Source organism: Micromys minutus, assembly GCF_963924665.1.
Source record: "Micromys minutus genome assembly, chromosome: 19".
NCBI lineage: Eukaryota > Metazoa > Chordata > Mammalia > Rodentia > Muridae > Micromys > Micromys minutus.
Window position 1 is genome coordinate 40,584,335 of NC_137954.1, and position 72,089 is coordinate 40,656,423.

Here is a 72,089-nt window from a genome sequence, read left to right on the forward strand (position 1 = left end):
TCTATTCAACCCAGGCTTCTGCCGCAATATCAGCTCTTGACCATACTTGTATGACAGTCAAGGTGTTTGTCTTGTTCTTGATGTCTGCTGCTCAGCATCGTCTTCATAAGATTAACCCGTGAGCTGTGTACAATGAGGGTTGCATGGTATAATGACTTCAAGTGACTCAAAGCTGAGGAATGCTTGCACTCTGCACTTGGAAACATGTGTGTGGTTTCATATATAATAGACACTCATCAGAATTTAAATGACAACTCAGAAGAAGTCTAGAATTTATAATGTATAAGGATGCAACTTCAATAGAAAAAAATAATCTCTACAGGTTTTAAGAAATCCAACTGTCCAATGTTTTAATTTTTGGTGAGCAAGGTCATTTATAGAGGGATTGTAGTCAAGGCATTTCTTATAAACAATGTCTTTTCCTTCTCTAATGGAAATCCAAAAAGAATAACCCACCTTCTAGAATACTCAGTAGGTGAGACAAAGGTCAACACTGGACTAATGGATGTAGATCAGCAAGGGACATAGAAGGAAACACCCTATAGGTCAATGCCCAGAGTCCCTGATATCAAATTTGAATCTGTCATCTCTGGTCAATAGCAGAGAAATTCATCCACCAAACAATTAAAAAAGACTGCTCTGGATGTAAACATTAATAACTCAGATATAAATTCCAGATCATCTTCATTGATAAAACATAAAACTCAGAAAAGACAACAAAAATTATCTTGGAAAACGTCTAAAATGATAAGACATCAAAGTCAGAGTCACATTCAGATGGACTGAGAATAATGGTTTAATGGATACAGGAGCAGAAGCAAGACATCCATGCTTAATAAACAGAAGACTAAACGTTCTCCCAGTGGCAGATAAAATTTATAAAACCGTGTTGTGTGGTGGGAGAGAATATGCTATTATTTCCACAGGAAAAGAAAAACTGGATTCTCACAGAAAAGGAATCCAACACCAAGGCTTTACAAAATTCACTCATGGGGATGAGATGGTGAAGATGTTTACTTAGCATCTGCCTGGTCCTACTGTAGACTGTCTACTCAGTGTTTCATCAAGACCTGCTTCAGAGGCACTTCAGAGGCAGCTGCCAACCCCAACTGGTCCACTTTTCAGACTGTATCAGTGAGGACTTCAATTAAGCCAAAAACGTTTTCATCATACAGAGTCTGGACAGCAATGCTATTGGTAGATTTATTTAGACTGGTAAAAAAAATGATCTCAATTTTAGAGACCCCCCCCAAAAGAAAAATGACACTCTAAATCGCAGCATGTAATCTTAAAACTACTCCCTTTACCAGAGAGGTGGAGTGCAGGGTTTTTGCTGTTTTGTGGGTGATGAATGTTTTTGAGCCTTTCAAAGGGAGAGAATCTATAAGTAGTTGGAAATTGGGTAGATTATTAACTCTACTTGTAGATGATATTTTATTTGGTAATTTTATTAAATTAGAGTCATTTTTTGACAATGAGGCAGGTCTGCTACCGGAAGCAACCTCATTCTACTTCAAAAAAGATGATGAGCATCAGTGACATCCATTGGAGTTGATTCATTGTGGCAAGCTAGATGCCAGTGGGCAAGAAATATCTTTTACACAACTGCAGACCAAATGTTATCCAAACTGAACAATCAAGGTATAGAGAAGTCAGCTGCTGAGCTTTGAAAGGCCAAAGTATGTCAATTCTTCATAATTCCTGCTTCCCAGGTCTATCAGTTATTTTGGGCCAGAAGGCTAAAGATGATGCTCTAAGATACAGAGAAACTTTGTAGGACTGTTCAGGAAGCCAGCTTTTCTCATCATTTCTATAATTTGGAAGCTGCTTGCCTCCACTTCCTGAATATTCAGATAATACTCATTCCTTCTCAGGTCACTGATGAGATTGAAAAGTAGATGATCATAGTTTCCCTTATAAACTTAAATTGTTTTGAATTTAAAAATATTTAACTTCTATCAAGTTAGGATAAAGAATGTTTAGATAGTGAACTTTGAACTCATCAAAATAGAACAGTTAATAAAATACTTTATCCAAAGTTGCCAAATAAAAATTACAGGCAATCTGGAAGGGAAAAAAACATAGGCACAATGCTATTGTGCATTGTGTAAATATTTTCCATGTATTATTAAAATGCTGAATTCTATGTTCCCATATCTGGTTGAAACCCTTAGTCCAAGATTCTCCAGTCTAATGTTGTATAAGCATTGATACCAAATTTTTCTCTGATTGTCAATAAAGAAAGCTGACCAGCCAATGACTGAGTAGGGCAGAGAATATGGCTGACTTCCACCTAGCAAGAGGAGGGTGCAGGAAGGAGAGAAAATGGGGATTAGCCATGGAGAGAAATGCAGGAGCCACTAGAAAAAAAAAACACCTGGAACAAAGAAAGCTATAAAATGTGAGTATCTGATGGATTTTGTCTGGAAGCAACCAGATTAGCATAGAGTATTAAAATAGAGTAATACTGCTCAGTTACTGTACCCTTAAGCTAGATAAATCTAACAGTATAGTCTTGGTAATTTTGGAGATAGCTCGGCTAAGGAAAACTGTAACACACTCACTAAAAAGTCATTCACACCAATTGACACGAATCTTATAAATTCCTCCAAACATGCTACTATCATGTGGAAATTCATACCTGTGATCACAAAGGGTATTCTTGCATCTAAACTTCGACATTCCATCCCTCTGCCCTAAGGCTTGTGATCAGTGCATGATGGAAGATGCATTTAGCCATATATAACAGTCCACAAACTCTGATCACTTTGAACATCATTGAAAACTCAAAGACCAAAGACTCATAGAGAATTAAAGTAAAATCTTAGCTATGTTTAGAATGAATTAAAGTAATTTATAAACACCTCTTGTAGTTTGAATGGAAATCGATACGCGCAAGGTCATATATTTGAGTGCTGGGTCACCAGTTAGTGGAAAAGTTTGGGAAAGATTAGGAGACATGATCTTGTTGAAAAGCCTATCATAGTGAGCCAGTTGCAATGTCTAGAGGTCATGCTGTGCTCCCCCCCCCCCGTGTGTGTGTGTGTGTGTGTGTGTGTGTGTGTGTGTGTGTTTGTGTGTGTGTGTGTGCCTGTCTGTCTGTCTGTCTGTCTGTCTGCCTGTGCCTGCATCTTACAGTTCAGGATGTTCGGCTACTGCTCTAACACTATACCTGTCTGTTTCCAGACATGAAGATCGTATACTCACCCTCCAAATCTGTAAGCAAGGGCCCAGTTAAATTTATTTTATATGAGTTTTCTTGGTCAAAGTGTCTGTTCACAGTAATTGAACCATGACTAAGACATACAAATTTCATACTACAATGACATAGAACACACAGTTCCCCAAGAGATAATGGGAGCATAGAAAGGAAGAGTGAACGAAATGTAAGACCCAAATCCAGCAGATGCTTCTAGTACAAACTTTATTCCGCAGGACATGTGGTATCAAGATGTCCTTGAGAAACCACACTCATGGTCTTGCATGTGGGAGCTTATAGGGCATTATCACAGCCAGGACTAGACAATATCCTGTGTACCTCAAGTTCCTGAGGTCTCTACTACAGCCCATGATTTAAACATGACACTGAGGAGCACTGCACACAAGTATAGAAATTGTGCTCTCCATTATCAAACACCCCACTGCTATCTGGGTGGGAAGCCTCCAGGACCTAACAGTGCTTGCATTTGCATATCTGTTAAACCACTCTCTAGTGGATATGCAAAAATGATGACCTCAGCTGAGGCAATAGATTGACTCCGTCCACACTGCTGCTTGAGTGTTTAGGCAGTTGAGTACAATAACACAGACTCCTGGGAAACACTTCGAGGCAGCTGCTGTGAGTGGGGATCTTAGAAGCTCTCTTGTGAGAAGGAAGTCTCTCAGAGAATTTATAATGGTTCTCAGCCTGAGATGGACCAATTCCTGAACCTTGCTCAGGACATCTTTGCTACTGCCCTGCTATAAATAAAGTACTATGCTTCTCTCTAATCATCCCTATGAGTCTTTGCAAGTGCTGTGTCTTCCTTAGTTCCAGTTTTACACTACCTGTCTGATTAAATTGCCAGTTTTAAATCTCTCTGCTTCACTGTTTGCTTCCAATACTCATTGTAAGCTTGTCTAGGAGTAGCCAGCAATAACCATTCCACAGCCTGAATGTGGAGCCCCTTAAAACTCCTTCCAGCAGACAAAGTAGTCTATCAACTTCTTAAAATCAGCATGAGGACATATGGAACCACAAGATTGTGTGGGAACACAGCTAACTGCTGTGTGGGGTTCAAGAGTGTCACTATAATGGTATCACTTGGAAATGTCCTTGGAAGTGAATAGCAAGCAAACCAGAGACAGCTGTAAGGAGGCTGATGTCTGTACCTCAGAGTCACTCAGGAAGACTCTTTGCACTTCTAAATCCACAGTTCAGCTTCCTAGACAGTCAGGGTACAGCACATCCTTCTGAATCACAAGTCAGAGAAAACTTGCATTTTTAGGTCAGACCGGAAGAACAGAGCATCTGGTGAACGTTTTCACAGTGAACAACATGACACCATCAGGTTCCTGCAGGCTGGGGAACATCTGACAACATCAATGAGACATTCTCCCCCTCCCTCTGCCTCCACCTTCCTCTCTTCAGCTGCCCCCACTCATGGCCACAGCAGTTCATAGAAATGGAAGCTTTTCCACAGTGTCCTTACAGGGGTTCGTGCTGGTGGGATTTGGGGGAGGTGCAGAGACCCAGGCCCTGCTCTTTGCTGTGTTCCTGGTCCTGTACGTGGTCACCATCCTGGGCAACCACACTATGATCGTGGTCATCACCCTGGATGCCCGCCTGCACTCCCCCATGTACTTCTTCCTCAAGAACCTGTCCTTTGTCGACCTCTGCTACTCTTCTGCCATTGCTCCCAATGCCCTGGTCAATTTTCTCTCCAACTCTAAAATCATCAGCTTTGAAGCTTGTGCCACCCAGCTCTTCTTTTTCTCCTTGTTGGCCACCACTGAGGCTTTTCTCTTAGCTGTGATGGCCTATGACCGTTTCATGGCCATCTGCAGTCCCCTGAGATACCCTGTGACCATGTGCCCTATGACATGTGCCTGTCTGGTCCTGGGTACCTACTGTGGAGGCTGCCTGAACTCCATTGTGCAGACCAGCCTCACGTTCCAGCTGCCCTTCTGCAGCTCCAACCGTATTGACCACTTCTACTGTGACGTGCCCCCCCTGCTCCAGCTGGCCTGTGCCAGCACAGCGCTCAATGAGCTCTTTCTCTTCGGCCTCTGTGGGTTCATCATTGTGAGCACCACCTTAGCTGTCCTGGTTTCCTATGGCTACATCACCATGACCATTCTCAGGATGCACTCTGGATCTGGGCGGCACAAGGTCTTCTCCACCTGTGGCTCTCATATGATGGCTGTGTCCTTGTTTTATGGAACTGTGTTTGTCATGTATGCCCAGCCTGGAGCAGTGGCATCCACGACTCAGGGCAAGGTGATATCTGTCTTCTACACCCTGGTCATCCCCATGCTCAACCCCCTCATCTATAGTCTGAGAAACAAGGATGTCAAGGACACCCTGCAGAGGCTGCGACAGAGACATGGCCTTGTGAAGAGAGGAGGTAAGAAGACATCAAGTCAGCATGATCGGCAGAAAAAAAAAAGTCCTTGGATGATAAGTGTCTTTATTTTCTTTTCAACATCCTTGGATGATAAGTGTCTTTATTTCCTTTTCTTTCTCTTGGTCTGTTTTTGCTTTCTTTCTTTTGTGCTTTACTGAATTCTGGCTTTATTTCTTTTTTCCATCTTTTACTCTATTTACCCATCTACCACATCTTTTCTGAATGAAAAATATTATTCAGGCACCTACAAAGTATGAGTAAGTCATTTTGCTGCCACAATAAAGCATATGTTCATAGTTGTAAATATCATGGATCTTTTTCAATTTTGCTTTGACAGAAAAGGCAAGAGAATCAAGACAAGAGTCTTTGAGGCAATTGTCGAATCACTGTCAACATCTCCCAGTGATTTCAAGGCAGCAAATTTCTTCTAGTCCTTTCCCCTTTGCTAATCACTGAACCTAATGTCAGTAGGTAGGGACGTGTTCCTGAATATCTTAGGCTGTGGCCCTTAGAATTGTGTGCTGACCCATCTTTACATTGATCTAGCATGATGATTGACTAAGAAGGATAGCTCTGCAGACTTCTTCCTGCCTTTACAGATTGTTGTTTCTCCTCCCTTCCTCTGCTAAAAAGCTGCCCACCTTGTGGGGTATCACATGCTGCAAACATGGGGAGACCATATTGCAACTGACTCTCAGCACATCCATTCAACATCCAACAAGATGAAGCCACCATTAGACTCATAATTCAGAACTTTGAACACTTGCCTGGGCAGCTTATAGCTGTACTAAGGGGTCTGTTATCACAAGAGATGTCTCCAAGAAAGGATGAAATCTCACAACAATATGAGGAGTGGAGGGAGGACCAACATGTTCTTGTTGCAGATTCTGGGGTTTTGTTGTCTTTAGGTTTCTCTGAGTCCTCAGTGTGCCTGCCTGTCTTGTTTACCCTTATTCATAGTTTTTGGCTGTGGTTTCTGAATCTCAAATCCATCCAGTATCTTGGGTATCACCAGCCAGCTGGCCTCTGTTCATGGGGCTGGTCTATGTGCTTGCCCTGTGCATGTCTTAATTCCAGCCTTCAATCCCCTGATGTTCCTGCCCATAAAACCTACATGGACTAACTTCCAAGTAGGCTTCTTTCCATTTCCTCTTCCCCAAGAATTTGCAGGTTTCCATCTACTTCCTTAAAAATCTAGTCTCAACCTGCAGACTAAAATATTATTCCCTGTTTATGTTCAGGAGATTTCAAAGTCTTCCTCTCTTTAAAAGTTCTAGAACATTCTGTTTGGTGAGTGGCCTGCATCTCATGTTTAATGACATACTCTCCCTCATTGTCTTCTCTTTCTACATTTTCTCTTCCTTCCTATTTATCACTCACCTTTCTGACCCAGTTTGCCTTAGCAGCAGGAAAGAGTGACCTACATCCTCCAGTCTTCTGGTCCTCTCCAGTCTTCATGGGTTCTAATGACCATTAGATATTTCCAACACTGTTCAATCTTCTTTTTTCCCTCTGTTCTCCTCTCCCTTCACATTTGCTATGTGACATGGTAGCATCTTCTAATCTCTCATATTTCCAATATGGAGATTTTTATTTTCAGATGCTCAGTACTGATCTTTAGCAATCTTTCCACCTGGGGAGCCTCTTTCCATTCTTTCTGTAAGCTAGGTCAACTATGAGAAACTCCCTCTGTTATATCTAGATTAAGAGTACATGCCAAGCAATAACCAATGTTCTTGTTTGCTGCCTATTAATTCTCCCTTTCTTTTTTAATTTTGATAAGTTACCAATTTGCAAAGTATCCTGATATAGACAATGTAAGCTTCTTGAATTGGGATGTCATTTTCAGTTCCCCTTAAGAAGATTTGGGTCAATATTTCTTGAAATAAATTTTCTTTACTTTCACTTTCATGTCTCCTTCCATGACATCCCTACTGGGTGTATCTGCTCAGTTTCTAGTTAATATAGCCCTCTCTTTCTCTCTGCTCTTTCTTCTTTTTGGTCTACTAATTGGGTAATTTCAACATACAATTTAATATACACTATAAGTTACAATATACGTCCACAACCCTCTACCTTACCTTCATCTCAGTTCCTGCATCTACCATGTATTTCTTGGCCCATTGTTCACAGTGTCACCAAGGAAATGTGTTTAAATAAATATTTTACAATATTATCAATGTTTCCCAACAATAAGTAAGCTATCAGTAGAAATGGATGTGTCAAAGGGACCTGACATATCATCATCTTCTTGTTAAGGCACTAGGTGAGTTCATGAGGGGTGTATGGTAATCTAATATTGCAAAATAACTTTCCTTAGACCTTATCAAACTATACTCTTGAATGGCATTGCTTCAGAGTCCAGGCCTGAATATTCCCCTTTCTACTTCCTGGATGGAAGATAAACATTCTCAAATTCTATTAGGAATTAAGAGTCTCTAGTCAAGGATAAAAAATCTTGTCCAAACTCAAGCATTTCTTTATGATCCCTTCTAGGCCTTATCTTCCCAGATTTCTTTACCATGTTTATCATGGCCCTAGAGTGTCCCAGTTCTAGATTGACATGTGCACATATTCATGAAAATAAAGACGTACAGGAGAAAAGAGCCTGCAGAAATAAAAACACTTTAATACTATAGTTTAAAAAAATAAAATACTATCAAAATCCAAGATAGAACACAACAAGCCAAATTATAATGGACTAAAATCTCTAAACTTACTGAAAATCTAGATGATCAGAATTATATGTGTAACACCCTTCATTAAAAAATGAAGACTAATGGAGAAAACAGAGACTTTCCTAAAAGTGTCTTCTTAAAAGTGATTTGGAGAAATTTGACCATTATAGTAAAATTTTATACAATAATTTACCTGCCATGGTAAGACTTCTCCAGGAACAGTCTTCGTTCAGAGTCATTCCAGAAGAGTTCCTGTGTCTTACTTTAATCACAGAATTTGAGAACACAGTTGGGGCAGACCCAGAGAGACTTGCTGAAGAAACAAAAACCAGGAGAGCCAAGCATCAGACTAGGCAGCCCCGAATTCCCACACTTGGCCACTCTGATGGCCTCTCACTACATTCAAAGATCTTCTTCTTATAAGTGAGACTGGAAGGTTGTCTATGTGGTGTACAGGTCAGGTTTGTAACTGAGAAAGAAGTAAACGACAGGTAAAACCTGATTGAAGAATTCACCAGCTGATTTACCACTCTAGATTGAGTCTCTCTCAGGATAGGGTACAGACTCTGTATAGTCATCTGGTAAATTATAAAAAAAAAAAATATCTTGCAGCCAGTGGCCAATGTGAGCCAGATCCTGAGAGACTGAAGTCTTTTTTCTTTTTTCATGCTCCCCAATTCTCTCTGTATTTCTATCCTCCTTCAATCCACCTTGGAGTTGTATCCTTTTGTCTTAATTTTTGTGATGAGCCAAAACATCCTCAGGATAAACAGGGCCATAGTTCTTCTCCATCCATGGAGCAAAAGTCTCTGTCTGCCTATTTAAGGGGAGGAGGAGTAATATGGGCTTGTGGACTAGAGGAACATTATTCAATGAGAATATAGAAGAAAAGCTGTCACTACTAGAAAAAAAATTATTATTTAACAGTCTGCTAAATGGTTTACTGCTTAAGTGGTCTAATGTTTCCCAAATAGGTCATTTTCTTACCACATTTTTACAATGTTGGTCCTTCCAATCCATGAGCATGGGAGATCTTTCCATCTTCTGAGATCTTCAATTTTTTTCTTCAGAGATTTGAAGTTCTTGTCATACAGGTCCTTCACTTGCTTAGTTAGAGTCACACCAAGGTATTTCATATCATTTGTGACTATTGTGAAGGGTATCTTCTCCGTAATTTTTTTCTCAGCATGTTTATTTTTTGAGTAGAGGAAGACTACTGATTTGTTTAAGTTAATTTTACATTCAGACACTTTGCTGAAGTTGTTTATCAGCTGTAAAAGTTCTCTTGTGGAATTTTTGGGGTCACTTAGGTATATTATCATGTCATCTGCCAATAGTGATATTTTGACTTCCTCTTTTCTGATTTGTATCCCTTTGACTTCCTTTTGTTGTCTAATTGCTCTGGCCAGGACTTCCAGTACTATATTGAATAGGTAGGGGGAGAGTGGGCAGCCTTGTCTAGTCCCTGATTTGAATAGGATTGCTTCAGGTTTCTTATTTTTTACTTTGATGTTGGCTACTGGTTTGCTGATAATTGCTTTTGCCATGTTTAGGTATGGGTCTTGGATTCCTGCTCTTTCCAAGACTTTTAACATAAAGGGGTGTTCAATTTTGTCAAATGCTTTTTCGGCATCTAGTGAAATGATCATGTGTTCTTTTTTTCTTTGAGTTTATTTATATGATGGACTGCATTAATGGATTTTCATATATTGAACCATCCATTCATCCCTAGCCTACTTGATCATATTGAATGATCGTTTTGATGTGTTCTTGGATTCGGTTTGCAAGAATTTTATTGAGTATTTTTGCATCAATGTTCACGAGGGAGATTGGTCTGAAGCTCTCTTTCCTTGTAGGGTCTTTGTGTGTTTTATGAATAAGAGTAATTGTGGCTTTGAAGAATGAGTTGGGTAGTGTTCCCTCTGTCTCTATTTTGTGGAATAGTTTGGAGAATATTGTTATTAGATCTTCTATGAAGGGCTGATAGAATTCTTCACTGAACCTATCGGGTCATGGGCTTTTTTTTGGGGGGGGAAGGCTTTTGATAACTGCTTCTATTTCTTTAGGTATTATGGGATTGTTTAGATGACTTATATGATCCTTATTTAACTTTGGTATCTGGTATCTGTCTAGAAATTTGTCCACTTCCTCCAGATTTTCCAGTTTTGTTGAGTATAGGCTTTTGTAGTAGGATCTGATGATTTCTTGAATTTCCTCAGTTTCTGTTGTTATGCTCCCTTTCGTTTCTGATTTTATTAATTTGGATACTCTCTGTGCCCTCTGGTTAGTCTGGCTAAGGGCTTATTGATCTTGTAGATTTTCTCAAAGATCAAAAAAGCTCATGGTTTTGTTGTTTCTTTGTATGGTTCTTTTTGTTTCTCCTTGGTTGATTTCTGCTCTGAGTTTGATTATTTCTTGCCATCTACTCCTCTTGGGTGTATCTGCTTCCTTTTATTCTAGAGCTTTCAGCTGTGCTGTCAAGCTGATAGTGTATGCTCTCTCCAGTTTCTTTTTGGAGGCACTCAGATCTATGCAGTTTTCTCTTACTACTGGTTTCTTTTCATCCAATAGGTTTGGGTATGTTGTACTTTCATTTTCATTAAATTCTAGAAATTCCTTAATTTTTTTGATTTCTTTCTTGATCCTGTTATCGTTGAGTAGCACATTGTTTAGTTTCCATGTGTATGTGGGCTTTTTGTTGTGTTTGTTGTTATTAAAGACCAGCCTTAGTCCATGGTGATAGGATGCGTGGGAGTATTTCATTATTCTTATATCTGTTGAGGCTTGTTTTGTGACTGACTCTTTGGTTAATATTGGAGTAGGTGCTTGAGGTACTGAGAAGAAAGTATATTGTTTTGTTTTAGGATGAAATGTTCTGTAGATATCTTTTAATTCCAATTGGGTCATCACATCTGCTAGTTTTTCTGTGTCTCTGTTCATTTTCTGCTTCCATGATCTGTCCATTGATGAGTGCGGAGTGTTGAAGTCTCCCATTATTATTTTGTGTGGTGTAATATATGTTTTGAATATCTTATGAATGTGGGTACTCTTGTATTTGGAGCAAGAAGTTCAGGATTGATAGATTTTTTTTCCTGTGAAGAGTAAAAAGTACTTCCTTATCTTCTTTGATAAATGTTGGTTGAAAATTTATTTTATTAGATATTAGAATACTCCAGCTTGTTCCTTGTGACCATTTGCTTGGCAATTTCTTTCCCAGCCTTTTACTCTGAGGTAGTGTCGGTCTTTGTCTCTGAGATGAGTTTCCTGTATGGAGCAAAATGCTGAATCCTGTTAACGTATCCAGTCTGATAATCTATGTCTCTTTATTAGGGAATTGAGTCCATTGATGTTAACAGATATTAAGAAATAGTGATTGTTGTTTCCTGTTATTTTTGTTGTTAGAGGTAGAATTATGTTTGTGTGTCTTTCTTCTTTTGGTTTTCTTGTATAATTATTTTCTTGCTTTTACTACAGTGTAGCTTCCCCCCTTGTGTTTGATTTTCCAACTATTTTTTTTTGTAGGGCTATATTTGTGGTCAGAAATTGTGCAAATTTGGTTTTGTCCTGGAATATTTTGGTCTCTCCATCTAATTTAGAGTTTTTCTGGATACAGTAATCTGAGCTGGCATTTGTGTTCTCCTAGGATTTGTATGACATCTGCCCAGGATCTTCTAGCTTTCATGGTCTTTCTTGACAAGTTGGTTGTAATTCTGATTGGTGTGCATTTATATGTTACATGTACAATTTCCCCTCTGCTTTTAGTATTTTTTCTTTGTTTTGCACATCATGTGTTTTGAATATTATGTGTTCTTTAGAATTACTTTTCTGGTCCAATCTATTTGGAGTTCTGTAGGCTTCCTGTATGTTCATGTTCATCTCATTTTTAAGTGTAGGGAAGTTTTCTTCTATGATTTTGTTTAAGACATTTACTTTGCCTTTTAGTTGATATTCTTTGCCCTCTTCTACACCTATTATCCTTAGGTTTTGTCTTTTCATTGTGTCCTGGATCTCCTGGACATTTTGAGTGAGGAGCTTTTTTGTTTTTGCATTTTCTCTGACTGCTTATTTGTTTTAAATATTTATTTATTTTATATATGTTAGTACACTGACACACTGTCTACAGACACAACAGAAGATGGCAAACAGATGGTTGTGATCCACCATGTGGTTGTTGGGAACTGAACTCAGGACCTCTGGATGAGCAGTCAGTGCTCTTAACTGCTGAGCTGTCTCCCCAGCCCCTGTCTGATTTATTTTTTATGTTTTCAGCCTCTGAGATTCTCTCTTCCATCTCTTGCAATCTGTTGATGATGCATGTATCTAAGACACCTGATTTCTTTCTTAGATTTTATATCTCCAGGGTTGTCTCTTTTTGTGATTTCTTTATTGTATCTATTTCCATTTTCAATTCCTTCACCTGTTTGTTTGTGTTCTCCTGTAGTTCTTTGAGTGATTTCTCCTGGTTTTCCTGTAATTGTTTGAGGGAGTTACTCATGTGCTTCTCGAAGATCTACATCATCATCTTGAAGTATGATTTTAAGTCCATATTTTGTTTTCCCAAATAGTTGGGAAATCCACTATTTGCTGTGGTGGGAGAACTGGATTCTGGTGTAGCCAGGTTGTCTTGGTTTCCACTGCTTGGATTCTTGCGCTTTCCTCTTGCCATCTTGTTGGCAGTAAGTGCAGCTGATCTTTTTGTTTCTGACTTGTGCTTGTCTCTCCTGTGGATCTGAAGGCCCGTGGGCTCAGAATTGAGATTGCTCCTGGCTGTTTGGCTCTTTGTGGGCAGGCAGTGAGTTCTGATGGCAGTGACTCAGTTCTGTCTTCGTGGGCTCAGGTGTGAGAGCTCTTGAGAGGCTGTGCTGGGAGCTCAGCCCTCTGCCCACAGATCTTGAGTCCTAATGGCGGGGACCCAGCTCTTTTTCTGGGCCAAAAGAACCCTTTTCCAGAGAGCACCAGCTCTTTACACTCTGAGTACTTCTGGCATTCCCTCGAAAGACAACCAGCAGGCCTGTGCCTCAGGCTAACCCTTGGTCTAGGTAGAAAAGCACCTGTGCAGCTGATCTGGGAGCAGATCCTAAATCCTGATGACAGTGAACCAGCCCTCTCTGCTTTGATGTAATCTTTTTTTTTCTTTTAAACCACTTTATTTTACAAAACAAAGATAAATGTACAGATTTTAAATATTTTTTGCTTAAAATTATACATTTTTGTCAGTACGGTTTTTTCAGATATTAAAATAAATTTTACATAAAACTATGTGAATATATTTTTTAGTCAGTACTTGATTTTTTCAAGGGCTTGACAGTATGCATTGAAAACCTAATGGTTACAATGAGCGTAAAGTACATGCAAAACAAAACGCAACATGGAAATAGTAAGTCTTCTTGTTTTGTAAATATACATATATATATGTTTTCTTTATTTCTTGGACTTCATACAGTCTGTGAGTTGTTTCTGGGGGAGTGCAAGCCTCTGGGGTTAGCATCCCACTATCAGTGACTGCATATTATGTCTGTTCTTTTGTGACTGGGTTATCTCACTCAGGATGATATTCTCTAGATGCAGCCATTTTCTTAAGAATTTGGTTAAGTCATTGTTTCTGGTGGCTGAGTAGTATTCCATTGTGTAAATGTACCACAATTTTTGTATCCATTCATCTTCTGAAGGACATCTGGGTTCTTTCCAGCTTCTGGCTATTATAAATAGAGCTGCTATGAACATTGTGGTGCATATATCTTTGTTGTGTATTAAAGTGTCTCTTGGGTATATGCCCAGAAGTGGAATAGCTGGGTCTTCAGGTAGTACTATATCCAATTTTCTGAGGTATCGCCAGATTGATTTCCAGAGTGGTTGTATTAGTTTGCAATCCCACCAACAGTGGAGAAGTGTTCCTCTTTCTCCGCAGCCTCGCCAGCATCTACTGTCATCTAATTTTTGGATCTTGGCCAATCTGACTGATGTGAGGTGGAATCTCAGGGTTGTTTTGATTTGCATTTCCCTGATGGCTAAGGATTTGAGCACTTCCTCAGATGTTTCTCGGCCATTCGGTGTTCCTCAACTGAGAACGTTTTGTTTAGCTCTGTACCCCATTTTTATAGGGTTATTTGATTCTCTGGTGTCTAGCTTTTTGAGTTCCTTGTATACCTTGGATATTAGGCCTCTATCTGATGTGGTGTTGGTAAAGATCTTTTCCCATTCTGTTGGTTGCCGTTTTGTTTTCTTGACGATGTCCTTAGCCTTACAGAAACTTTGCAATCTCATTAAGTCCCATTTGTTAATCTTTGACCTTAGAGCTTGAGCCATTGGTGTTTTGTTTAGGAAATTTTCTCCTGTGCCTATGTGTTCTAAGGTTTTCCCTACTTTCTCATCTAATAGTTTCAGTGTATCTGGTTTAATGTAGAGATCTTTGATTGATGTGATCTTAAATTGCAATTTTATTGATAATGTTTGTATTTATGTTCATCAGGGAGATTATTCTGCAATTGTGTGGGTGTCTGTGCACATGTGTGTATCTGCTTTGTGTATGAGAATAGTATGTGTTTCATAAAAAGTCTTTGATAGCCTTTCTTTTTTAATTTATGAATAATTTGAGTAATATTGATGTTAGTACTTCTCTTAAGTTCTCAGAGAATTTCGTAGTAAATTCACCTGCTTTTGGGAACCTTTAGTTGGGATACTTAAAATATGTTTTATTTAATAATTGTACATACATATAATAATATGCATACATAATAATCATACATACATACATTTAGGTCAAACCTCCTGCCACTTCCTCTCCTCCAGTTCCTCTCTTATTTCCCACTGACACCACACTTCCATAGTTGGGCATATTTTGTAAAGTACTGATTAAATCTCATTGCTTAGTATCTGCTTAAAACACCAATCAATGAAATTGCACAGAAGACCTATGGTCCAAGGTGCATATGCAGCAGAGGATAGCATTCTCTGGCATCAATGAGAGGAAAGGTGTTTGGTCCAGGGAAGGCTCATTTTCCCAGTGTAGGGGGATGCCAATGTACTGAGGTGGGAGAGGGAGGCTGGGAGAGGGAGCACCTTCATGGAGGCAATGGGAGGGAGAGGGGAATGGGATTGAGGAAAGGAATAACATCTGAAATATAAATAAAAGAATATCCAATAAAAATGAGAAAAAAGTGACATACATATATAAACAGAAAATTCTCAAGAGAATAATCTCTAATGGTGAAGAAGCAGTTAAAGAAATGTTCAACATCCTATGTCATTAGGGTTATCGAATAAAAAGAACTATGAGATTCCATTTTACATTCATTAAAATGACCCAGATTTAAAGACAACAACAGAAGCAAAAAAAGCCCTCAAGTGACAGTGCAAGCTGGTAAGATTTCAGGCGAGAAGAACACACCTTCATTGCTGGTGGGAGTGCAAACTTGTACCACCACTTTGTAGATCTATTTGGCCATTTCTCAGAAAATAGGCCATAGTTCTACCTTGAGAACCAGCTACACCACTCCTTCATATATATCCCAACGATGCTCTAGCATACCTTGGACATTTGCTCAACTATTTTCATAATAGCTTTATTTGGAAGAGTCAGAAACAAGAAATAACCTAAGTGTACAATTTGACAATGGAGTGTTATTCAGCGATTAAGAATAATGGCATCATGAAATCTGTAGGTAAATGGATAGAACTATAGAAGATCATCCTAAGGAAACCCAGACCCAGAAAGATAAACATGGTTTGTACTCACTTATAAGTGGAAATGAGCCAGAAACTACAGGATAAACATGCTACAATTTACACACTCCAAAAAGCTAGAAAAAAAGGAGGGTCCAAAAAGAGATTCTGGATCTCACTGAGAAAGGGAAATAGAATAGACCCCAGGGGTGGATGGAGTAAGGGAGTCAGGTGGGGAGGAGTAAGAGAGTAGAGGGAGTGAATTGGAGAAATCATTCGGGGAGAGAATACTGGGAGAGATAACTGGATTGGGAAGGAGGCATCTCTGGAATGAGCAAGAAACCTAGGACAATGGAAATTCCCAGATTCTGAGCGTGACCCTAGCTAGCATTGAGGCATATGGAGCCTGAAATTGCCATCTCCTGTAACCAGAAAAGACTTCTAATGGAGGGTCAGCTGAGATACCAACACAGCCACAAAAGCTTAGACCCACAATTTCTTCTGCCAACAAAACTTGCATGGGTAAAGATGGAGAAGGTAAGGGAATGGCCAACATTGACTGGCCCAGCTTGAGACCAATGCCATGAGAAAGAGAGCCCGCTTCTGACACTATTAAGGATATTTTGCTATACTTCTAGACAGGTGTCTATCATAACTGTCATCTGAGAGGCTTCACCAAGCAACTGATGGAAACATGCAGAAACTCACAAACAATCATTAGGTGGAGCTTGGGGGAATACCATAGAAGAGGAGAAGGAAGAAATGGAAGGAGCCAGAAAGGTCAAGACAACACAAGAAAACCTACAGAATAAACTAATCTGGGCACACTGGGGCTCACAGAAGATAACCAACCAAACAGAGAGCCTGCATGGGTCTGACCTAGGCTCTCTGCATATATGTAACAGTTCTGCAGCTTCCTCTTCATGGGGACTCCTAATAGCAGGAACAAAGGTGCATCCGACACTGTTGCCTGCCTGTGGCTTTTTGCCCCTATTAGGCTGCCATGTCAAGCCACAATAGGAGAAGATATGCTCCGTCCTATTACAATTTAGTGTGCCAATGTGTGTTGATATCCATGAGAAGCATCCCTTTCTCAGAGTCTTTTCTAAAGAGAAAAGAAGGGTGGGAGATAAGTAGAAGATAGATAGATAGATAGATAGATAGATAGATAGATAGATAGATAGATGATAGATAGATGGATGGATGGATGGATGGATAGATAGATAGATAGATAGAAAGGTAGATAGATAGAGAGATAGATAGGTATGTATATATGTATATATATATATGTACATAGATACATACATACACACATACATACATGAAAAAAGAATAACAAAGTGAAAAAAGTATTCATCAATGAGATACACTCCATAGCCAAGAAATTTCAGAGTACCATGAAGACACTCCTATAGGAGACCATCATATAGGAGTCACGGTGGGCTAATAGGGCCGAAGTCCAGCAGGGAACTAGAAAAGATACTTATAATATATGTAAGATGTAAGGGTCTGTTATATGTAATGAGCTCACAAAAGCCAACAAGAAGAGGTTCAGCAGGTGAGCTGGGGGATGGAAAGCTGAGGAAGAGAAAAGGTAGAGAGGTAGAAAAACTCCTGAGTACTGTCTTTCCAGAAGGAAACCAAACCCAGCGTGGAGTGCAGTTGAAGGAAGGACCTAAAGTTAATGGAAACATCTATGCCCTGGGTCACAAGCAGAGTAGGCAGGATACTGACCACAGTAGTATGGGATATTAAGCTTGGAGATATAGCCTACAGAGAAGGTAGCACCTCTGTTGAGGCTTCAAGTGCCCTGCTTGTCAAAATATTAGCACCTAAAAGAATTGTATCACTATTGCCTGGGGTACATAGTGCAAAGGGGTTGGTCACAGAGGGATTGCAGATGTGTAAAGGAGCAGCCAGCCATGGTAGGAAAACAATGGTCACTAAAAGAGAGTAGCATGTTCACTGGGTATTGAGGCTACAGAGAGTGTGCTCCTCTGGGCACACTGGTCATCAAGTCAACAGATCTGCCGAAGACAAGCAGGAGACCTGGGCCAGCTCAAGTTTTCAGGTTCAGATCACACAAAGGAGCAAAACTGCTGTCTCTGCTTTAACACAGGCAGGCAGTAGATGACCCCCTGTCCTCTGGAAATGGCCTGACCTCTGGTGCTATTTAGGCTGGCGATTGATTATACAAGCACCAAACACATTGAAGGGGGAATGTACTTTTCCTAGTCCAGGAAATTTGACATTAAACGTATCCACAGCATTATCAAAAAGAAAAAAAAAAAAAAAAACACCCAGAATACGATTTGGCCAATTCTGCAAGTACCCAATGTTCTAGTCGTGCTGACACATAAAATTACCCTCCAACTATGTTAGGTAAATAAACATCTCAAAAATGGTGGCACTGAGCAGTGTTGAGACCTACAAATGCACATGTCAAGGTTATGAGGACTCTCAAAAATTCTTTAAAGTGCAAAGAGGGAAAGGACATGGGACCCAGCTGCTAACCCATGAATTCTTACAAGGAAAACACAATTTCCCATGTTGTATATGCCAGGGAAACATAAGCCATGATATACCCATAAGAAAATTCAAGGGCTCAGATGTGCACCTAGGACTTCATGCCTGCACATAGGGGCTCACATCTGCACTCAAGAGTTCACACCTATACTATTAGCTCACACCCAAAAATTCAACATGTCACCAGAACTCACATCTGACCAAAGGAACTCACTAGGAATTAGCACAAGCATGCAGGAAGTCTACCCTGAAGCATGGATCCTACCGAGCAAACAGAAGCCTGCATTCATACCTAGGGTCTCACTCATACCTGCACCCAGGAGATCCCAAGAGAATACAGGGCTACAATTTGCACTCAGATTTGACACAGTGTCTGGAATGTGCCCCAATGATGTTCTCTCTAGCCAGTGTGGGAAAGAGCATGCACTCTCCCAGAATTCAGATGTGAAGGTTATACCATCCTCACCAGTGAAAGTGTGACTCTTGTTGCTTCAATCTTCCGAGAAAAGCTGAAAAGCTTAAAGTGAAAGCTTGGTGTCTGAGCTACACACTGAGCAACAGTATGTGGGTGTGATCTGTGACACGAGGACATGGGGGAACCCTGAGACATTCAGATGCACATGTGGGAACACAGCTAACTGCTGAGGGACAGAAGGGGCTTGCTGTGGTCACTGTGTGCTTTCCTGTTTTTTGTCTCTTCTTGTTGGGTCATTGCTTAATGGCTTAATTTCCTTCACCTAGAAATTGTATTTGGTTTTTCAAACTTGAAACAGTAAGAAAGGAACATAAGCAGGATGGGTGTCATCTGCCCAGGCTTCTAATAACACCAAGTACATAACATTGGTTATGTATGTATCAGACTGTTTGGTTCTAGTTACTACCTAGGATGGACCTCCTTACCTACCTATCTACCCTAGGGAGACCTCCTAGCATCCTTCTTCCCAAAATAATACAGTGAGTTGGAGAGAGAAAGGAGTAGGTGTAGCTAGTAGGTCACATTGCTCCGTAAGACTGGCTGCTTTAGTAAGAGTCACTGGACACAGATGGTACTGAGTCTCTCTGTTGTCATTCTGGTGAACCCTTCAAGGTTTTCAGAGGGCTGCAGCCATCCTACTAACGCAGAGAGAGTACTGTCAATGTAGCAGAGATTGTCCTCAGCCAGCTCTCCACCTCTGGAGCCCAGAGATTTAGGATCCCAGTTGGTGGCGGCCAGTACATCCTTAATTGGCCTTTGGAGACCAAGAGCCTTAGCACTAAGTGATGCAGAGCATCTTATCCAGGAGAGTGACCCCAAGGACAGCCAACTCCACACAATGCCCTGCTGGGGGGGGGGGGTGATGTGAAAGTTGGCCAATGTGGAAGCCCTTCTTTCTCTCTTACAGGACCCAGAACTTGACACAGCCAGAAACATCATAGTTAGCCCTTTAGAGGGACCCGGGTGCCCATCTTTGTTCACAGTCACTTCATGGGTGACCTGATGGTGGTCCAGAGACAAGTGATGTCTGCCTCTTCATATGAATCACAGAACAGGCTCTTCAGCATGGGGCCCAGGGAGAATGCCTGTTAGATGTGTCATCCTGGGAAAGACTGGATTCTTACCTAGGAAAGGTAAGTTGATTGTGTCACCTGTGGAGAGTAGGAGCCATGCATATGGATGGAGAGAAGAAAGGTGAGAACACAGTGTTCACAGTGCCGGCCGTGCACCAAACCCACCAAACTGACATGTCTCAATCTGAGCATCCTTCCCTTCTGGCACAGCTTGTGTCAAGCAGTTTGGGGGCCTGATTAAACCCCAGCTCCAACCCTGCAGGCAGGTGGGCTAAAATCCTTCATCCACCCAGCTCATCAGGGTAATGTGTTGGTGTTTGCTCAGGAGGGACAGGTGGAGGAAAGCACAGGCTTTCCCTTCATACACAATGTCTTCCAGCTCTCCTGCTCAAGAGCAGTGTCCTCAACCCATGCCTCCCTCTCCTTCCTTAGACATCCTTAGATAATGTTGTTTCTCAGCATGTTGGGAAGAGCAAACTTGTCCTTGTTACAGTTCTCAACAATGGACTAACTTTCATTTGCACATCACACATTATCACCATGGAAACCTATGTGGCCAGTAAAGTAACTGCTGGCTGGTGTGTAAAGATTGTGAGCACAAGGCCACTCCATGCACACCTGTGAGCTCTCGGTGGGAAGAACTGGCGATGTTCTCCTGCCAGCATTTGACTTCACAGTGAGTGTTAACTGTGGAGGTGAATAGAGGGCTCAGAAGATGGGCTCACTCAGAGCAGAAAAGTCCTTTAACCCTCCATGGTAATAGATAACAGAGATATTCATTATTCCCACCCGAGATACTCAGTACTACACCGACCTGCATTGATTTAGCAGCCAGCAGCATGGTCCCCAAACCTAGCCATTTAGAAGACAACCCTAATCATATCTAGGGTCACTGTGAATAGAAATTGGTTGCAAATGGCGAGAAGGCCAGAAACAAGTTTTCTCTAGCTTTTAGTGGCAACGTTCAAGATTTTATAAACTCACAATAAAGAGGTGGAACTGGAAGTAGAATTGGCCATGTAATCTAGTGGAAGACTCTGAGCATGTCCCCAATATGTCTGGAACCCAGTGCTGCTCTTTCTCAGGAAATGGGTCTCAGCTGCCCCTTCACCACAATCTCCAATGTCTAGTCATTAGCTGGAGATACTCACATCCTCTATAAGCAGCTCTGTTCATTGATAATTACTGTGGACAAACATGGAGCTCGAGCTGCTGAGGATCTCTATACGTATATACAGAGGATACAGGGGTCAGCCTCAGCATGGAGAGAGCTGTTCTGCACTCTTGACTAAGAGGGACTCCTCATGGAGGAGACATGATCAACCTCTTTGAGAAGGACGCTAGGTCCTTCTAAACATTTTGAACACAGGAGGCTGATTAATCCAGGTAAAGCCAGCAGGCTGAGTACTAATGGAGCATCAGGGGTCTCTGTGGTATGGAAGCAGGAGTGACTAAGGGGCAGGCATGTGAACCTTGAAAGGATGTGTACACTCCATCACACAGCCCAGGAGTCTCTGTATCTTGAGATCACTGTCCAGCCTCCTGCAGAAGCAGGGCTCAATCAATTCCTGAGAACTAAGTAAATCAGAGGAAATGTCCCCCTTTCAGGACACACAAGATCATCTGGCAGAATACGGCAGCTACCAGGTTTCTGAAGAGTGGGCAGCATGTCAAGAATTGGTTCAGGCAGCCTGCAGAATATCCAACTGCACCAGTGAAATTTGCTTGCACTATCTGCATCCATCTCTCTGCATCTTTCCTTACTCATGGCCACGCAAGTGCACAGTAATGGAAGCCTCTCGGCAGTGTCCTTGCACGGATTTGTGCTGGTAGGGTTTGGAGGAGGTTCAAAGACCCAGGCCATGCTCTTTGCTGTGTTTCTGGTCCTATATGTAATCACTGTCCTGGGCAACCTCACCATGATTGTGGTCATCACCCTGGATGCCCGCCTGCACTCCCCTATGTACTTCTTCCTCAAGAACCTGTCCTTTGTAGACCTCTGCTACTCTTCTGTCATTGCCCCCAAAGCCATGAGCATCTTCATCTCCTCCTCTAAGGTCATTAGCTTTGCAGGATGTGCCACTCAGTTCTTCTTTTTCTCCCTTCTTGTTACCACGGAAGGCTTCCTGTTGGCAGTCATGGCCTATGACCGTTTCATGGCCATCTGCAGTCCCCTGAGATACCCTGTGACCATGTGCCCCATGGCATGTGCACGTCTGGTCCTGGGAACCTATTGCGGTGGCTGCTTGAACTCCATTGTGCAGACCAGCCTCACGTTCCAGCTGCCCTTCTGCAGCTCCAACCTTATTGACCATTTCTACTGTGACGTGCCCCCGTTGCTCCGGCTTGCCTGCGCTGACACAACTCTCAATGAGCTTGTCATGTTTGGCATCTGTGGGCTCATCATTGTGTCTACAACTCTTGTGGTCCTGATCTCTTATGGCTACATCACTGTGACCATTCTCAGGATGAGCTCTGGGTCAGGGCGGCACAAGCTCTTCTCCACCTGTGGTTCACACATGACAGCTGTGTCCTTGTTTTACGGAACTGTGTTTGTCATGTATGCTCAGCCAGGTGCTCTGACATCCATGGAGCAGGGGAAAGTTGTCTCTGTCTTCTACACCTTGGTAATCCCCATGCTGAACCCCCTCATCTACAGTCTGCGCAACAAGGATGTGAAGGATGCCCTGAAGAGGCTGGGACAGAGACACAGTCTCATGAAGGAGGGTGTGCAATGAAGGTTAGAGGGAAGATTTCCAGTGAAACACTGTGTAACCTCTTCTATCCATCTGTCCTGCAATGGTTCCTGGGGGTACATTACAGACCAGGTACTAACTAGGCTGGTAGCATAGAACTGCTCTGTTAAGAAGTGGAGCAAGTTCCAAACTGCTTCTTTTTTTATTCTTTTAATCTATTTTTTTAAAGTCCAGACTTTATCCTCCTCCCACTCCCCTGCATCTCAAGAGGATGTCTCCACCCCTATCTCTACACCACCAGACCTTCCTACTACCTGGGACTTCATGTCTATAAAGGGCTAGGTCACTATTCTCGGCCTGAGCCCAGACCCGGCAGTCCTCGGCTGTGTATGTGCTGGGGGCCTCATATCCGCTGGTGTATGCTCCCTGATTGGTGTCAAAGCACGTTTTAATAGTGGTGCAGTGAACATGATTTGTATTTGTTGATACTGAGTTATTTTTTATGAAATGAAATAAACATTTGGACTAATATACAAGACAGAATAAATTGCTGAAATCAAGTGTGTTGCTAAGCCCACTGTCATGTGTATCTTGAAGACTTATTAACCAGAGAATACTCTCCTGTTTCCCTTTAGAGCTATAGGCTTGTTTATTTGACTCCAGAGTTTGGAGATGTGACTTATAGCTTACGAGTGCTTGGTGTTCTCAAGAAGACCAAGTTCAGTTGCAAGCACCGATGCCAGGAGCCTCAGAATCGTTTTGTAACTCCCTCTCCAGGAAAGGCCTATGATTGGTTCATGGCCATCCCTGAGTTACATGTGCCTGTCTGGTACTGGGCTCCTACTGTGGAGGCTGCTTCTACTCTATTGTGCAGGCTAGTCTTATGTTCCAGCTGCCCTTCTGAAGCTCCAACCATATTGAGTACTATGGACCACAAACATTAAGTACTACAGATATGAATGAATAATTTCTGAGTAAACAAGATATACCATGTTCATGAGTGATAAAGGTCATCCTCTATATCATTTATTAACTTACTTATATTTAAAATGTAATTCCAACCACACCCAATTTTTCCATCATTAGGCATCTATACACACATCCATACTAATAGATAAACATGAAACACATAAATAAAAATTGTAAGAGTCACATAAAATCATTCTAAGTATGTTGCCAAGTTTTTTATATAGTGACCCCCATGGTCCTGATGAAGCATGTCTAGCGTAGAATCTCTCTCACAAAGAGCCACAGTATGAATTCATGTAGTAGTGAATTTATACATATTGTACATATGTATATGCATACATTGAAATTAATTTGTAAACCCACAATCTTGGGATCTCATTATAATGCAGTTATGAAAAAGAAGTACAATCCCCCTGTGTCCTCCATTCAACCCAGGTTTCTGTTCCAATATCAGCTCTTGACCATATTTGATTGACAGCCAAGTTGTTTGTCCTGTTCTTGATGTCTGCTGCTCAGCATCCTCTTCATAAGATTAACCCGTGTCCTTGTGTACAGTGAAGGTTGCATGGTTTAAAGGCTGCAAGTGAGTGTAAGCTGAGTAATGCTTGCATTCTGCACTTGGAAATATGTGTGTGGTTTTAGTTACATTCTGATATACAATAGACACTCAGTAAGAATTCAAATGAAAACTCAGAAGAAGTTTAGAATTTAAAATGTATAAGGATGCAACTTCAATAGAAAAAAATAATCCCTACTGGTTTTAAAAAATTCAACTGTCCAATGTTTTTATTTTGGTGAGCAAGGTCATTTATAAAGGGATTGTAGTCAAGGCATTGCTAGAAACAATGTCATTTCTTTATCTAGAGGAAATCCACCTTCTAGAATATTCAGAAGGTGAGACAAAGATTAGCACTGGACTAAGGGACAAAGAAGGAAACACCTTCTATCTAGGTCAATGCCCTGAGTCCCTGATATCAAATTTGAATCTGTCATCTCTGGTCAATAGCAGAGAAATTTATCTACCAAACAATTAAAAAAAGACTTCCCTGGATGTAAACATCAATAACTCAGATATCAATGCTAGATCATCTTCACTGATAAAACATAAAACTCAGAAAAGACAACTAAAATTATCTTGGCAAACTTCTAAAATGATAAGGCATCAAAGTCAGAGTCACATTCAGATGGAACAGAGAATAAAGGCTTAATGGATACAGGATCAGAAGCAAGACATCCATGCTTAATAAACAGAAGATTCAACGTTCTCCCAGAGCAGATAAAAATTTATAAAACCGTGTTGTGTGGTGGGAGAGAATATGCTATTATTTCCACAGGAAAAGAAAAACTGGATTCTCACAGAAAAAGAACCCAACAGGCAGGCTTAACAAAAATTCACTCATGGGGATGAGATGGTGAAGATGTTTACTCCAGCATCTGCCTGGTCCTACTGTAGACTGTCTACTCAGTGCTTCATCAAGACCTGCTTCAGAGGCAGCTGCCAACCCCAACTGGTCCACTTTTCAGACTGTATCAATCAGCATTTCAACTAACACCAAATCTTTCTCATTATACAGAGTCTGGACAGCAAATGATATAGGTAGCTTTATTTTGGCTGGTAAAAAAATATATATATCATTTTGGAGGACCCCCAAAAATAAAAATGACACTCTAAATCACAACATGTAATCTTAAAACTACTCCCTTTACTAGAGAGGTGGAGTGCATGGTTTTTGGTGTTTTGTGGGTGATGAATGTTTTTGAGCCTTTGCAATGGGAGAATCAATAAGTAATAGGAAATTGGATAGGTTATTAACTCTACATGTAGGTGATATTTTACTTTGGTAATTTTATTAAATTAGAGTCATTTTTTGACAATGAGGCAGTTCTGCTACTGGAAGCAACCTCATTCTACTTCAAAACAGAAGATGAGCATCAGTGACTTCCATTGGAGTTGATTCATTGTGGCAAGCTAGATGCCCTTGGCCAAGAAAATGCCCTTGCCACAACTGCTGACCAAATGTTATCCAAACTGAACAATCAAGGTATAGAGAAGTCAGCTGCTGAGCTTTGAAAGGCCAAAGTAAGTCAGTTCTTCATAATTCCTGCTTCTCAGGTCTATCAGGTATTTTGGGCCAGAAGGCTAAAGATGATGCTCTAAGACACAGAGAAACTTTTTAGGACTGTTCAGGAAGCCAGCTTTTCTCATCATTTCTAATTTGGAAGCTGCTTGCCTCCACTTCCTGAATATTCAGATAATACTCATTCCTTCTCAGGTCTCTGATGAGATTGAAGAGTAGATGATCATAGTTTCCTGTATAAACTTACATTGTTTTGAATTTAAAATTTTAACTTCTATCAAGTTAGGATAAAGAATGTTTAGATAGTGAACTTTGAACTCACTAAAATAGAACAGTTAATAAAATACTTTATCCAAAGTTGCCAAATAAAAAGAAGAGGCAATCTTGAAGAGAGAAACATAGGTACAATGCTATTGTGCATTGTGTAAATATTTTCCATGTATTATTAAAATGCTGAATTCTATGTTCCCATATCTGGTTGAAACCCTTAGTCTAAGATTCTCCAGTCTAATGTTATATTAGCATTGTTACCAAATTGTTCTCTGATTGTCAATAAAGAAAGCTGACCAGTCAATTACTGAGCAGGGCAGAGAATAGGGTTATACTTCCTCCTAGCCAGAGGAGGGTTCAAGACAGAGAGGAAATGGTGATTAGCTATGGAGAGAAATGCAGGAGACACTAAAAAAAAAAAAAACACCTGGAACAAAGAAAGCCATAAAATGTGAGTATCTGATGGATTTTGTCTGGAAGCACCCAGATTAGCATAGAATATTAAAATAGAGTAATACTGCTCAGTTATTGTACCCTTAAGCTAGATAAACCTATTAGTCCAGTCTTGGTTATTTTGGAGATAGCTGGGCTAATAAAACTGCAACAAACTCACTAAAAAGTCATTTACACCAATTGACACGAATCTTATAAATTCCTCCAAACATGCTACTATCCTGTGGAAATTCACACTTGTGATCACAAAGGGTATTCTTGCATCTAAACTTCGACATTCCATCCCTCTGCCCTAAGGCTTGTGATCAGTGCATGATGGAAGATACATTTAGCCATATATAACAGTCCACAAACTCTGATCACTTTGAACATCATTGAAAACTCAAAGACCAAAGACTCATAGAGAATTAAAGTAAAATCTTAGCTATGTTTAGAATGTATTAAAGTAATTTATAAACACCTCTTATAGTTTGAATGGAAAGTGACACCCGCAGGGTCATGTATTTGAGTGCTGATTCACCAGTTAGTGGAAAAGTTTGGGAAAGTTTAGGAGACATGATCTTTTTGGAGGAAGCCTATCATAGTGAGCCAGTTGCAATGTCTAGAGGTCATGCTGTGCTCCCCCCCCCCGTGTGTGTGTGTGTGTGTGTGTGTGTGTGTGTGTGTGTGTGTGTGTGTGTGTCTGCCTGTCTGTCTGTCTGTCTGTCTGCCTCTGCCTGCATCTTACGGTTCAGGATGTTCGGCTACTGCTCTAACACTATACCTGTCTGTTTCCAGACATGAAGATCATATATTCACCCTCCAAATCTGTAAGCAAGGGCCCAGTTAAATTTATTTTATATGAGTTGTATTGGTCATAGTGTCTGTTCACAGTAATTGAACCATGACTAAGACATACAAATTTCATACTACAATGACATAGAACACACAGTTCCCCAAGAGATAATGGGAGCATAGAAAGGAAGAGTGGACGAAATGTAAGACCCAAATCCAGCAGATGCTTCTAGTACAAAGTTTATTCCTCAGGGCATGTGGTATCAAGATGTCCTTGAGAAACCACACTCATGGTCTTGCATGTGGGAGCTTATAGGGCATTATCACAGCCAGGACTAGACAATATCCCGTGTACCTCAAGTTCCTGAGGTCTCTACTACAGCCCATGATTTAAACATGACATTGAGGAGCACTGCACACAAGTATAGAAATTGTGCTCTCCATTATCAAACACCCCACTGCTATCTGGGTGGGAAGCCTCCAGGACCTAACAGTGCTTGCATTTGCATATCTGTTAAACCACTCTCTAGTGGATATGTAAATAGCTGACCTCAGCTGAGGCAATAGATTGTCTCAGTCCATACTGCTGCTTGAGTGTTTAGGCAGTTGAGTACAATAACACAGACTCCTGGGAAACACTTCGAGGCAGCTGCTGTGAGTGGGGATCTTAGAAGCTCTCTTGTGAGAAGGAAGTCTCTCAGAGAATTTACAATGGTTCTCAGCCTGAGATGGACCAATTCCTGAACCTTGCTCAGGACATCTTTGCTACTGCCCTGCTATAAATAAAGTACTATGCTTCTCTCTAATCATCCCTATGAGTCTTTGCAAGTGCTGTGTCTTCCTTAGTTCCAGTTTTACACTACCTTTCTGATTGAATTGCCAGTTTTAAATCTCTCTGCTTCACTGTTTGCTTCCAATACTCATTGTAAGCTTGTCTAGGAGTAGCCAGCAATAACCATTCCACAGCCTGAATGTGGAGCCCCTTAAAACTCCTTCCAGCAGACAAATTAGTCTATCAACTTCTTAAATTCAGCATCTCCTGAATTCACAGGACATGACTTAATGCAGACAAATTCTTTGTCAGACTGTAACATTTCTTCCCCCAGTCCAGTGTGCAAGTAGAGGTCTTGGTGCAGCTGAGGCCTCACGGAGCAGACCTTCATCCCCCATACTCCTTCCAGCAGTCTGGTCTTCTGATGCCCACCATCTTCCTCCATGCGTACTTAATTCTTCACAGTGAATTTGTGGTTTCTACCAGCCATCTTTTTGAACAATTTTCAAATTTGTTTCTCAAAACAATTTTGAAGACTTGAAAACCACAGGAGCAGATTGTCCCACTTTCTGATTTAACATTAGATTTTAACCTTGTGCAGCAAGCATTTTACCCACTGATCCAATTCCACATAAAGTAAACTCACACCTCTATTCCGTTGCACAAGCATTCTGTGTCTTAAAAGAAACAGGATATGTTGATCATGATGGAGGTTGATATTATAAAGCCTTGATGCTACCTATAGGACATAAATGACAGAAGTCTTAGCAAAGGCTCCATTGTGTCCTCACACACTCTTTCCAGGATTGGAAAGAACACAGAGATTGACTCTCAGAATTCAGATGGGGACTTCATGACCTTGTCATCCCATCAAAAGGAACGTGGTTGCTTCCTTAATCCCAGGGAAGTGCTTCGGAGAATACCCAAAGCATGTTGAGATTTGGAACATGAGGACATATGGAACCCCAACTTGTGTGTGGGAACACAGCTAACTGCTTAGGAGTGAAGTGGTTACTCCATAATTTCTTTTCTGACTCTTCTATTGGGTCACTAGTTACTGGGTTCTATTTCTTCAGACAGAAACAATCAGGAAGAGAACAAGGGGGGAAGGTGGGGCTCATTTATGGAGGCTTCTAAGGACACTCAGGGACTTTGATTGGCAGAGTTAATGGCTTGAGAAAAGCCAGTGCTCAGTTATGGAAATTGAACGACCAGATGCCGTACAAGGAGACTTTTACAATGTAGTTTTCATATCAACACAGAAAGTTGAAGGGAACAACAGGAGGATGGGCTGTGGCCACATTGGCCATCAGGTGACTGCTCTAATGAGTTACATTGAACACTGGGGCTCCTGAGTTGTCCCTGCTGTAATCCTGATGATACCTCCAGAGGTCCCTGTGAATTGAGGCTTCCTGCCAACCCATAGGTCTTGGATGGTGATGAAGCAGAGATTGGCTACAGCCAGTCTCTACCTCTAGAGCCCAGGGAGTTAGATTCCCAGCTGTCAGTGGGGCAGTACCTTCCTAATTGGCCATTGGAGAACAAGAGCCCCAGCATGGCTAGAAGTGTAGCATCCTCTCCATCACAGTGACCTCTCCACATCGGTTCCTACTTTTAGTGACAGGAGAGTAGGAAAGGTAAGGAACTGAGCTTCATTCTTTACAAAACACAGAACCTGTCACAGCCAGAACTTGCATATCCCAGATACTCATGTGGAATCAGCTTACAACCTATGCTCACAATCATCTCATTCCAATTCCCAGCAACCTATAAATAATCTGATTAAAAAGCAAGATCAACTAAATGTCCTCCTCAGTCATCACAGACCAAGATCAGCAGCATGGGTACTGGGTTATGTGGATGTTGGCATGTGACTTCGGGGTAGACCTAATTCACTCATAAAAGGTAAGTTCATGGTGTCACCTGTGAGGAGTAGGAGATCAGGTAGGCAGAGATCAGAAGGGTAAACAGTGTTCACTTGGAACTTGCTTGGAACTTGCATCAATAACCTGACATGTGATTGCCCTAAACATCTTTGGCCTTGACACAGTTCAGAGTGTACAGCTTTGAGGGGACCTTACCCTCGTTCAAGCTTATTTAACACAAGCTCCAATTCTAAAAGCAGGTGCACTGAAGCTCTGCATCCAGGTAGCTCAGAGGAGGCAGTGGCTAATCAGGAGTCAGGTTGAAGTGAGCAATGGCTGTTCCTTACCATCATGATCACTCAGTTCTCTCACAGGAGAGAAATGTCCTCCACCCACGCTTCCCTCTCATCCTAGAAATGGCATTAGATAAGCAAGCTCGAGAGATAAAGCTTGTTTTGGGCTTAACAAGAAGCAACAGACCAGCCTTCCTTTCCATTATTGTTACCATGGAAATCAAATCACAGTAGTACTGTGACCCTTGGTGATTATGTCAAGAGTGTGAGCACAAAGACATTCCAAGCACATCCTGCAGCTCTCAGTGGGAAAGTTAGCTTTGCTGTGCATGGTGTGATTAGATGTGATCCCTTACCCCCAGGTAGCAACTCAGGCCCATAAATGAACTGTGGAGGAGAATTGCGGGCACTGAAAATGAGCTCACCCAGCATGATAACTTTCCTACCCTTGGAATGAGAGAGAATGAACATCACACAGATCTACCCATGTGCCTCAGCACAGCACCTTCCCAGCTCAGTCCTGTGTGGATCAATATGGCAGGGACCACAGTGAGCCCCATCCAGGACACTCTGAGATTTTCAATGCTGTGAGCACTGCAACAGAAAGTGAGAGGGATGGTCTGAGAGCATTGGGCAGAACCAACTCTATTTGGTTTTCATATGGGAAAGAGTAAGATCTTTTAATTCCTTCAATCGTGAATTGAAGTGCAGAGCATAGCTGGCAGTGAGGTTGGTTTTGAGGGTACACAGATGTCCCAAATATATAGGACCCATTCTTGAAGCTTTTGACAGGAAAGAACTTAGATATTTCATCTCCCGGGTCTATCTACCAACAAGCCATTGATAGAAATCTCCTAGTCTCCTGATGGGTACTCAGTTTTATGCTTAGGATAGAAAACATTGGACCTACATGACACAGACGGTGGCTCAGCCTCAGCCTTGGAAGAGCTGCTCCCTGCTGTATTTCCAGCCTGGAGAAGGAAAGATCATACAGCTCAACTCCCAGAGGGTTGTGGGTCCTTGTGTCTTGAATCTGGGTCTATGATGAGGCCTGTGAGGTATGGAGCAGAATTCAGAGAACGTCTGTACTGATAGAGATGGTGTGACAGGATCCTTTAAATCTCCAAAAAATGAAGTGGGTAAGGAGATAGAGCTGGCAGTGAGACCGAAACCCATAAAATGTTCAACACCCAAACATGCCTTGGTCCAAGTCCTGGTGTTAGTCAGGACATGGGCCGAGACTACCATCTCTGACACATTGTCACTGGCAAGAACCTTACACTCTCAGTAAAGCAGAGACAGCACAGATCATAGCTGTCCACCAGGAGTCAGACCTGTCCAGATGAGGTCAGGAGTCCAGCAGAAGACACAGATATGGCCAGTCTGGAGAGAGCTGTTTCCCTTCTCTGAGTCCAGCCTAGAGATGACAAGATCACCTACCCCGGTTTCTTGGAGGTCAGCAGGTTCTCTTGTCATTCTAAGGTCAGTGAGTGAGACAGGACAGTGCAGAACTGGAGGATGTCTTTTAAAGTGGCATCACCCAGGAAGCCCCTGGAGGTGGAGAACAAGCAACTCAGAGGCAAACATGGGGACACTGAAAGACTGTTCCTGAGAGTCACTCTACTCAGAAACCCTCTTTGTATTCTCAGAGCTCAGCTCAGGCTTCTGCATAGATGGGGCTCAGCACATCCTCAAGAACTAAGTAACTCAGGGGAAATGCCCTCCTCCAGGCCACACTGGTCTATCTGGAAGGCGATCCAGGCCTCTGGACTTGTGGAGCGTATGTCACAGATGCATCTCAGCACTCCGTGGGACATGTGCCTTTAGAGTTGAGAACTGCTTCCCTTCTGCCCTGACTCTCCTCTCTTCAGCTGCCGTGACTCATGGCCACAGCACTTCACAGGAATGGAAGCCTCACTGCAGTGTCTTTGCAGGGGTTCGTGCTGGTGGGATTTGGGGTAAGTGCAGAGACCCAGGCCCTGCTCTTTGCTGTGTTCCTGGTCCTGTACGTGGTCACCGTCCTGGGCAACCTCACGATGATCGTGGTCATCACCCTGGATGCCCGCCTGCACTCCCCCATGTACTTCTTCCTCAAGAACCTGTCCTTTGTCGATCTTTGTTACTCTTCTGCCATTGCCCCCAAAGCCATGGCCAACTTTTATTCTTCCAAAGTCATTGGAGTTGCTGGTTGTGCTACACAGTTGTTTTTCTTCTCCTTTCTGGGGACGAGTGAGGCTTTACTTCTTGCTGTGATGGCCTATGACCGCTTCATGGCCATCTGTAGTCCTCTGCACTACCCAGTGACCATGTCCCCCACAGTCTGTGCATGCCTTGTGCTTTCTGCCTACTGTGGAGGTTGCCTCAACTCCATTGTGGAAACCAGCCTCACTTTTCAACTTCCCTTCTGTGGCTCCAATCACATTGACCATTTCTTCTGTGATGTCCCCCCACTGCTCCAGCTTGCCTGCGCCAACACCTCTGTCAATGAGCTGGTAATGTTTGCCATCTGTGGTTTCATTCTAATGGGGGCGACACTAGTCATCCTGATTTCCTACGGCTACATCACTGTGACCATCCTTGGCATGCACTCAGGATCCAGGAGGCACAAGGTCTTCTCCACCTGTGGCTCCCACCTGACAGCCGTGTCTTTGTTTTATGGAACTGGGATTGCAATATATGGCCAGCCAGGAGGTGTGGCATCTAAAGAGCAAGGCAAGGTGGTCTCCATCTTCTACACCCTGGTCATCCCCATGCTCAACCCCCTCATCTACAGTCTACGGAACAAGGATGTGAAGGATGCCCTGTGGAGGTTGAGACAGAGACAGAGACATGCAACCATGTAAAGGAAGTTATCCTGGGGAGAGAATGAAGGGCTGTGTGAAAGACAGTCTCATCACTAGGACAGCTTATGTGTGTTGTGAATCTTGTTTTTTTGCTTGCTTCTGGATAGCTTCCTGCATACTTTCTTCCTTCTTCTATTTGTTTATGTCTTCTTCTTTCCACTTGTATTCCAGGAGCAGCAAAGTCTCTCAGTGTAGACACCACTGTATTAGGATAATTATCTACAAGGATGAGGCTGTTCCTTGGAGGCTGAAATAGCCACCCCCCCAGGACCAGTTTTTTCATCAAAAAGAAGGGTTTTTTTTGGGTTGTTTGATAGAACTATATTGGAAGCCCCCTGTGATGAGCATGACCACACACCAGGTCACTTGTCCTCTGTCCCAATCCCTGTTCCATTTCAACTTAAAACTCTCATCTCTACCCCATTAATGGACTCACTGGTTATTCACTCTGAGCAATGCAGTTACATTAACTTCCTCTCTGACTCCAGCCATCACCTGACTGTAGAAGTGGTATATAAGGACAGGTGGCTCAGCCCTGGGCCTTCTGCTTTATTTACTTACCTATTACATCATGAGCAAAAGGAAATGTGAGCTAGTTGTATGTAAATTCTCATCTTATATATCAATTTGAAATAACTCCTTTTGGGGAAGACTTTATTATGTAAACAACAGCTAACTGAGCATCTAAGAACATACACAGTTACGGTAACCTTCGAGTTGGAATCTTGGTCACAACACCAAGGTAGCAAAGCAGATTTACCAATATCTGAAGGAACATCAAACATGGGCTCTTGATGAAACAGAATGTGTTGGGATCACATATTATTTTGTTCAGTTCACACTCAAACCATTGCTGTTGCTGTTGTACAACCTAAGTAAACACCCCCAAGGTTAGATTTTATTTTATTTTATTTTTATTTTTTAATTTTATTTTTTTTACTTTATTTTAAAAAACAAAGATAAATGTACAAATTTTCACCATATTTCCATAAAAGTATATGAATACATTTTTAAGGTTGTAATTAAGTATTTGTGGGTATATATATACATACACAAATGTATATATGTAACAACAATATAGGAAAAGAGGCTATTAATTTGAGAGGATAGGAGAGAGACCAGGAGGGGCTGTAGGGAGGAAAGAGGGATGTGATACAGTTCTATTTTAATTAAAGTATATTCTTTTTTGTTGAACTTCACAAAGTCTGGAAGTTGTTTCTGTGGTGTTCAGAGCTTTCTGGGGTTAGTATCCCATTATCAGTGACTGCATATTATGTCTGTTCTTTTGTGACTGGGTTATCTCACTCAGGATTATATTCTCTAGATGCATCCATTTTCTTAAGAATTTTGTTAAGACATTGTTTCTGATAGCTGAGTAGTACTCCATTGTGTAAATGTACCACAATTTTTGTATCCATTCATCTACTGAAAACATCTGGGTTCTTTCCAGTTTCTGGCTATTATAAATAGAGCTGCTATGAACATTGTGGTGCATGTATCTTTGTTGTATGTTGGAGTATCTCTGGGGTAAATGCCCAGAAGTGGAATAACTGGGTCTTCAGGTAGTACTATGTCTCGAGGTTAGATTTTAAAGTGTTGTCTTTGGAAATTGTTTACTCCCAAGACAGACTAAAGCTGGTTCTTGCTTTCTGTGTTCTACCTAGAATAAGCTTGAGATGGAAATGTTGAAAAACTGATTTTTTAAGAAAGAATGAACAGAAGAAAGGGAAAGAAAATAAAATCCAGATAACTAGCCTAACAGGAGAAAATCAAATTTCTGTTTAATATCACACGGAAATAAGCATACAACAAGAATAGCTGTTCAGAGACACGTGCCAACAGCCAAACCAAATGGCATTTTAGGCTCACATGAAACTCCACCCAAACTTCTCCTATTCATCTTACCCTAGATACCAAGTAGTCAAGAGTCTTCAAGTCTCATCAATAGCCCCAAACTTTCCCAACCTGTCCAGCTGACAGGAAAGGAGGCCTTAGATCCCACCCTTGGGACCAGACTTTCCTGTCTGCATAGTATGAAGCATCAATGCGTAAGAATCCCAGTGAACTCTCCCCTACACTTGCACAGTTCCCTCAACTACTCTGTTGACTTTGTCTACCAGATGTGTTGTATTAAGATGGTTAACAACTTTTTTTGAGTGATGAGAAACTTAGCCCTCCATGTGCCATGCAGAGAGACTCTATGTTTCTGGAGGGAAACTAACCACTATATTACATAGGGTGCTCCTCATAGGATACAAATGGTAGAAACACAGCAGAGGCACATGTGACCCGTTCTGATATACTCCAAGGTGGAGAGGATAATGCTGTACTGATTGTCACTAGAGGAACAAACAGTCAAGCCTCTCTGTGGCTAACAAGAATACTGTCTGTTTGTATTTGGTGTTTGCTACAGGACTGAACTGCTAACAAAAATGATCATGCTCATTCTCAAAAAACTATTGATAAACAGTTCCACTTCCCCCACATCCTAATATCTTCTCTATTCCACCACCTCTGCTGTGTGGTGGGCAGGAGGAAAGGTTGAAAAAGAATTATGCCTACTTATGGTTCTATACCCATGTATATACAGGCAGCAGTAATTAGATTCAGTGAATGAGAGAGACAGAGAGAGAGAGAGAGAGAGAGAGAGAGAGAGAGAGAGAGAGAGAGAGAGAGAGAACACATAAAATTGGTAAGTGAAAGCATTAGTCAGGATTGGGGAGCAGTTGAAATATAGATTTGATGAAAACACATTATATTTATTATAAAGTTCCCAAAATAAAAAAGGAAATATGTTTCAACAAAATCAAATGAGCCAATTAATAAATGAAAGAGACAGACATTTCTCAAACTATAAAACACAAATTGTCAATAAACATAGGAAATGTTCAACTTCACTAGCCATCAGAGACATGCAATTTAGGAGAACAGGGAAGGAGTTAGAGGCAGTTCAGAGGCGAAAAGTACTTGGCACTCTTGCAGAGAAACCAGCATCTACATGCTTTCTGTTATGCCAGTCACAGAAGGGTTAACACCCTCTTCCAGCTGCCATGGGCACTGCCCACATGTGGTGCCCATACATACATGCAGACAAATGCACATAAAATAAAAACCAACTCTTAAAATGGGAGGTGGTGGTATATGCTTTTAATCTCATCCTTTGAGAGGCAGAGGCAGGCAGATCTCTGAGTTCCAGGCCAGCCTGTCTACAGAGCAAGCTCCAGAACAGCCAGGGCTACACAGAGAAACCCTGTCTTGAAAAACCAAATAAATGCACCTAAAACAAAGAACTTTGAAATCTTACCTCAGATTAAGACAATTTTGTTTTCTTAACAAAATTGTCTTAATGGGAACCATTAAGAAAACAAAAAACAGTAAATGCTGGTGAGGATGTGGATCCGAGGAAACCACCGTACACTGCTGGTGGGAAGGTAAACTAATCAATTCATTATGGAAGTCAGTATGAGGGTTTTTCAAAGAACCAATAGAGCTTCCATATACTCCAGAGGACTTCTTCTGAGGACTTGAAACTAGCACATCATAGAGATACTAGTCAATGTCCTGTACTGTGGCACCATTTATAAAAGCTGAGTCATGCAACCAACCTGGGTGTCCAGCAACCTACATACAACTGGAGCTAGTCATATTAAGTAACCAAAGACAAGTGCCCTGTGTTCTGTTACTCATGGGTCCCAGATTTTACATAGATACATAAAACTGTATGCGGAGCTATGCCGTGACCAGAGCAGCAAAACTGGGGGAACAGGAAGCAACACCAAGGGAGTGAGCTAAGTAAAGAGTGGGTGTAGGGGTGTGAGCAAGAAGCTGTTCAACACTCGTATGTAGCTTAAAAGTTAAATTATTTATTTTTAAAGATGTAACTACTGACTGATCAGGGATCGTGTCAAGTCCAGAGCTGGTGAGTATTCTGACCCAGGTGTATGAAGACATCAAGCAAAGTCACTGGCATGCTGTCACCCAGGGGACAGATGGTCAGCTACTGAGGGAAGCAAAGGCTCACTGTAGTCCAGGAGAAGCACTGTCCCATAGTTTGGAGAGCTGCTACTTCTACTGGCTTGGATTGTGAGCTCCTTTAAGCAGAAATGTTATTGCTTAAAGAAACTGCATTCTTTAAACAGATGGGAAAGTGGGAAAGGGGCTTTGGAGAGGCTTGGGAGTGGGGAGGGAATCACACCACCTGGGAGACTGTTCTGATCAGGACCATTGGCCTTTTTAGATGACCCCACCATAATCCTGATGGTCCTTCCCCAAGTCTCTGAGGACCAAAGCTTCCTCCCAATAGATCAAGAGAGGATGCCATGAGAAAGGGATTGGATGGAGCCAAGGTTGTGCCTCTGAAGCTGAGAGGCAGGGGTGGAGTTCCAGCCACCACAGAGAATGGTGTCCTTCTAATTAGACACTAGAGGCCAAGAGTCCCAGCCCTAACAGATGTAGAGAATCCTCCCAAGCAAGGTGTATGCAACAGACACTGCCTGTCTGAAAGGGAAGAGTCTTCCCTCTTAAGAGGACCCAGAGCCTGAGACAGAAAATGCATACATGCCAGACCCTAACAGACACTCCAGTATCTGCCTCTGTTCACAGTCACCTCATTCCACTGCCAAGAAAGCTGTAAATCACCTTATGAATAGGAACAACGGATGTCCATCTTGGTAACACACCAGGCTTGCCAGCTGGAGGATGCTGGGAGATAGGTGTTGGCTGTGTAACCTTGATGCAGACCACTGACCTTGTTACAGACTGGACTGTCACCTAGCTATGGTAAGTGTGTCACCTGTCAGGACTGAAACTGTAAGAGGGTTGGTGGCTAAAGGGCAGTGGGGTTAACATTCAGCAGGAAGAGATTGTCTTAGCAGTAGAAATATCCCTGTTCTGAATAGCCCTGGTCTTGGCCCACTTCAGAACTAGCAGTACTGCGGCCTCCACCCTAGGCTCATCTTGTTAAATCAAAGCTCTGATTCTGCCAGTATGTGGAATGAAGCTCTTGTGTTTAACCAGCTCACAAGAGGCAGCGATGGTGCAGGCTCAGGAGGGGCAGGCTGAGGTAAGCACAGGCTGTCATCCCTTTACTTCCCTGTCACCCATTGCTCTTCCCACTGGTTCTGTGGGCATTTTGTATCCCTAGAAAAATGGAGAGATCAGGATAGTCCTTGCTCCAGCAGGAAGCAAAGATCCAGACACAGAGTGCATTTTCTCATCAGGTTTACCACAATGGAAACCTGTGTGGTCATCCTGAGACCCCACTGATGGGTGTGTCAAGAGTGAGCACAAAGCCATGTGCACCCTAAGATGAAGAGAAAAAGACTATTTGAGCTTGCACTGAGAAATTGGCCCCCACAGTAGTATGGTAGACATAAAAAGGATCCTCCAGGATACATGTTCCCACTGTGTGTGGTATGTGGGGGATGGCAGTGGTGAGTTTTGCAACAATTGAACACAACCTGTTCACAGCTTCCTTGAGCCCCTATCTAGCCAGACTCCCAAAACCAGCATCTTCTGCATCCATCTCAGGGACCTACAGATTGGTGACCCATGGCCAGTCCCAAAAGGCTGCTGCTCTCCTATTGCTGTGCTTTGTAGGATGAAGAGATAGTGACTGGGAATAGGGAGCAGGCACTAGGCAGAGACTAGCTTGTCTGCTTTTCCAATTAGAAAGATAAACCTCCAAAGCTAAAGTGAAGCAGGTAGCAGAGATGTCAGAGAGATCAAGTTGGAGGCCAATTATGTCTGGGAACCAGTCTTGCTGTTTCTGAGAACATGGGTCTAGGCTGCCCATACATCATGCATATATGTTAACTGGCAGAAACCCCGAACATGCTCCAGCAAACTGAGGCTCTGCCTGTTGATTGTGTCGGTGGGCCAGGGCTAGAAGAGGAGCTACCTAGTGGAGAATAAAGCCATGCAGGAGAAAAGGCACAACATCAGGTGGTGAGAGCCATTTTCTTACCCCGATTTCCAGTCTGGAAATGATAAGGTCAACTTAGCTGCCAGGAGGTTGGCAGACCTTCAGGTCCCCAGGAGGTCAGCAGACCTTCATGTACCTTTTGAGGACAGTGAGTAAGCTGAAAGAGTAAGGTGTGGTTTAAGAGTGTCACTAAAATGGTGTCACTTGGAAATATCCTTGGAGGTGAATAGCAAGGAAACCAGAGGCAGCTGTAAGGAGGCTGAAGTCTGTACCTCAGAGTCACTCAGGAAGACTCTTTGCACCTTTAAATCCACAGTTCAGCTTCCTAGACAGTCAGGGTACAGCACATCCTTCTGAATCACAAGTCAGAGAAAACTTGCATTTTTAGGTCAGACCGGAACAACAGAGCACCTGGTGAACGTTTTCACAGTGAACAACAAGACACCATCAGGTTCCTGCAGGCTGGGGAACATCTGACAACATCAATGAGACATTTCCCCCCTCCCCTCTGCCTCTACCTTCCTCTCTTCAGCTGCCCCCACTCATGGCCACAGCAGTTCATAGAAATGGAAGCTTCTCCACAGTGTCCTTACAGGGGTTCGTGCTGGTGGGATTTGGGGGAGGTGCAGAGACCCAGGCCCTGCTCTTTGCTGTGTTCCTGGTCCTGTACGTGGTCACCGTCCTGGGCAACCTCACCATGATCGTGGTCATCACCCTGGATGCCCGCCTGCACTCCCCCATGTACTTCTTCCTCAAGAACCTGTCCTTTGTTGACCTCTGCTACTCTTCTGCCATTGCCCCCAATGCCCTGGTCAATTTTCTCTCCAACTCTAAAATCATCAGCTTTGAAGCTTGTGCCACCCAGCTCTTCTTTTTCTCCTTGTTGGCCACCACTGAGGCTTTTCTCTTAGCTGTGATGGCCTATGACCGTTTCATGGCCATCTGCAGTCCCCTGAGATACCCTGTGACCATGTGCCCTATGACCTGTGCCCGTCTGGTCCTGGGTACCTACTGTGGAGGCTGCCTGAACTCCATTGTGCAGACCAGCCTCACGTTCCAACTGCCCTTCTGCAGCTCCAACCGTATTGACCACTTCTACTGTGACGTGCCCCCGCTGCTCCAGCTGTCCTGTGCCAGCACAGCGCTCAATGAGCTCTTTCTCTTCGGCCTCTGTGGGTTCATCATTGTGAGCACCACCTTAGCTGTCCTGGTTTCCTATGGCTACATCACCGTGACCATCCTCAGGATGCACTCTGGATCTGGGCGGCACAAGGTCTTCTCCACCTGTGGCTCTCATATGATGGCTGTGTCCTTGTTTTATGGAACTGTGTTTGTCATGTATGCCCAGCCTGGAGCAGTGGCATCCATGGCTCAGGGCAAGGTGATATCTGTCTTCTACACCCTGGTCATCCCCATGCTCAACCCCCTCATCTATAGTCTGAGAAACAAGGATGTCAAGGACGCCCTGCAGAGGCTGCGACAGAGACACGGCCTTGTGAAGAGAGGAGGCAAGAAGACATCGAGTCAGCATGATGGATGGAAAAAAAGCATCCTTGGATGATAAGTGTCTTTATTTTCTTTTCTTCCTCTTGGACTGTTTTTGCTTTCTCTCTTTTGTGCTTTACTGAATTCTGGCTTTATTCCTTTTTTCCATCTTTTACTCCATTTACCTATCTACCACACCTTTCCTAAATGAAAAAATATTATTCAGGCATTTACAAAGTATGAGTAAGTCATTTTGCTTGCCACAATAAAGCAAATGTTCATAGTTGTAAATATCATGGATCTTTTTCAATTTTGCTTTGACAGAAAAGGCAAGAGAATCAAGACAAGAGTCTTTGAGGCAATTGTGGAATCATTGTCAACATCTCCCAGTGATTTCAAGGCAGCAAATTTCTTATAGTCCTTTCCCCTTTGCTAATCACTGAACCTAATGTCAGTAGGTAGGGACGTGTTCCTGAATATCTAAGGCTGTGGTTCTTAGAAGCTGTGTGCTGACCCATGTTTACATTGATCTACCATGATGATTGACTAAGAAGGATAGCTCTGCAGACTTCTTCCTGCCTTTACAGATTGTTGCTTCTCCTCCCTTCCTCTGCTAAAAAGCTGCCCACCTTGTGGGGTATCACATGTTGCAAACATGGGAGCCCATATTGCAACTGGCTCTCAGCACATCCATTCAACATCCAACAAGATGAAGCCACCATTACAGTCACAATTCAGAACTTTGAACACTTGCCTGGGCAGCTTATACCTGTACTAAGGGGTCTGTTATCACCAGAGATGTCTCCAAGAAAGGATGAAATCTCACAAAAATATGAGGATTGGAGGGAGGACCACCATGTTCTTGTTGCAGATTCTGGGGTTTTGTTGCCTTTAGGTTTCTCTGAGTCCTCAGTGTGCCTGCCTGTCTTGTTTACCCTTATTCATAGTTTTTGGCTGTGGTTTCTGGGTCTCAAATCCATCCAGCATCCTGGGTATCACCAGCCAGCTGGCCTCTGTTCATGGGGCTGGTCTATGTGCTTGCCCTGTGCATGTCTAATTCCAGCCTTCAATCCCCTGATGTTCCTGCCCAGAAATCCTACATGGACTAACTTCCAAGCAGGCTTCTTCCCATTTCCTCTTCCCCAAGAATTTGCAGGTTTCCATCTACTTCCTTAAAAATCTAGTCTCAACCTGCAGACTAAAATATTATTCCCTGTTTATGTTCAGGAGATTTCAAAGTCTTCCTCTCTTTGAAAAGTTCTAGAACATTCTGTTTGGTGTGTGGCCTGCATCTCATGTTTAATGACATACTCTCCCTCATTGTCTTCTCTTTCTACATTTTCTCTTCCTTCCTATTTATCACTCACCTTTCTGACCCAGTTTGCCTTAGCAGCAGGAAAGAGTTACCTACATCCTCCAGTCTTCTGGTCCTCTCCAGTCTTCATGGGTTCTAATGACCATTAGATATTTCCAACACTGTTCAATCTTCTTTTTTCCCTCTGTTCTCCTCTCCCTTCACATTTGCTATGTGACATGGTAGCATCTTCTAATCTCTCATATTTCTAAGATGGAGATTTTTATTTTCAGGTGCTCAGTACTGATCTTTAGCAATCTTTCCACCTGGGGAGCCTCTTTCCATTCTATCTGTAAGCTAGGTCAACTATGAGAAACTCCTTCTGTTATATCTAGACTAAAGAGTACATGCCAAGCAATAACCAATGGTCTTGTTTGTTGCCTTATAAATTCTCCCTTTCTTTTTTTATTTTGGTAAGTTACCAACTTATAAAGGATCCTTATATGGAAATTGTAAGTTTTAGCTTCTTGAATTTGGGTGTCATTTTCTGCTCCTCTTAAGAAGCTTTAGGTCAATATTTCTTGAAATAAATTTTCTTTTCTTTCTCTTTCTGGTCTCCTTCCATTACATCCCTACTGGGTGTATCTGCTCAGTTTCTAGTTAGTATAGCACTCTCTTCCTCTCTGCTCTTTCTTCTTTTTGGTCTACTGATTGGGTAATTTTAACATACAATTCAATATACAGTGTAAATTATAATATACCTCTACCACCCTCTACCTTGCCTTCATCTCAGTTCCTACTTCCACCATGCCTTTCTTGGTTCATTGTCCACAGTGTCACCAAGGAAATATGTTTAAATAAATATTTTACAATATTACCAATGTTTCCCAACAGTAAGTAAGCTATCAGTAGGAATGGATGTGTCAAAGGGACTTGATATATCATCATCTTCTTGTTAAGGAACTAGGTGAGTTCATGAGGGGTGTATGGCAATCTAATATTGCAAAATAACTTTCCTTAGACCTTATCAAACTATACTCTTGAATGGCATTGCTTCAGAGTCATGGCCTGAATATCCCCCTTTCTACTTCCTGGAAGATAAATATTCTCAAATTCTATAAGGAATTAAGAGTCTCTAGTCAAGGATAAAAAATCTTGTCCAAACTCACGCATTCCTTTATGATCCCATCTAGGCCTTATCTTCCCAGATTTATTGACCATGTTTATCATGGCCCTAGAGTGTCCCAGTTCTAGATTGACATGCGCACATATTCATGAAAATAAAGATGTACAGGAGAAAAGAGCCTGCAGAAATAAAAACACTATAATACTACAGTTAAAAAAATAAAATACTATCAAATTCCCAAGAAAGAACACAGCAATCCAAATTATAATGGACTAAAATCTCTAAACTTACTGAAAATCTAGATGATCTGAATTATATGTGTAACACCCTCCATTAAAAAATGAAGACTAATGGAGAAAACAGAGACTTTCCTAAAAGTGTCTTGTTAAAAGTCATTTGGAGAAATTTGACCATTATAGTAAAATTTAATAAAATAATTTACCTGCCATGGTAAGACTTCTCCAGGAACAGTCTTCGTTCAGAGTCATTCCAGAAGAGTTCCTGTGTCTTCCTTTAATCACAGAATTTGAGGACACAGTCGGGGCAAACCCAGAGAGACTTGCTGAAGAAACAAAAACCAGGAGAGCCAAGCGTCAGGATAGGCAGCTTTAAATTTCTACACTTGGCCACTCTGATGGCCTCTCACTACATTCAAAGAACTTTATTTTATAAGTGAGATTGAAAGATTGTCTATGTGTTGTACAGTTCAGGTTTGTAATTGAGAAAGAAGGAAAATACAGGTAAAACCTGATTGAAGAATTCACCAGCTGATTTACTACTCTAGCTTGAGTCTCTCTCAGGATAGGGTACAGACTCTGTATAGTCATCTGGTCAATTATAGAAAAAAAAATTAACTCTCAGTCAGTGGCCAATGTGAGCCAGATCCTGAGAGACTGAAGTCTTTTTTCTTTTCTTATGCTCCCCAATTCTCTCTGTATTTCTATCCCACTTCACTCCACCTTGGACTTGTATCCTTTAGTCTTAATTATTTGTGATGGTTAAGGGTTATGAGCCAACGCCTCCTTGGGATGAACAGGGCCATAGATCTTCTCCATCCGTGGAGCAAAAGTCTCTGCCTGCCTATTTAAGGGGAGGAGGAGTACCATGGGTTTGTGGACTAGAGGAACATTATTCAATGAGAATATAGAAGAAAAGCTGTCACTACTAGAAAAAAATAATTACTTAACAGTCTGCTAAATGGTTTACTGCTTAAGTGGTCTAATGTTTTCCAAATAGGTCTTTTTCCTATTACATGATGCCTGAGAACTAACAGGCTAAAGAGTTGTGATGTTAGATGTTGAAAATGTGAGAAGACACAAAAAACAGTTCATAAAAGAAGAGAGAAATAGTTGGAGGCCACATGCTTGGTCATACATGACAACACTAGTGCTGTCTAAAAGAAAAACAAGGGAATCAAAATGCAAGTTTGTAATTTTGAGAGATCCAGCAGTGTAGACTATCTCCACATTGAAGTAATTGAGATGCATCTATCTATTCAGCTATCCGTCTATCTATCTAGCTAGTTACTTACTAATTCCTGATAAAAAAAAAAAACTTCAAAACTTTAAGACTTGAGTTTACAGGTGCAAGAGCCCTTGGGATGCTCTTGAGTCTGGAGATCAGGAGCACCATGTTTTATTCTAGAGACATGGATTCACAGGGAATATCACAAGAGCTTCACTGTGAGACTCTGTTCAAAGGGATCTGAAAAGGGCCCTCCCCAGCCACATTTACCAGGATTTCTGTATTACATAGTCTCCTACAAGTCTCAAAAGGTTCAATAAAATCTGAATAGCTTAACACATTCCAAAGGCTACACAGGAAAGAGATGAAGGGTCCAAGGCCTGACATACAAGTAATACAAAAGTCCAATGGCGCCACACAAATGAAACAGCCCATAATCCCAAAAACCAAAGCTAAACACTAAATAGTAGCTAATAAAATTGATCAAAAAGAGCCCCTGTGGACCAAGAGAAGCAAATCCCAGGGAGAAACTCACCAAGGGTTGTGCATTCTTGGGAGTCCACAATAAATCCCAGACACTTGGTTTTCTACTCCCCCTAACACAGGGAAAAAAGCAGCTGATACTGTCTGAGGTGGGTAGATCGGAAAAGTTCATTTAAGAAAGTGACTGTATCAGCTATGGGGATATTCAGTCATTCTTCTCTGGGGTCAGCATGACATGAATAACTAAGACCATTACTGCAACCTTTCTCCTAGCCCTACATCAGCAAAATTGTTAGTAGAATTTTGAATATCAAAGCCTGAGTTCTGGCAGCAATAACAACATGGGCTCAGTACTGGCTCCCAACAGGACAACAAAAGGCATATTTAATGCAACAGCAGAAAAAGAAGAAGCATTCATCTCTCCTTAGCCAGTGGCTAAGATCAGCTGCAGGAGATTGATTCATTCTGGCTCTGTTTTAAATGGGCAAAAAGATATCTGGTGACTCTTTCCCAGCCTCAAATGCATCTCCATGGTTATGACTTAAGGATTAGGTTTCAGTAAAAGGCAGTATGTAAGCATAACCAAGCTGGTCAAGATATGGTCCCACCCATCATTGATGAGACCTAAGGGAAATTCCATTCTAGGAAATGCAAAACTATGGAAAAAGTAATCAATGGTGGCAGGGGAAGTGGAATGAGGCGGGTGGAGCAAGGAGAGATCTAGGTCATAGCAAGTACTCTGCATAGTGAAATAGTGGGTGCATGGAACTGCACATTAGTCCAGAGCTGTACAATGCACAACTCCGGGGTCTGGCTCCATGTGACACTGATATGCCAGTGTGATTTCAACCACCACAGCACTCACCCCACACTAGTGGAGGCTGCTGCTGCTTGGACTCCATGTGTGGAATCTCAGAACAACTGGGAAACTTTTGTGTTTTCTGCTCAATATTACTAGACATCCGCAAGTGCTATAAAAATTAATATTACTGGTTAATGTGGACTGGCTGCTGTTATTGATGTTGTTGTTTAGTAGAATAATCCATACTTCCAGGTAATGTTGTAGGTTAGAAGCCATGTATGGGTGTGGAGATGTTAAGAGATTCACAAGGAGTAAGAATGCCACACTACTGAGCCAAGCTGGCCCTGCTGTCTCCACAAGCCACCAACAGCATCCGCTATGAATCCCAACATACTTCCCCATGACTTGAGAAAGAATACCTATTCCTGCTGCCATCTCTTGTGACCTAGACAGCAAACACACTCTATTGATCAGCCCTACATGGCTCTTCCAGTGACCTTCCAGTGACAGAAGCAGCATTAGTGAACCTCTATCACAGAGGGACCCCAATGATTATGGCTGCTGGCTGCTGTCCGGGACCTGACACCAGGTCAGGATCCTCTGTAGAAGCTGTGATCAGGGTCAGTGGTCACCACTAAGTGACACTGGGCATGTCAGAGACAAGAACCTGAGGAGTGACAGCAAGAGGAACACACACCAGGGTGAGGACAGTGATGAGAGCACATAGGTCAGACTGATGGCCAGAACAAACGAGTCCCCTCTCCCAGCACTGCTGGCTGCAGTGACAACACAGCTCTATGCTCTGGATCCTGACATTCCACCACACACAAAGGTACTCATGTGGGCTGTTCCACACCTTCCAGAAAATAAATCATGGTTGGTGAAGACTTTGGAAAGCTCGATCCCTCACAGGGCTCTAGATTGTGCACTGGCTGGGAGTCAGGAGGACCTGGGCCAGGACACTGAAGCAGGAAGACGGCTGTGTTTATTGAGATCCTTGTTTGAAGTGACACAGACATAATATGTGTAAACAGCTGAGCCTGATGGACCGTCCACCCGTGTGTGCAGATGTTCACATGGATAACATGGTGGTCCTCCCACCTTCCCATGCAGGCTGATAGTAGAATGACATGGTGATCCTCCCACCTTCCCATGCAGGCTGATAATTGGATAACATGGTGGTCCTCCCACCTTCCCATGCAGGCTGATAGTCGGATGACATGGTGATCCTCCCACCTTCCTATATGGGCTGGTAGATGGATGATGTGGTGGCCCTTTTGATCACATGTACAGACTGGCAGATAGCATACCAAGTGGGAAGAAATCAAATCATACTGGAGAAATTTCAGACCTTTTATGTATGCCTTGCATTTCAGGTTACTGCCCTCTTGCATTTTTATGTCTTTGTAAAACTTTTATCATTTTTTTTGTTTTTAGTTAAATTTCTTTTTTTTTCAAATTGGATATTTTCTTTACTGTCATTTCATATGTTATCCCCTTTCCTGGTTTCCCCTCTGGAATTCCCCTATCCCATCCCCCATCCTCCTGCCTCTATGAAAGTTTTCCCCCAACCACGTGCTCCCTCCCATCTCTGCCCTGGCATTCCCCTACACCGGGGTATTGAGACTTCACAGGGCCAAAGGCCTCTTCTCTCATTGATGCCTGATACAGAATCCTCTGCTACATATGATGCTGGAACCATGGGTCCCTCCATGTGTACTCTTTGGTGTTTTAGTGTCTGGGAGCTTTGGGGGGGGGGGTCTGGTTGGTTGAATTGTTGTTCTTCCTGTAGGGTTGCAAACCCCTTCAGCTCCTTCAGTCCTTTTTCTAACTCCTCAACTGGGGACCCCATTCTCAGTCCAATGGTTGGTTGAGAGCATCTGTATTTCTCAGGCTCTGGCAGAGCCTCTCAGGAGACAGTTATATCAGACACCTGGCAGCAAGCACTTCTTGGCATCCATATTGTCTGGGTTTAGTGGCATTATATGGGGTGGATCCCTGCAGTCTCTGGATGGCCCTTCCTTCAGTCTCTGCTGCAAACTTTGTCTCTGTATTTCCTCCTGTGGATATTGTGTTTTTCCTTTTAAGGACTGAAGCATCCACTGTTTGGTTTTCCAACTTCTTGAGCTTCATGTGGTCTGTGGATTGTATCTTGGGTATTCCATGATTAGGACTAATATCCACTTATCAGTGAGTGCATGCCATCTGTGTTCCTTTGTGACTGGGTTACCTCACTTAGGATGATATTTTATATTGCCTGTCTATTAGTGTGCTCTAACTACCGTCTCACCAGCAGACCATCATGACTGCATGGCTGCCCCTGAGCTCTCTATACTTCTACCTCAGTGACCTCTACAGGACCTCTCACACCTCCACCCCATGTGCTCTCCCATTCATTCATATGCTACACCCTCATTCCTTTTTTCACCCCTTCCTTCTTTTGCTGCTTAAGTGCTTGCCTCTAAAAATTCATAAGCTTTGCCTTCCCCAAGCACAATCGTGACACCACCGTTTCTGAACCCTCAGAGGAAGCCATGTGTTATGTTTGCACAGTGTTCTCTAAGGCTGGGAACTTGGGACTGCTGGTAAAGTAACAGAGAACACTAGTGTCTGTCCCCAAGTAGCTCCAGGAAATTTAACTCACACTGACAAGCTTCTAGAAGGGCTCAAAAGAAATAAAACACACAACTGAAACAACTAAGAGTGCAAAAGCCTGTGACAGGGGAGGAGATATGAAAAACTATCTTCCAGTCTTGGTATGTCTGCTATTCTCATGAACTAACAAAAAGGTGTGGCTATAGGCACAGACTTGGGCCACTTATCACTGATGTCAGATGGGGAAGTGTTTAAAGGGCCACACCCCTCTACTAGGAGCTATTGGCTGTTAATGGTTGAAGGGGAGGAAGGTTATATTCATCAGTGTTGTAGCCATGAATAAGTTGCCCTTGATTAAATTAATAACCCTAGGCCACCTGTGCTCATGCAAGTGAGTCTAATGTAGGTCAGTGGAGAACATGCACATAACATGCACACACACTCATGACAATGATGGGAAAAAGGTCTTGTGGGGACAATAGGATTCAGAGGAAGTAGCAGGGAGAATGAGAGAAGATAATGGAGGAACCCAGTGGATTCCTTAAACCCAGGCAATTACAAAGCTATCTCACATGAAGTGTGATTAAGGACAACGGACAATGTCAAGTCCAGAATGAGTATGTATTGTTCTCAGTCTTCACAAAGGCAGCAGATGGAGTGAGTCTGTGGGAGGAAGCATGGCTGGGAGGCAAAGCTATGCACCAAGATCGCTGACCAAGGAGACGAGCTATGTCTTTAGTGTGGACCAGTAGTACTTACTGGCTTGAATTTTGAATCCCTTTAAGTGAGATGTGTGTTAAATTGCAACAACAGAAACATTGGAACAGAAAGAGAATTGTGTCTGCTTATACTGATCCTGAGAATATTGAAGGCTCAATGGCATGAGAAGGTTGACTAATGATCATGGAGGAACAGGATGAATGGTCCTATACAGGGCTCTATAACACCTTATTCAGGTCAGCATAATCAGAGGAAGGAGGAGGAAAGGCTATGGCCAGTAGGCCACGATACTCCAATTAAATAATGAATTTAATGAGGGATACTGGCCTGTATGTCTCTGAATCATCTGCCAAACTCCTCATTTTGTCTTCTTAAGTCCCTGAGAACCACAATCTTCCAGCCAAATCACAAGGACAGAAAAGCTATGAAGCTGACATTATTGTCCAGAGCCAATGTTATACCTCTGGAGGATAGGGTGTTTGAGTCTCATATACAACAGTAGACAGTGTCTCCTTAATTGGCCACTGGAGACTGCCAGTCCCAGATCTACCTATACAATATCCTCCACAACAGAGAGAAGCCAAGTATAGACAGCCACATGGGAAGAGAAGGAAGGCCAGGAAAGCCAGACCGGACATCTCAGAAGACACAGAAACTGCTGCAGACACAGACTCTAACAAGGAGCAGATCTACACCTCTCCATATGTACCTCATTCTATTTTCCAGAAGCCCATAGCTAACCTCAGAAGAAAAAAAGGAACAATATTGTCTACATTTGGCACAAAACTGCTACAGTAGCATGGGGACTTGAGGAGTATGCTTGATCTCCATTAGATTTTGGGTGAGTCCTGTGTTACACGAGGATGAGGTAAGATCAGTGTGTTGCTTCTGAAGGATGCGGACAGGAAGAAACACATTGGAACATCAGCGTTGTGTGTTCAGCAATAATTGTGAACTTATCTCTGCAAACATAATTATACTGTTGTATGGCTAAGCCTCACATCATTCCCAGTCAGGGATTGAAGTACTGTGAGGAGGGTGCACCCAGGGTAAATCATTGTGGCCACAAGTCCCAATTCTGAAGCCAACTGGGCAAAATGTCGGAGTCCATCAGAAAACAGTGATGCTGTTGACTGAGGTGGAACAAGTCTAAGATGGATACAGCTGTCACTTCACAGTACCTCTACCCAAATCTTCCACAACAAACCTATCCATAGACCCCTTCCTCTTCCACTTGCCTCTAGATGGATTCCATTCTTGGCAAGCTGGAGATATGATGCTTGTCCTTGCTCCAACACGAAGCATAGGACCAGCTGTTTCATGGACCTATTTATGCACATCACACTGAGCACAAAGTAAACATATCTGGTAAGTGCCTGGGTTCTTGACTGTTACATCAAGAGTGAGCACGAAGCACCATGCACACCTTTGAGCATGCAATGGGAAAGTTAGCTATGGAGAATATAGAGAGATTCCATGAAGTCCTTCAGGTTCCATGTCCTCACCCTGTATGGGGGACATTGAAACAACTGAGTGAAAAAGCTCAGGACTTCCTTGGGCTCCCAGAATGGTGTAGAACAGACATTCCATCCCTCTATAGCCAGGCTGCTAAACCCAGCAGCACCCCCAAACCCCTCAAATATTCCTCCTGGGAACAAACAGTAGCAACCATAGCTGGCCCCACAGGACAGGTGTATGTATCGTAGAGTGTAGACACAATGAGAAGAGAAAGTGTCCTTGAATGTTAAAGACACTGGGCAGTGGCCGGCCTCTTCTGCATTTCAATGGAAAAGAGTAAGTTCTTATAACCCCCTAAGCTAAGGGTAGAACAGGGAACAGAGCTGACATCAGGTTAGAGGCCATGAGTATGTCCCAAATATGTCCAGGCCCTAGTTTTGATGTTTCTCAGAACATGGAACTGCTCCTCCCTGTGATCTCCAACTTTGAGACTTTGAGACATAGGCAGCAGCAACCCCACACATCTAGCAAGCAGAGCCTGCACACTGCTGGCCACTGCATACCAGCACTGGAGCCCCCGCTGCTCAGGTGAGGTCAGAGCTCTGTGGGGGGACCACACAGAGACTCAGACTCGGTCTGGGAAGAGTGGTTTCCTCCTTCAGTGCCATCCCACAAGTGAGAGAATCACCTAGTCAATTGGTTGGAGAACAGAATTCTCATGGACATTTGTGAGTCAATAAGAATAACTCAGTGTAGAGATGGTAATGGGACTCAGGAGACAGCTACCTCAGTAGAGCTGCTGGGGAATTTCCCAGGGAACTGAGGAGGCAGAGGCCAGAGGCAGGCACAGGGTTACTGAAAGGCTGCCTGTACACTGGGAGTCATTAGGGTCTGGAAATCTTTGTGCTTGTACAGAGGAAGAGCTCAGAAAACCCTCACTAAGTCAGTGACTCTGAAGAAGTGTTCCTTACAGGTCGAGTCAGCTCATCTGGAAGGAGATTGGTGCAGCTAGTGAACTTCAGCAGAGTGGACAGCTTGTCACCAGCATGATCCTGTAGTCTCAGGACCATGAGACAGCACCAGTGAGATATGCTCCCCCACTCTGCCTCCACCTTCCTCTCTTCAGCTGACCCCAACCATGGCCATGGCAGACCACAAAAATGAAAGCCTTTCCACAGCTTCCTTGCAGTGGTTTGTGCTGTTGGGATTTAGGGGAGGAACAGAGATACAGGCCCTGCTCTTTGCTGTCCTCCTGGTCCTCTATATGGTGACTGTCCTGGGAAACCTGACCATGATTACGGTCATCACCCTGGATGCCCGTCTACACTCCCCCATGTACTTCTTCCTCAAAAATCTGTCCCTTGTTGACCTCTGCCTTTCTTCTGTCATTATCCCTAATGCCCTGGTCAACATCTTCTCTTCTTCTAAGACTATCAGCTTTGCAGGATGTGCCACGCAGTTCTTCTTCTTCTCTGTGTTGGCTACCACTGAGGCTCTGCTATTAGCTGTGATGGCCTATGACCGTTTCATGGCCATCTGCAGTCCCCTGAGGTACTCTGTGACCATGTGCCCTATGACCTGTGTTCGTCTGGTCCTGGGTACCTACTGTGGAGGCTGCCTGAACTCCATTGTGCAGACCAGCCTCACGTTCCAGCTGCCCTTCTGCAGCTCCAACTACATTGATTACTTTTTCTGTGACATGCGCCCACTAATCCAACTAGCATGTGCCAACACAGCTCTCAATGAGCTTGTCATGTTTGGCATCTGTGGGTTCATCGTTGTATGTGCTGTGCTTGTTGTCATTATCTCTTACTGTTATATCATAGTGACCATTCTGAGAATGCACTCAGGGTCAGGGCGACACAAGCTCTTCTCTACCTGTGGCTCTCACATGACAGCCGTGTCCTTGTTTTATGGAACTGGCTTTGCTGTATATGGCCAGCCAGGAGGTGTGGCATCCATGGAGCAAGGCAAGGTGGTTTCCATAATCTACACTCTGATCATCCCCATGCTCAACCCCCTCATCTACAGTCTGCGCAACAAGGATGTGAAGGATGCCCTCAGGAGGCTGGGGCAGAGACACAGTCTGGTGAAGGACATTGGATAATGTCATCATCAGGAACTATGCTAGAATCAGAGAAGGGATGGATCCCTGAGTAAAAAAAAGAGTTTTTAAATCTTTTTGATTATTATTTTTTGTCTCAGCACTGTGTTTTCTTCGTTATTTTTTTTCTTTTTTCTGATTTTCTGACTTGGGTCCTCCATTCATCTATCACTCACCCAGGTATCCATCAACACTCCTGTCTGTTCGCCAGCTTCCCTGTCTTTCTTGAATGTAAGTCATTAGACAGGCATCTCTCAATTGTATATAGGCACATGCTTTGTCTTCACATGCTCCATAGTGGGAAGAAGACTGGATCACTTACATTTTGGTTTGAGAGAAAGTAGTGTTCAATGGTTGAAAAGCAGGTTTGGAAATCATTGTCCACCTCTCCAAAATAGGTTTTATGGCTGTAGTTTTCTCTGTGACTCTTAACACTTCTCTCATCACCAACATGACAACATCTCTTTGGAGCACGCTGAGTTCAGAAAGTTTGTGTTGACCCATCTTTACATTGAGCTACTCTAAGGATGGGTTAAGAACCATAGTGCTGCAGCATTGCTCCTCCATCTTACAATGTTGCTGCTTTCCTGCCTTCCTCTGTTCATGAAGCTGCCTTCCTCGTGTGGTAGCATAGTACACTGCTGGAGGCATGAGGGGCTTAAAGGCAATGGGCTCCCAGCATCTTCCTTCAACTGTCAGCATGGCTTATAGATGATGTCACAGTTAAATTCTCAGTTCATGGACCCTTCCAAACTTTGCCTGGCAGCCTGTAACTTTAGCAAGGTGTTATTTCTCTTCATAGATGACTCTAAGCAGTTCTAGAACATTCTGTTCTGTGAACGGCACATATCTCAATTTCAGTGATATCATATCCCCTTCACCCACCATCTTCCCTCTCCCTTCCTCTCTTTCTCCCTCCTCTTACCCTCTTCCTCTCCCCTCATCCCTCTATCCCTCCATGTCTCTTTCTCCATTTTCCTTCTCCCTTCCTCTCCACTTTTTTTCTCTCTCTGTTTATTCATTTCTGTCTCTACCTCTCTCTGTGTGTCTCAGTCTGTCTCTGTCACTCTCTGTCTCTCTGTCTCTCTCTATCTCTGTCTCTCTGTCTCTCTCTCCCTCCCTCCCTCCCTCTCTCACTCACTCACTCACTCACTCACTCACTCACTCATTCACTCTCTTTCCCTCTGCCATCTTATTTGGTTTTGAAAAAGAACAACCCATGTGACGTCACCCTCAGTGTTAGAACTCATGCTAGAGAAGCACAGTTGGCAGCATCTTAGTGCTCACCCTACTCAGGTGCAGACTCATCTTCGCCTCGTAGATGTGAGTGGTGCAAGAAGGGAAGAATCTGCTTCCAGACATCCTGGGAGAGGATTAGTCCTTAGTCAGAAGCCAGATCGACATAAGGGGGGGGACGCAAACTCTGTCCTGAGCAGTGTAGAGGAGAAAGACTCAGAAAACGACCAGCACATGCCATCTGCACACAGGCTGCACTAAGATGCTGTGAGCACCGCCGACCAAGGGTATCAGGGCTTGGGCCATAGAACTTCTCCCTCTGCCTGCCTATTTAAGGGGAGATGAGGAATAACAGAGGCCTGAGGACTAGTGGAACATTTTTCAGTGGGAGTATAGAAGAAATGCTATCACTACTAGAGAAAAAAGTGATCAATTAACATTTTGCTAAGCAGTATACTGGCTACATGGTCTGATGCTTCCCAGATAGGTCATTTTTGGTTCTCATGGTACCTGGGAACTAACAGGTTAAAGGCTTGTGTTGTTAGATGTCAAAAATGTGAGAAGACACAAAAGGAAATCTCATGAATGAGGAGGAAATAAGTTAGAGGACACAATAATTGTTCATATATGACAATACTAATGCTGTCTAAAAGTAAAACAAGAAATCAAAAAGGAAGTTTATAATTCTTAAAGATCCAGAAGTAGACTATCTATCTCCACATTTAAGAAGTTGATATGCATCTCTCTCTCTCTCTCTCTCTCTCTCTCTCTCTCTCTCTCTCTCTCTATCTATCTATCTATTTATCTATCTATACATCTGTCCATCCATATATCTATCTGATGAGAAATTTTAAAGCTTGAGTTTACAGATATAAAAGCCCTTGGAATGCTCTTGAGACTGAAGACACTCAGGAGCCCCATTGTTTTTATTTGAAAGGCATGGATCATAAGGAACACCATAAAGCTTCACTACAGATTCTCTATTTAAAATGACCCGGGATGGGCCATCCCAAATATATTTGCTAGGATCTTAATATTGCACAGTCTCCTGAATGTCTCAAGTGGTACAACAAAATCTGAATGGCTCTCTAGGGCCACCTTGATATAAGTAACAATAACCATTATCAGATCTTCTTCCTGGACCTGGTTTACCAAAGTTTTTAGTAGAATTTTGAATATGAAAGCCTAAGTTCTGGCAGCCATAACAACATGGACTCAGTCACTGGCTCCCAAAAGGACAATGAAAGGCATATTTAATGCAACATCAGAAAAAGAAGAAGCATTCATGTCTCCTCACCCAGATGCTAAGGTCAACTGAAGGAGATTCATTCATTGTGGCTCTGTTTAAAGGAGCACAAAGATATCTGGTGACTCCCAGCCTCAAATCCATCTCTAGGGTTTTGACTTGAGGATTGGGTTTCAATAGAAGGCAGTATGTAAGCATACTCAAGTTAGTAAAGATATGGTCCCACCCAGCATTGATGAGACCTAAGGGAAATTCCATTCTAGGAAATGCAAAACTATGGAAAAAGTAATCAATGGTGGCAGGGGAAGTGGGATGAGCGGGTGGAGCAAGGAGAGATCTAGGTCATAGCAAGTACTCTGCATAGTGAAATAGTGGGTGCATGGAACTGCACATTAGTCCAGAGCTGTACAATGCACAACTCCGGGGTCTGGCTCCATGTGACACTGATATGCCAGTGTGATTTCAACCACCACAGCACTCACCCCACACTAGTGGAGGCTGCTGCTGCTTGGACTCCATGTGTGGAATCTCAGAACAACTGGGAAACTTTTGTGTTTTCTGCTCAATATTACTAGACATCCGCAAGTGCTATAAAAATTAATATTACTGGTTAATGTGGACTGGCTGCTGTTATTGATGTTGTTGTTTAGTAGAATAATCCATAATTCCAGGTAATGTTGTAGGTTAGAAGCCATGTATGGGTGTGGAGATGTTAAGAGATTCACAAGGAGTAAGAATGCCACACTACTGAGCCAAGCTGGCCCTGCTGTCTCCACAAGCCACCAACAGCATCCGCTATGAATCCCAACATACTTCCCCATGACTTGAGAAAGAATACCTATTCCTGCTGCCATCTCTTGTGACCTAGACAGCAAACACACTCTATGGATCAGCCCTACATGGCTCTTCCAGTGACCTTCCAGTGACAGAAGCAGCATTAGTGAACCTCTATCACAGAGGGACCCCAATGATTATGGCTGCTGGCTGCTGTCCGGGACCTGACACCAGGTCAGGATCCTCTGTAGAAGCTGTGATCAGGGTCAGTGGTCACCACTAAGTGACACTGGGCATGTCAGAGACAAGAACCTGAGGAGTGACAGCAAGAGGAACACACACCAGGGTGAGGACAGTGATGAGAGCACATAGGTCAGACTGATGGCCAGAACAAACGAGTCCCCTCTCCCAGCACTGCTGGCTGCAGTGACAACACAGCTCTATGCTCTGGATCCTGACATTCCACCACACACAAAGGTACTCATGTGGTCTGTTCCACACCTTCCAGAAAATAAATCATGGTTGGTGAAGACTTTGGAAAGCTCGATCCCTCACAGGGCTCTAGATTGTGCACTGGCTGGGAGTCAGGAGGACCTGGGCCAGGACACTGAAGCAGGAAGACGGCTATGTTTATTGAGATCCTTGTCTGAAGTGACACAAGACATAATATGTGTAAACAACTGAGCCTGGTGGACCATCCACCCGTGTGTGCAGATTTTCACATGGATAACATGGTGGTTTTTTATTTTAATCACATGTCAGACTTTTAGATAACATACTAAGTGAAGACAAATCATATCTTCCTCAGGGGAAGGTTCAGAACATTTTAATATGCTTTCCATTTGAGGTTACTGCCCTCTTGGATTTTTATGGACTTTTAGTTCATTATCTTCTGTTTTTAGTTGATTTTTTGTTTTTATTTACAGTGTCATATTGCCTGTCCATTGGTGTGCTCTAACTACCGACTCACCAGCCGACCATCATGACTGCATGGCTGCCCTTGAGCTCTCTATACTAACCGTGTTTACTGTGCTTCTACCTCAGTGACCTCTACAGGACCTCTCACACCTCCACCTCATTGCTCTCTCACTCATTCCCATGTTCCATCCTCTTTCTTCCCTTCCTTACCCCTTCCCGGTTTTACTTTTTAAATACTTTATACTTAAATACTTTATTACTTAAACATTTCACTGCTTTAGTCTCTTGGCTCTAAAAATCTAGAAGTTGTGCCTTCCCCAAGCACAATCCTGATACTGGCATTTCTGAACCCTCAGAGGAAGCCATGTGTTGTGCACAGTGTTCTCTGAGGCTGGGGAATTGGGACTGCTAGTAAGGTAACAGAGGTCATCACTGTGTGTCCCCAAGTAGCTTCAGGAAATTTAATTCATACTGAAAAACCTTGAGAAGGGCTCAAAAGAAACAAAACAGACAACTGAAACAACTAAGAGTATAAAAGCCTATGACAGGGGAAGAGATATGAAAAACTATCTTCCAGTCTTGCTATAGCTGCTATTCTCATGAACTAAAATAAATAAAGTGGCTACACGAACAAACTTGGGTGGCTCATCACTAATATTAGATTGGGAAGTGTTTACAAGGTCCCACCATTCCCATAAGAATTATTGGCTGTTAATGGTTGAAGGGGTGGAGGGTCATATTTATCAATGGTGCAGCCATGAGTAAGTTGCCTTTGACCAAGTAAATAACCCCAGGCCACCTGCAAGACAATCTAATGGAGGTCAGTAGAACACATGCACACACGTGACAAACATGGGAGAAGAGCCTTATGCAGACGAAGCCTTCAGAGGAAGTAGCAGGGGTGGGGTGAGTGAAGATAATGGAGGATCACACGTGTATGCCTCCAATCTAGGCACCAAACAAGCTATCTCCCTTGAAGTGTGGTCAAGGACAAGGGTGAGTAAGCATTGTGCTCAGTCTTCACAAAGACAGCAGATGGAGTCTATGGGACGAAGCATGGTTGGGAGGCATAGCTAAGCACCAAGGAGCAGAGCTGTCTCTTTAGTGTGGGTCAGGACTTATGGTTTGAATTTTTAACCCCTTTAAGTGAGATTCATGTTAAGTTGAAACAACAGAAACAATGGGGTCTATTGAGAAAGGAACATTGAGACCAATTACACTGAATCCTGGGAACACCAAAGGCTCAATGGCATGAGATGGTTGACTGATAGCCATGGATGAGCAGGCTGAACAGTCCCATATAGGGCTCCATAACTCCCTGCTCAGGTCATATAGTCAGAGGGAAAAAGAGATGTGCCCAGGAGGCCATGATGTTACTCAGAAAAGCATTTTAATGAGGAATAGTGAGCAAGGTTGCTCTGCGACATCTGCCAAGCTCCTGATGTGGCTTTCACAAGGAAATTGAAGAAATCATCAGATCCTACTACAAAAGCCTATACTCAACAAAACTGGAAAATTTGGAGAAAATGGATAAATTTCTAGACAGATACCAGATATCAAAATTAAATCAGGACCAGATAAACCATCTAAACAATTCCATAATACCTAAAGAAATAGAAGTAGCCATCAAAAGCCTCTCAAACAAAAAGCCCAGGGACAGATGGATTCGGCCCAGAATTCTATCAGACATTTATTGACGACCTTATACCAATATTCTACAAACTATTCCACAAAATAGAGTCAGATGGAATACTACCCAACTTATTCTTCAAAGCTACAATAACTCTCATTCTTAAACCACACAAAGACCCTACAAGGATAGAGAACTTCAGACCAATCTCCCTTATGAACATTGATGCAAAAATACTCAACAAAATCCTTACAAACCGAATCCAAGAACACATCAAAACGATCATTCTCCATGATCAAGTAGGCTTCATCCCTGGGATGCAGGGATGGTTTAATATACAAAAATCCATCAAAGTAATCCATCATATAAACAAACTTAAAGAAAAAAACCATAGGATCATCTCACTAGATGCCAAGAAGGCATTTGACAAAATTCAACACCCCTTCATGTTAAAAGTCTTGGAAAGAGCAGGATTTCAAGGCCCATACCTAAACCTAATAAAAGCAATATACAGAAAACCAACAGCCAATATCAAACTTAATGGTGGGAAACTTGAAGCAATCCCACTAAAATCATGGACTAGAAAAGGCTGCCCACTCTTCCCATACCTATACAACATAGTACTAGAAGTCCTGGTACTAGACAGCAAAAGAAAATCAAAGGGATACAAATCGGAAAGGAAGAAGTCAAAATATCACTATTTGCAGATGACATGATCGTATACTTAAGTGACCCCAAAAATTTCAGCAGAGAACTCTTACAGCTGATAAACAACTTCAGCAAAGTGGCTGCATGTAAAATTAACTCAAACAAATCAGTAGCCTTCCTCTACTCAAAAGACAAACATGCTGAGAAAGAAATTAGGGAGAAGATACCCTTCACAATAGTCACAAACAATATGAAATACCTTGGTGTGAGTCTAACTAAGCAAGTGAAGGACCTGTATGACAAGAACTTCAAATCTCTGAAGAAGATCTCAGAAAATGGAAAGATCTCCCATGCTCATGGATTGGAAGGATCAACATTGTAAAAATGGCCATCTTACCAAAAGCAATCTACAGATTCAATGCAATCCCCATCAAAATTACAACTCAATTCTTCATAGAGTTGGAAAGAGCAATTTGCAAATTCATCATGAATAACAAAAAACCTAGAATATTGAAATCTATTCTCCACAAGAAGAAAACTTCTGCAGGAATAACCATCCCTGAGCTCAAGCTATATTACAAGGCAATTGTGTTTTAAAAAAAACTGCATGGTACTGGTACAGATATAGGCAGGTAGATCAATGGAACAGAATAGAAGATCCAGAAATGAACTCTCACACATATGGTCACTTGATTTTTGACAAAGGAACTGAAAACATTCAATGGAAAAGGGACAGCCTCTTCAACAAATGGTGTTGGCTCAAATTACCAAGAGAGAAAGGCTGTAAGGCATATATTTTCCAGACCAGTGTTATACCCCTGGAAGCCAGGGAGTTTGAGTCCCAGATGCCACAGAAGACAGTGTCTCCTTAATTGACCACTGGAGACTGCCAGTCCCAGCTCTACCATGTACAATATCTTCCCCAACAGAAAGAACCCAAGGATAGACACCCATACGCTGCCCAGAAACCAGGTATGGGAGAGGAAGTAAGGGCAGGAGAGCAAGACCTCACATCTCACAAGACACAAAACCTGCTGCAGCCAGAATTTGCACACACAGACTGTCACAATGAGGGGATCTACACCTCTACCCATATCTAACTAATTCCATTGTCAGAAAGCCATAACTAACCTCAGAAGAAACCTTGGTGTCTATATTCAGCACAGACAAGCCTCAATAGCATGGGAACTTAGGACAAATAAGTGATAGCTATCTGATTTTGTGTAAGTCCTGGATCTCACTTAGATAATGTAAGGTCAGTATGTTGCTTCTGAAGGATGCTGAAGGAAAAGACACATTGGGGTCATTCGTCTTGTGTGTAGCAGTAACTGTGAACTTACCTCTGGAGACAAAGCTGTTCTATTGTGTGACCAAGTCTGACATCATTCCCAGTCAGGGAGAGCAGTACTATGAGGAGGGTGCACCCAGGGTAAATCATCATGGCCACAAGTTCCAATTCTGAAGCCAACTAGGAAGAAGCTCTGAAACCATCAAAGGAACAGTGATGCTGCTGACTTAGGAGGGGAAAGGCTGAGATGGGTACAGGATCTCCCTTCACAGTACCTCTCCCCAAATCTTCCACAACAGACCTGTCCATAGACCCCTTCCTCTTCCACTTGTCTCTAGATGGATTCCATTCTTGGCAAGCTGGAGATATGATGCTTGTCCTTGCTCCAACACGAAGCATAGGACCAGCTGTTTCATGGACCTATTTATGCACATCACACTGAGCACAAAGTAAACATATCTGGTAAGTGCCTGGGTTCTTGACTGTTACATCAAGAGTGAGCACGAAGCACCATGCACACCTTTGAGAATGCAATGGGAAAGTTAGCTATGGAGAATATAGAGAGATTCCATGAAGTCCTTCAGGTTCCATGTCCTCACCCTGTATGGGGGACATTGAAACAACTGAGTGATAAAGCTCAGGACTTCCTTGGGCTCCCAGGATGGTGTAGAACAGACATTCCATCCCTCTATAGCCAGGCTGCTAAACCCAGCAGCACCCCCAAACCCCTCAAATATTCCTCCTGGGAACAAACAGTAGCAACCATAGCTGGCCCCACAGGACAGGTGTATGTATCCTAGAGTGTAGACACAATGAGAAGAGAAAGTGTCCTTGAATGTTAAAGACACTGGGCAGTGGCCAGCCTCTTCTGCATTTCAATGGAAAAGAGTAAGTTCTTATAACCCCCTAAGCTAAGGTTAGAACAGGGAACAGAGCTGACATCAGGTTAGAGGCCATGAGTATGTCCCAAACATGTCCAGGCCCTAGCTTTGGTGTTTCTCAGAACACGGGAGTGCTCCTCCCTGTGATCTCCAACTTCGAGACATTGGCAGCAGCAACCCCACACATCTAGCAAGCAGAGCCTGCACACTGCTGGCCCCTGCATACCAGCCCTGGAGCCCCATCTGCTCAGGTGAGGTCAGAGTTCTGTGGGAGGAGCACAGAGAGACTCAGACTTGGTCTGGGAAGAGTGGTTTCCTCCTTCAGTGCCATCCCACAAGTGAGAGAATCACCTAGTCAATTGGTTGGAGAACAGAATTCTCATGGACATTTGTGAATCAATAAGAATAACTCAGTGTAGAGATGGTAATGGGACTCAGGAGACAGCTACCTCAGTAGAGCTGCTGGGGAGTTTCCCAGGGAACTGAGGAGGCAGAGGCCAGAGGCAGGGACAGGGTTACTGAAAGGCTGCCTATACATTGGGAGTCATTAGTGTCTGGAAATCTTTGTGCTTCTACAGAGGGGGAACTCAGAAAACCCTCACTAAGTCAGTGACTATGAAGAAGTGTTCCTTACAGGTTGAGTCAGCTCATCTGGAAGATCAGCACAGCTAGTGAACTTCTGGACAGCTTCTCACCAGCACGTTGCTGTTTTTTCTGGACCGTGAGATAGCACCGGTGAGGTACATTCCCTCTCTGCCTGCGTCTTTCTCTCTTCAGCTGACCTCACTCATGGCCACAGCACTCCACAGAAATGGAAGCATCATTGCAATATCCTTGCAGGGGTTTGTGCTGGTGGGATTTGGGGGAAGTGCAGAGACTCAGACCCTTCTCTTTGCTGTTTTCTTGATCCTCTATATGGTAACTGTCCTGGGAAACCTGACCATGATTACGGTCATCACTCTCGATGCCCGTCTACACTCCCCCATGTACTTCTTCCTCAAAAATCTATCTTTTATTGACCTCTGCCTCTCTTCTGTCGTTGTCCCTAATGCACTGGTCAACATCTTCTCTTCTTCTAAGACTATCAGCTTTGCAGGATGTGCCACGCAGTTCTTCTTATTCTCCTTGTTGGCTGCCACCGAGGCAATGCTATTAGCTGTGATGGCCTATGACCGTTTCATGGCCATCTGCAGTCCCCTGAGGTACTCTGTGACCATGTGCCCTATGACCTGTGTTCGTCTGGTCCTGGGCACCTTCTGTGTGGCCTGCCTGAACTCCATTGTGCAGACCAGCCTCACGTTCCAACTACCCTTCTGTAGTTCCAACTACATTGATTACTTCTATTGTGACGTGCCCCCACTTCTTGAGCTGGCCTGTGCCAGCACAGCTCTCAATAAGCTTGTCATGTTTGGCATTTGTGGGTTCATCATTGTGTGTGCTGTGTTTGTGGTCATTATCTCTTACTGTTATATCATAGTGACCATTCTGAGAATGCGCTCAGGGTCAGGGCGACACAAGCTCTTCTCTACCTGTGGCTCTCACATGACAGCCGTGTCCTTGTTTTATGGAACTGGCTTTGCTGTATATGGCCAGCCAGGAGGTGTGGCATCCATGGAGCAAGGCAAGGTGGTTTCCATAATCTACACTCTGTTTATCCCCATGCTCAACCCCCTCATCTACAGTCTGCGCAACAAGGATGTGAAGGACGCCCTCAGGAGGCTGGGACAGAGACACAGTCTGGTGAAGGATACTGGTTAGTGTCAACCTCAGGAACAGTGCCAGGGTCTCTGAAGGAAAATATTCTTGAGAAACAAGAGTATCTTCTTTCAATTCTATGTCTACTCTTCTTTTGTTGTTGTTTCAGATTTTTCCTTCCTGTCTTCTTTTCATGTCTCTTCATCTATCCATCTCCCCATGTAACATCAACACACACACACACACACACACACACACACACACACACACACACACACAATCTGTTCACCACCTACTCTGGCTTTTTTGAATGTGTATCATCAGTCAGTTGTACTGGTTGGTTTTGTGTTTCAACTTTACACAAGCTGGAGTTATCACAGAGAAAGAAACTTCCCTTGAAGAAATGCCTCCATGAGATCTAAATGTAAGGCATTTTCCCAACTCATGATCAAGTGGGGAGGACCCATTGTGGGTGGTGCCATCCCTGGACTGGTCATCTTGGGTTCTATAAGAAAGCAGGCTGAGCAAGCCGGGAGAAGTAAGCCAGTAAGTAACATCTCTCCATGGCCTCTGCATCAGCTTCTGCTTTCTGACCTCTTTGAGTTCCAGTCCTGACTTCCTTTGCTGATGAACAGCAGTGTGGAAATATATAAACTCTTTTCTCCCCAACTTGCTTCTTGGCCATGATGTTTGTGCAGGAATAGAAACTGTGATTGATTCAAATTGCTATCAGCATAGTGGGTTATTCCAGTGACAACCTGATTGTGTTTTGGGGAGGACTGTGGAAGGACTTTGGAACTTTGGGTTAGAAGAGCCACTGGGTATTAAGAACTCCATGGGATGTTCTGTAGAAGCTCAGAAGCTAATGTTGAGAACAGTGCAGAAGATGGATGCCTGGCTTGTGAAATTTCAGAGGGATGCTTTAAAGACTCTTTTCAGGACTGTTTCTTTTTTTGATTGGAAAGGTTATATGGTTTTGGTTAGCTAGAGCTAAAGAATCAGCTGTGATTAACAAGACACCAGAACTATGAAAGCAATGCCTTTGCATAACTGGGACTATTGATGCTGGTCAGCAGAGATTAAGTAACTAGTGGTGATTAAGAAGAGACCAGCATCACTGATGTGAAATCTGGGAAGCGTTTTTTTTTTAGAGAACAAAGGAACTGTGTTTCATAGAAAGTCAAGGTTGTACCTCCTGCAGCTGGACTTGGTAATGTGTAAGAGTCACCCAGGTGGTACTGGTTTTGAAGGCACGAAGAACAGCTGAGGCTTGGCACTGTGAGAGGACATGAAATGCCATTGGTGACAGTGCAGCCTCAGTTGAAGGGGTTATGCATAGGATTTGCGGTTTGGCACCATGAAGAGAGCTCGTGAGTGGCTGTTAGTGAAGTCTAGTTGCAGCAGAAGACTCCAGTGTATTGGAGATGTCAATACCATGGAATGATCACAAAGAACAGTCATGTCAGTGGACTGAATCAACCTGAACTTAGAGTGCTACAGAGGACAGCGCTGGAGACATAACACCACCCCTTCAGAGGAGTTCAGAAGATCCTGTGTGGATCCCAGACATTGGATGGTTAGCGTTTGGTTTTGCTTTTAATTGTGACTGTGCCCTGATATTTTTTCTCTCTTGAAGGAAGAAGGTATTTTAATGGAGCCAACAGTTAAAGGACTTTGAATTTTAAAAGTGTTAGATATTTTAAAGGGATCAAAAATTTAATATGTAAGAATTTTTAAAGACGATGGGACCTTTAATGTTATATAGATCTTGGGGATGAATAAGAAAGCAAGGGTTAAGGGTTAATAGTGATGTGTTTATGCGTCAAGTTGACAAGGGGTCAATTGTACTGGTATTAGCTTTGTGTGTCAACTTGACACAAGCTGGAGTTATCACAGAGGAAGCAGCCTCTCTTGAGGAATTTCCTCCATGGGATCCAAATGTAAGGCATCTTATCAATTAGTGATCAAGTGTGGAGGGACCATTGTGCATGGTGCCAGCCCTGGGCTGGTAGTCTTAGGTTCTATAAGAAAGCAAGCTGAGCAAGCCAGGAGGAGCAAGCCAGTAATAATACCCCTCTATCGCCTCTGCATCAGCTCCTGCCTCCAGGTTCCTGCCCTGTGTGAGTTCCAGTCCTGACTTCCTTTGGTGATGAACAGTAATGTGGAAGTGTAAGCTGAATAAACCCTTTCCTCCCCAACTTGCTTCTTGGTCATGATGTTTGTTCGGGAACAGAAACCCTGACTAAGACACAAAGTATTTACCAAACGTGAATGTAGCACATTCTTTGCCTTCAAATGTTCCATAGTATTAAAAAAGACTGAATCACTTATACTTTGGTTTGACAGAAGGCAGAGCTCTGTGGCTGAAAGCAGGTTTGGAAACTGTTGTCAATATCTCCAAAAAGAAGCTACATGGCTGTAGACTTCTCCATGTCTTGTAGCTGCACCCAAATATTGTTACTCAAACCTACTGCAGAGGTGGTGCTCCTAGCTATTTGCCCCAATATTCTGGGTTCCTGAATGAAAGACATTCACACACAGCCTTATATTTTAATATGCCTTAAATAGCTCAATGGCTGAACCACTTCCAAACCTCTATGTGGTTAACACACTCCCCTCTGATATTTCTGAGTTATTACTTACTAAAACCAATATTCCATCTTGGCTGCCCTAGACCCAGAACTGCAGCCATCTTGGGCTGAATTTCCCAGCACCTACAGGACAAGTGTCTCACTGTCTTCAGTAGCTCTCAGCCCCAATGTTCCTCCTCCTTCCCTGGCATGACTGCTATCTCTCTTCCTCTCCCTCTCCTTCCTCAGTCCCTTGCCCAGGAATCCTAAAGCCCTGCCTCTGTCTCCCTGCCCAGCTATTGGTCTTCAAAACCTTTATTTACTAATCAAAGCCAATAGGTGCAAGGTCCCTCAGCATCTTACCTGCAGACGTACATACAGATTCTGTGCAATTTTGGGAACCAAACCCACAACAATGACTCTTTACTTTTCTCTCATCGGACTAATCACAGGAGTTAGGGGAAGGACTGAAGGAGCTGAAGGAAAGGCATCAGTGAGAGGAGAGGCCCTTGCTCCTGTGAAGGCTTGATGCCCCAGTGTAGAGGAATGCTAGGGGGGTGAGGTGGGAGTGGGGGGAGCACCCTAATAGAAGCAGGAGGAGGGGAGAGGGGTAGGGTGTTTTTAGAGGGGAAACCGGGAGATGGGATAACATTTGAAATGTAAATAAATCAAATTTCCAATTTATATATATATATAAAAGAATGGGTTAAGAACCATAGCGCTGCAGCATTGCTCCTCCATCTTACAATGTTGCAGCTTTCCCACCTTCCTCTGTTCATGAAGCTGCCCTCCTCGTGTGGTAGCATAGTGCACTGCTGGAGGCATGAGGGGCTTAAATGCAATGGGCTCCCAGCATCTTCCTTCAACTGTCAGCATGGCTTATAGATGATGCCACAGTTAAATTCTCAGTTTGTGGACCTTTCCAAACTTGGCCTGGCAGCCTGTAACTTTAGCAAGGTGTTATTTATCTTCATAGATGTCTCCAAGCAGTTCTAGAACATTCTGCTCTGTGAATGGCACATATCTCAATTTCAGTGATATCACATCCCCCCACCATCTTTTCTGTCTCCTTCCCTCTCTTCTTCCCCTCACCCTCTTCCTCTCCCTCTCCCTCCTCTCTCCTTCCCTCCTCTCTTCCTCTCTCTCTGTCTTTCCATCTCTCTCTGTTTCTCCATCTCTCTGTGTCTCTGTCTGTCTCTGTCTCTCCCTCCCTCTTTCCCCCTCCCCTCACCCTGTTCCTCTCCCTTCCCCCTCCTTCCTCCCTGCCTCTTTCCCTCTCCCCTCCTCTCCTCCTCTCTCTGTCTCTTCTCCTCTCTCTGTCTCTCCATTTCTCTGTGTATCTCTGTCTCTGTCTTCCTCCCTGCCTCTTTCCCTCTGCCATCTTATTTGGTTTTGAAAAAGAACAACCCATGTGACGTCACCCTCAGTGTTAGAACTCGATGCTAGAGAATCACAGTTGGCAGCATCTTAGAGCTCACCCTACTCAGGTGCAGACTCATCTTCGCCTCGTAGATGTGAGCGGTGCAAGAAGGGAAGAATCTGCTTCCAGACATCCTGGGAGAGGATTAGTCCTTAGTCAGAAGCCAGATCGACATAAGGGGGGGATGCAAACTCTGTCCTGAGCAGTGTAGAGGAGAAAGACTCAGAAAACGACCAGCACATGCCGTCTACACACAGGCTGCACTAAGATGCTGTGAGCACCGCCGACCAAGGGTATCGGGGCTTGGGTTTTATCTGTTGCTGTATTTGAGATTTGTTCTTCTGCTGCAAGCAGAGCACCCAATGTTCTCTCACAAAACAGGGGAGGCAGGTCATGAGACTTGACCTCAGATCCAGACCGTTCCCTCACAGCTGACAGCAGCTGCATGTGGACTTGTACACCGGTGGCAGGACAGTGCACTGAGGTGTTTTACACAGGTCTCATTCTTTCCCAGAAAGCATTAAGCTCGTAGAGAAGCCTCTGGTTTCTTTTCTTCTGGGGACAGGAATTAATTGCCTGACCAGCCCGAGGCTTATTTTGGCTTACAGTGGGGAAGTGTATAGTCCCATCAAGGCAGAGAGGGCAGCAGCTGGAGCGTATGCAGCAGGTCACAGTGCGTCTGCACTTAGGACAAAGAGAGCAGACAGAAATGAATCAGGTTTTAAAATCTCAAGCTCTTGCCACAGCGACCCATGTCTAGCTTTGCATCCTAAACCTTCAGTAGTGTCTCCATTAGAAGACCGAGTGCATTAGCCTGTGTGTGTCACGACCACTACAACCCTCTAAGGAACCTTCTGTTTCCACAGGCACAGAGCTCGGCAAATCTCACAAGTTTACCCCTTTAGGCTCTGACACAATGACTTGAAATATATAAGCATAAAGAATCTCAAACTATCTTGTAAAATCTGACTGCAGGATTTTGTAGTGGCCTAAGGTTCTGTTTTTGAGCTGAGTTTCTCTACTCCCTAACTTATATTGATGTCGAACTGTGTTTTAGAGAAAGATCAGTTTCTGTTTTTACCCATCTTCCTTTAAAGGGATCTCAATTGTGTAAATGCAGACTAATGGCCAGTTTCTAGAAATAGATGTTAGGTTGTGCAGAGCTTTGCCTTGTCCCTGTGTTTGCTCTTGTATCTGAAAGGATACAGAAGCAAAAGAAGAACCATGAGACATTTTTGAGGTCCCCTAGTTCTCACCTGCATGGCTCTGGCCTATCCTACACTGCCCTCTAGTGACCACTGGTAGCACATCAGTGGTTAATTTTCCTCAGCTGTGCTGCAGATCTCACAAACAAGAGCCACAGCTAATTTCTTAAGGGGGGCTGATAAAGGCATTATCAGTTTATCAGATACACATGGCAGCTCAGGCCTTATCCCTATGAAATGAGACCCTGTGGGGTCTAAACTCATGTTTCCACTTTAGATGCTATTGTTTGAGAGAGGGAAATGAAGCATCTATGGAAAGAGTTTCAAAGAGTGTCTTGAATTCCCTGTTAGTCATACGTAGGAATGATTTTTAAAAAGAACATCTTTTTTTGTAAGAAAGACCTTAAATATTTTGAGCCATTTTTTGACATTTTGACACTTACCATGCCAGGAACAAAGAGGCCTGTGCCTTTCTATGGTATGATTTCTCCTGAAGGATCTACAATGTGAGTTTCAGAAAAGTACCCTGTCTGGGTAAACTGCTTCCTCCCCCCTCTCTCTCTGTCTGCCTGTCTGTCTCTCTCTCTTTGTGTTGTTATGGTTTTACTGGGTTTAATCCAGTTTCTCTGTTTTGTTCATTTCTGAGAAAGATGTGATAAAGCATTTTAGCCGTGATTTGCAGGTACTTTCCCTCTTTAATTGTAAGCACTGTTAATGTATATTTTTTCTCTTATGTATCTTTTTGAAATTTATTAACATGTACTAGTTACACATCCTTATCTCTACATAGGATGTATTTTGATCAGAGTTCCCCATTGCCTCTTCTCCCTCCATTCCTGTTGATATCCTTCCTTTTCCTATCCCCATTTTTACTTTTATGTTCATTTTTAAGGGTGTAAACAAATGAGTTTAATTAGCATTACTACAGGAGCATGAGTAAAGGCTTATTTACAGGACCATGGACAACTTGCCAAAGACTTACCACTTACAACCATCTCTGGCCTTTCCCGCAGCAACCGTTAGCTGCCTATAGTCTATTAGCATAAACATAAATATTTATTAACTCTTACAATCTATTAGCATAAACGTGAATATTCATGAGCAATTTGACAGGTACGTCATGTTTAGTGGACGGTGGTTATTGCAGAGATCCAAATAACTGGTCAAAATACTGAGAATAAGCAACTGTTGAAAAATCTCAGTCCTGAGTGGGACATCACTCCTACCTCTCTAAGTCTCAAGAAACCTCATAGAGAAGGGAAAGATTAGTGTAAGATCAAGAAAATGGGGTGAACATGTGGAGTATTGTTTTCTATGCACAGCATGGCCGGTGTGCAGCTGTGGTTCCTTCAAAGGACTTGTACAAGGTGGGTGTGACTAGGTTATGGTATCACATGTTAATCCCCTCCTGTAGAGTGGTCCTCAAATCCAATCAGAATATGGTTGGTTTCTTGCATAACATCCATGCCAGGATTGTGCCAGTGGGCTCATCTTGCCTGGCAGGTAAGTATGCAGTGTATATAATAAGCATCCTCTTCATATATTTTAAGCCATTCTTGACTATGGACAATATAATTTTTCTCCGGTCCAGCTTGACTGAACATTTTCATTGTGAAACATGTCTTTATAGATGAGAATCTTTCCTTAGTCCCTACGTAAACAGTTCCATCAGAGTTTCCATGACAACCATTTCCGGCATTCTACTTTTATATTTTCTAAATATTCATATGGAAGTTGTGTCTCTTCCATACCAGTTGTGTTCTTGCATCCAAGCTGACAAATCTCTGGTTCATTGTTGGGTTTTTTTTTTTTTTTTTTTTTTTTTTTCCCACTAGTAGTTCAAGCTGGAGTCAAACATGTGACCCTCCACAGTTAATGATTACAGGCATAGACCACCATGCATATCCTGATGTTTTGCACCAATCTACCCTTTCATTCTATTTCCTTGATTATGATGCCAAATTAGAGTGACTCCCAATGGGTAAAGCAAATCCACAATTGCAGTGGAGTGGACCTGCTCTTGAGTTCTTGCTGACACAAAAAATAATTACCACTAGAGGGTGCTGATGAGCTGACTTGCCATTTTGAAATAGATGGAGCCAAAATTTCTCCAGCATTTTCCACTTTTAAATATTTATTGCTTTAAATATTTAAAAAGCACACAACTGATTCACACTTACAGCTCTGCGCAGACCCCAGCTCCCTCTGACCCAGGCAGTCTGTGAGCCACTCCAATGTGGTACCCCACCACCACATCACCAATGTGGTACCCCACTACCACATCACTTTCACTCACAGTTCCCTCAGTGGGTTTCCACAGCTCCAGTTCTGCTGATCCCAATTTCATGGTGGACTTGTCCCACGACTGCACCCTCTCTTGAACTCAATTAAGTCACCACAAGGAAAAAACACACCACACATACCCTCTGATCCAACTGACAAGATATAATTTTCCCATATAAACAGCACAAAATCCTGTACACCCCATCCCTTAGAAATATTCTTAACAACCTGTATCTATGCACAGAGAAGAATCTTAACGTCTGCCGCCATGTTGCTTCTCCTTGCTCTTGCTCCTCCCTCCCTTTCTAAAGCTTTCTTTCCACCCATCCTTCCTTCTCATCCAATGACAGGCCTTGCTTCATCCTGTACCTGCCCTTCCTGCATAAAGACATCATCTGCACATGGTGAACAAAATTAAATGTCTATTCTCTTCAAGACCCAGAGAAAATGCAAAGGTTCTTTCTCAGGGGACATTAGTAATCTGCACGGCAAAGATTACCTTCACAGAACACTGTGGCTGTCACCATTTTTGAACCCTCATTTAATTAATGAAACTGGGCAGTGCTGTCAGTGATTGTTTCCATACAGAAGAAGGACAGGTGGGTACCTTTCTTCTGAGGGAAGAGTCCCATGCCTCCCACAACACAGACCAGTCAACGATGCTCATATGATGATAACAATAACTGGTTTCAATCAGGCCTCCAGATTCAACTCAGAGGAAACACAGGATGGAGGGACATTACAGAGCATCAGTGGATTGACACTGTCAAGATAGATCCATGGGAGATTCTACACATGTGTTTTAAAGATAAATGCAACCAGCATCCTCTGCTTCTTCATAAACAGTAGCAACAAAATAAAGTGATAAGAGAACCCCGAATTTGTAGAAGATTCAAAGGAACGTCATTTGCGCTTGTTTGCACAAAAACCACATCCTATAATCAGGTCGTAGCATGTGTGGATGCTGATGGATACTTGATGACATTGGGGAGTTATTTTCCATTATGGAAGGGAAACGCTACTGGGTGCTTTTCTAAAAATCTATGCTTTACACTTTAGAGCTGCGTAGAAAATACATATTAAAGAAATTATATGCTGTTTGCTACTTGTTTTGAAATAATACAAAGCTCCCGTGAAGAAGAAGGGAGGGAAGATTCCACAATACTTGCCCGTGCTCACTGAGCTGATTACCCTGAAGTTGAATGAGTGGTACTTACAGCTCACTACACTACTCTGATTCTGTGCATATTGTAAAGAACCATAATCACAGCTGCCAGGATGTCTCCTTTCCCATTATTCCTTCTGTATATGTGGAGAACTACTAAATAGACCAGAATGGTTTCAAACCTACCGCTGTCTTCCAGGGGCTGGGACTGTGGGGACTCCTTGTGGCTCACGCCTGCACACTTCCATGTTGGATGCTGTCTTAGTTAGGGTTTTACTGCTGGGAAGAGAGCCATGACCATGACAAGTCTTAGAAAGAACAACATTTAACTGGGGCTGGCTTACAAGTTCAGGGGTTCAGTTCAGTATCAACAAGGCAAGAGCACGGCAGCATCCAGGCAGGCATGGTGCAGGAGAAGCTGAGAGTTCATCTTCCTCTGAAGGCTGCTAATGGAAGACTAGCTTTCAGGCAGCTAGGGTGAGGGTCTTAAGCCCACTCCCACAATGACACACCTATTCCAATAAGGCCACACCTCCTAATAGTGCCACTCCCTAGCCCAAGTATATACAAACCATCACAGATGTTCTTCATTCTTTTTGCTCCTAAATTGCTCTTTTAACCAGCTGATTCTCCATCCTTCCTT

The 72,089-nt window shown here is 43.0% G+C and overlaps 5 protein-coding genes across 5 annotated transcripts; all 5 read left to right on the plus strand.

The window, feature by feature from the left end:
- Positions 1-4,642: 4,642 nt before the first annotated feature.
- Positions 4,643-6,586, plus strand: LOC308433256 (olfactory receptor 9S13-like; the record flags this gene model as incomplete). The annotated part of the gene is made up of 2 exons (XM_080933262.1): positions 4,643-5,606; positions 6,567-6,586. The coding sequence occupies 2 exons, from the start codon at positions 4,643-4,645 to the stop codon at positions 6,584-6,586; spliced, it is 984 nt and encodes a 327-aa protein (XP_080789388.1).
- Positions 6,587-21,786: 15,200 nt separating this feature from the next.
- On the plus strand, positions 21,787-22,758 carry LOC308433203 (olfactory receptor 9S13-like; the record flags this gene model as incomplete). Its single annotated transcript, XM_080933218.1, has 1 exon — positions 21,787-22,758. The coding sequence occupies one exon, from the start codon at positions 21,787-21,789 to the stop codon at positions 22,756-22,758; it is 972 nt and encodes a 323-aa protein (XP_080789344.1).
- Positions 22,759-32,073: 9,315 nt separating this feature from the next.
- LOC308433257 (olfactory receptor 9S13-like) lies at positions 32,074-33,033 on the plus strand (the record flags this gene model as incomplete). The annotated part of the gene is made up of 1 exon (XM_080933263.1): positions 32,074-33,033. One exon carries the CDS (start codon positions 32,074-32,076, stop codon positions 33,031-33,033), a length of 960 nt encoding a protein of 319 aa, XP_080789389.1.
- Positions 33,034-39,500: 6,467 nt separating this feature from the next.
- Positions 39,501-52,490, plus strand: LOC308432877 (olfactory receptor 9S13-like; the record flags this gene model as incomplete). The annotated part of the gene is made up of 2 exons (XM_080932733.1): positions 39,501-39,725; positions 51,747-52,490. The coding sequence occupies 2 exons, from the start codon at positions 39,501-39,503 to the stop codon at positions 52,488-52,490; spliced, it is 969 nt and encodes a 322-aa protein (XP_080788859.1).
- A 9,407-nt stretch (positions 52,491-61,897) lies between these two features.
- Positions 61,898-62,866, plus strand: LOC308432937 (olfactory receptor 9S13-like; the record flags this gene model as incomplete). Its single annotated transcript, XM_080932818.1, has 1 exon — positions 61,898-62,866. The coding sequence occupies one exon, from the start codon at positions 61,898-61,900 to the stop codon at positions 62,864-62,866; it is 969 nt and encodes a 322-aa protein (XP_080788944.1).
- Between the last annotated feature and the right edge of the window lie 9,223 nt (positions 62,867-72,089).